Source organism: Bubalus bubalis, chromosome 18 (assembly GCF_019923935.1).
Source record: "Bubalus bubalis isolate 160015118507 breed Murrah chromosome 18, NDDB_SH_1, whole genome shotgun sequence".
In the NCBI taxonomy this organism is placed as follows: domain Eukaryota; kingdom Metazoa; phylum Chordata; class Mammalia; order Artiodactyla; family Bovidae; genus Bubalus; species Bubalus bubalis.
In genome coordinates this window covers 44697383-44769471 of record NC_059174.1, presented here as the reverse complement: position 1 = coordinate 44769471, position 72089 = coordinate 44697383, and the positions used below count along the sequence as shown (strand labels likewise).

At 42.3% G+C, this 72089-nt stretch overlaps 1 protein-coding gene across 3 annotated transcripts; it reads right to left on the bottom strand.

The window, feature by feature from the left end:
• Positions 1-13768: 13768 nt before the first annotated feature.
• Positions 13769-54324, bottom strand: LOC102397134 (major allergen I polypeptide chain 2-like). Of its 3 annotated transcripts, none has more exons than XM_006046543.4 (3): positions 54252-54315; positions 53553-53734; positions 13769-14001 (listed from the first exon to the last, which is right to left on the bottom strand). In XM_006046543.4, the coding sequence occupies exons 1-3, from the start codon at positions 54313-54315 to the stop codon at positions 13900-13902; spliced, it is 348 nt and encodes a 115-aa protein (XP_006046605.1). In that variant the 3' UTR covers positions 13769-13899. The 3 variants fall into 3 exon arrangements, with proteins under 3 accessions (XP_006046605.1, XP_044788137.2, XP_044788136.2); XM_044932202.2 differs by lacking the exon at positions 13769-14001 and adding an exon at positions 51317-52336 and having other exon boundaries at positions 54246-54324; XM_044932201.2 differs by lacking the exon at positions 13769-14001 and having other exon boundaries at positions 52357-53734; positions 54246-54324.
• Positions 54325-72089: the final 17765 nt, after the last annotated feature.

The following is a 72089-nucleotide window of genomic DNA, read 5'->3' as shown; positions in this document are numbered from 1 at the left end:
TTGAAAAATCTGTATGCAGGTCAGGAAGCAACAGTTAGAATTGGACATGGAACAACAGACTGGTTCCAAATAGGAAAAGGAGTATGTCAAGGCTGTATATTGTCACCCTGCTTATTTAACTTATATGCAGAGAACATCATGAGAAACGCTGGGCTGGAAGAAGCACAAGCTGGAATCAAGATTGCCGGGAGAAATCTCAATAACCTCAGATATGCAGATGACACCACCCTGATGGCAGAAAGTGAAGAGGAACTAAAAAGCCTCTTGATGAAAGTCAAAGAGGAGAGTGAAAAAGTTGGCTTAAAGCTCAACGTTCAGAAAACGAAGATCATGACATCCAGTCCCATCACTTCATGGGAAATAGATGGGGAAACAGTGGAAACGGTGTCAGACTTTATTTTTGGGGGCTCCAAAATCACTGCAGATGGCGACTGCAGCCATGAAATTAAAAAATGCTTCCTCCTCGGAAGGAAAGTTATGACCAACCTAGATAGCATATTCAAAAGCAGAGACATTATTTTGCCAAGAAAGGTCCGTCTAGTCAAGGCTATGGTTTTTCCAGTGGTCATGTATGGATGTGAGAGTTGGACTGTGAAGAAAGCTGAGTGCTGAAGAATTGATGGTTTTGGACTGTGGTGTTGGAGAAGACTCTTGAGAGTCCCTTGGACTGCAAGGAGATTCAACCAATCCATTCTAAAGGAGATCAGTCCTGGGTGTTCATTGAAATGACTGATGCTAAAGCTGAAACTCCCATACTTTGGCCACCTCGTGCGAAGAGTTGACTCATTGGAAAAGACTCTGATGCTGGGAGGAATTGGGGGCAGGAGGAGAAGGGGATGACAGAGGATGAGATGGATGGGTGGCATCACCGACTCGATGGACGTGAGTTTGAGTGAACTCTGGGAGTGGGTGATGGACAGGGATGCCTGGCGTGCTGTATTTCATGGGGTCACAAAGAGTCGGAGACCACTGAGCGACTGAACTGAACTGAACTGATAAGTCTAGTGGTTTTCCCCACTTTCTTCAATTTCAGTCTGAATTTGGCAATAAGGAGTTCATGATCTGAGCCACAGTCAGCTCCCAGTCTTCTTTCTTTTCAAATATACATTTATTTATTTTAATTGGAGGATAATTACTTTATAACGTTGTATTGATTTTGCCATACATCAACATGAATCCACCACGGGTGTACACGTGTTCCTCATCCTGAACCCCCCTCCCACCTCCTTCCCATACCATCCCTCTGGGTCATCCCAGTTCACCAGCCCCGAGCATCCTGTATCATGCATCAAGCCTGGACTGGCGATTCATTTCACATTTGATATTATACATGTTTCAATGCCATTCTCCCAAATCATTCCACCATCGCCATCTCCCACAGAGTCCAAAAGACTGTTCCATAATCTGTGTCTCTTTTGCTGTCTCGCATATAGGGTTATCGTTATCATCTTTCTAAATTCCATATATATGCGTTAGTATACTGTATTGGTGTTTTTCTTTCTGGCTTACTTCACTCTGTATAATAGGCTCCAGTTTCATCCACCTCGTTAGAACTGATTTAAATGTATTCTTTTTAATGGCTGAGTAATACTCCATTGTGTATATGTTCCACAGCTTTCTTATCCATTAGTCTCCTGATGGACATCTAGGTTGCTTCCATGTCCTGGCTATTATAAACAGTGCTGCGATGAACACTGGGGTACATGTGTCTCTTTCAATTCTGGTTTTCTCAGTGTGTATGCCCAGCAGTGGGATTGCTGGGTCGTATGGCGATTGTATTTCCGGTTTTTTAAGGAAACTCCACACTGTTCTCCATAATGGCTGTACTAGTTTGCATTCCCACCAAGAGTGTAAGAGGGTTCCCTTTTCTCCACACCCTCTCCAGCATTTATTGCTTGTAGACTTTTGGATAGCAGCCATTCTGACTGGTGTGAAATGGTTCCTCATTGTGGTTTTGATTTGCATTTCTCTGATAATGAGTGATGTTGAGCATCTTTTCATGTGTTTGTTAGCCATCTGTATGTCTTCTTTGGAGAAATGTCTGTTTAGTTCTTTGGCCCATTTTTTGATTGGGTCGTTTATTTGTCTGGAATTGAGCTGAAGGAATTGTTTGTATATTTTTGAGATTAATTATTTGTCAGTTGCTTCATTTGCTCTTATTTTCTCCCATTCTGAAGGCTGTCTTTTCACATTTCTTATAGTTTCCTTTGTTGTACAGAACGTTTTCCATTTTAATTAGGTCCCATTTATTTTTGCTTTTATTTCCAATATTCTGGGGGGTGGGTCATAGAGGATCCTGCTGTTATTTATGTCGGAGAGTGTTTTGCCTATGTTCTCCTCTAGGAGTTTTATAGTTTCTGGTCTTATATTTAGATCTTTAATCCATTTTGAGTTTATTTTTGTGTATGGTATTAGAAAGTGTTCTAGTTTCATTCTTTTACAACTGGTTGACCAGTTTTCCCAGCACCACTTGTTAAAGAGATTGTCTTTTCTCCATTGTGTATTCTTGGCTCCTTTCTCAAAGATAAAGTGTCCATAGGTGCATGGATTTATCTCTGGGCTTTCTATTTTGTTCCATTGATCTATATTTCTGTCTTTGTGCCAATACCAGTAATACTGTCTTGATGACTGTGGCTTTGTAGTAGAGCCTGAAGTCAGGCAGGTTGATTCTTCCAGTTCCATTCTTCTTTCTCAAGATTGCTTTAGCTATTCGAGGTTTTTTGTATTTCCATACAAATTGTGTCTTGTTTTTGCTGACTGTATAGAGCTTCTCTGTCTTTGGCTGCAAAGAATATAATCAATCTGATTTCGGTGTTGACCATCTGGTGATGTCTATTTGTAGAGTCTTCTCTTGTGTTGTTGGAAAAGGGTGTTTTCTATGAGCAGTGTGTTCTGTTGGCAAACTCTATTAGCCTTTGCCCTGCTTCATTCTGTACTCCAAGGCCAAATTTTCCTGTTACTCCAGGTGTTTCTTGACTTCCTACTTTTGCATTCCAGTCCCCTATAATGAAAAGGACATCTTTTTGGGGGTGTTAGTTCTAGAAAATCTATAGGTCTTCATAGAACCATTCAACTTCAGCTTCTTCAGCATTACTTGTCAGGGCGTAGACTTGGATTAAGTGATATTGAATAGTTTGCCTTGGAATCGAATAGACATCATTCTGTCATTTTTGAGATTGCATCCAAGTACTGCATTTCAGACTCTTTTGTTGACTATGATAGCTACTTCACTTCTTCTAAGGGATTCTTGCCCACAGTAGTATATATAATGGTCATCTGAGTTAAATTCACACAGGTGTGGCTGCTGCGTGGCACAGGAGTGGCAGCTGCATGGTGCAGGAGTGGCCCAGAGGAGCTACCCCACATCCAAGGTAAGGAGCAGTGGCTGCACTTTGCTGGAGCAGCTGTGAAGATACACCACACATCAAAAGTAAAAGAAACCCAAGTAAGATGTTGGGAGCTAAAAGAGGGCATCAGAGGGCAGACCGACTGAAACCACAATCACAGACAACTAGCCAGTCTGATCACATGGATCACAGCCTTGTCTAACTCAATGAAACTAAGCCATGCTGCCCAAGACAGATGGGTCGTTGTGGACAGGTCTAATGTGTTCCACTGTAGAAGGGAATGGCAAACCACTTCAGTATTCTTGCTTCGAGACCCCCATGCACAGTATGAAAAGGAAAAATGATAGGACACTGAAAGATGAACTCCCCAGGTCAGTAGGTGCCCAATATGCTACTGGAGATCAGCAGAGAAATAACTTCAGAAAGAATGAAGGGATGGATCCAAAGCAAAAACAATACCCAGTTTTGGATGATACTGGTGATGGAAGCAAGGTCTGATGCTGTAAAGAGCAATATTGCATAGGAACCTGGAATGTTAGTTCCATGAATCAAGGCAAATTGGAAATGGTCAAACAGGAGATGGCAAGAGTGAATGTTGACATTCTAGGAAACAATGAACTAAGATGGACTGAAAACTCATCAAAATGTATACTAAAAATGAGTTCATTTATTATACATGAATTCTTTCTGAATAAATTGTTTCGAAAAGACTCTATAGTCCCATTACCAAAAATAACCAAAACCCACAAAACAAAGAAAAAGTAACTGCGAACATTCAAAAAAATGTAAAGGTGGGCAAATAAGAATAAAAAGAAGAGCTATGTGACCGGTGCTTAAAATACCTTACTTGTCAAATTTTATTTTAAAATATTATGTAATCGTGTCAACACACTACTATGTCTCTCTTTAATAACTGGAAGTGTCCTAGTAGGGGAGGGGCCTTAAAGCTTCACTTCTGTGATCAAAATGCATCGTTTGGAGGCTAAAGGTAGAATGGGAAATATTTTGGATCAAAAAATGAAGTAAGATGAGAATGCATATAAAAGTTAAAAGAGATGGTTGAAGAGAAATATGAAGTAAGCTGAGGTTGGATATCAAAAATGTATAGAAGAGCCATTCAACCTAGTTATCTTACTTTCCTTAACAACGCTCCCAGCACAACCAAAACAGTAGGACTCGTCATGAAATGAGGATGATTTAGCAAGTGTTGTGAGTGTACAAGTAACTCATGAGCATATATCTTCCAAGAGGATACAGGCTGGTTAGGGAGGTGGAATGATGTCAGCAAAGATAGGATCATGTGTAAACAGTATGGGTTCCAGAGAGAGCTGACATTCACCTGGCTCCTTCCAGTGGATTTATTCAAAATGGTTTCCAAAATGGTGAATCTTGTACATTTGTGCCTAATAATTGCTGTTTCAAGTGTTCTAAGAGTTTCTCCACCACTGTGGTCTCAGGTATCCTAGTTCCATGCCTTCTGTGCCTGCCAAACCAATTGTTGACTCCTCAGCTATGTATGTGTATGTGTATATATATATATATATATATATATATATATATATATATAGTTTTTTGTTTTTGTTTTTGTTTTTGTTTTGGCTGTGCTGGGTCTTAATTGCTGCATGGGCTTTTCTCTAGTTACTGCGAGTGGCAGGCTTCTCATTGCAGTAGCTTTTCTTCTTCAGAGCATGGGCTCTAGGGTATGTGGGCTTAGCATTTGGGCTCCCAAGCTCTAGAGCACAGGCTCAATAGCTGTGGCCTGTGGGCTTAGTTGTTCTGCAGCATATGAGATCTTGCTGGAGCAGGGATCGAAACTGCAACTTCTGCATCGACAAGCAGATTATTTACCATTGAGCCACCAGGGAACCCCTCAGTTAAACTTTTAACAAGTGGAACACAAGAATCTTTCAAGGACTCTGCAATAGGCTTACATGTAGTTTTAATTTATCACTGCTTGATCTGCTAACTCCCTGAAGACTGCCTCTCCTATAAAGAAGATGTGGTACAAGGACTTTCTGGTCGTCCAGTGAGTGGCTAAGAATCTGCTGTCCAATGCAGGGCACTAGGGTTTGATCCTTGATGGAGGAACTAAGATCCCACCTTCCACGAAGCAACTAAGCCAACATGCCACAATGAAGAGCCCTCATGTCACAGGAAAGATTTTGCATACCCCAACAAAAATCCTGCATGCTGCAAGTAAGAACTGGCACAGCCAAATGAATAAATATTTCTTTCAAAATGAAAAAGATATGCTACATATACACTGAAACATAAAAGGAAAGATATACCCATATGAATGTGGAGTTTCAAAGAAAAGCAAGGAGAAATAAGAAAGCCTTCCTAAGTGAACAAGGCAAAGAGACAGAGGAAAGCAACTGAATAGGAAAGACTAGAGATCTCTTCAAGAAAATTAGAGACACCAAGGGAATGTTTCCTGAAAACATGGGTACAATAAAATACTTCTGCATGCACTAGATGGACTTAGAAAAGGCAGAGGACCCAGAGATCAAATTGCCAACATCCGGTGGATCACAGAAAAAGGAAGAGAATTCCAGAAAAACATCCGTACATGACTACTGTCATAAGAAGGAACTAAACTGTGTCATTGGCAGAGACATGCATGGATCTAGAGACTGTCATACAGAGTGAAGTAAGGCAGAAAGAGAAAGACAAATATCATATATTAATGCATATATATGGAATCAAGAAAGATGGCACCTAAGAACCTGACTTCAGGGTAGCAATGGAGAGGGAGACATAGGGAAGTGTCTTGTAGACAAGTGTCTTGTCTCTTGGGGAAGGAGAGGTTGGGACGAATTGAGAGTCTAGCACTAAATCATATACATTATCATATGTAAAATTAGACAGCCCGTGGAAATTTGCTATACAATGCAGAGCTCACATCTGGTGCTGTGCAACAACGTAGAAGAGTGGGATGGGGTGGGAAGTGGGAGGGAGGATCAAGGGGAAGGGGACATATGTTTTCCTATGGCTGATTCATGTTGATATATTGCAGAAACTATTGTTAAGAAATAACTTTCCCTTAAAAAAAAAAAAAAGAAATAATCCTCCAAATAAAAGTAAAGTTTTTAAAGAGGCAGAAAGAGAAAAACAAATACCATATAGTAACATATATATGTGGAATCTAGAAAAATGATATAGATGAACTTATTTGCAGAGCAAAATAGAGACTTAGAGAACAAATATGGACACCAAAGGGGGAAGGGCGACTTGGACGAATTGGGAGACTTGGACTGACATATACACACTACTGATCAGTTCAGTTCAGTTACTCAGTTGTGTGAGACTCTTTGTGATCCCATGGACTGCAGCATGCCAGGCCTCCCTATCCATCACCAACTCCCAGAGTTTACTCAAACTCGTCTCCATTGAGTCGGTAATGCCATCCAGCCATCTCATCCTCTGTTATCCCCTTCTCCTCCTGCCTTCAATCTTTCCCAGCATCAGGGTCTTCTCAAATGAGTCAGCTCTTCTCATCAGGTGGCCAAAGTATTGGAGTTTCAGCTGCAACATCGGTCATTCCAATGAATATTCCCGACTGATCTCCTTTAGGATGGACTGGTTGGATCTCCTTGCAGCCCAAGGGACTCTCAAGAGTCTTCTCCAACACCACAGTTCAAAAGCATCAATTCTTCAGCACTCAGCTTTCTTCACAGTCCAACTCTCACATCCATACATGACCACTGGAAAAACCATAGCCTTGACTGGATGGATCTTTGTTGGCAAAGTAATGTCTCTGCTTTTAATATGCTATCTAGGTTGGTCATAACTTTTCTTCCAAGGAGTAAGCATCTTTTAATTTCATGGCTGCAGTCACCATTTACAGCGATTTTGGAGTCCAATACAATAAAGTCTGCCATTGTTTTCATTGTTTCTCTATCTATTTGCCATGACGTGATGGGACCGGAGCCATGATCTTTGTTTTTTGAATGTTGAACTTTAAGCCAACTTTTTCACTCTCCTCTTTCACTTTCATCAAGAGGCTCTTTAGTTCTTCTTCATTTTCTGCCATAAGGCTGGTGTCATCTGCATATCTGAGGTTATTGATATTTCTCCCAGCAATCTTGATTCCAGCTTGTGCTTCATCCAGCCCAGCATTTCTCATGATGTACACTGCAGATAAGGTAAATAAGCAGGGTGACAATATACAGCCTTGATGTACTCCTTTTCCTATTTGGAACCAGTCTGTTGTTCCATGTCCAGTTCTAACAGTTGCTTCCTGACCTGCATATAGGTTTCTCAAGAGGCAGGTCAGGTGGTCTGGTATTCCCATCTCTTTCAGAATTTTCCACAGTTTATTGTGATCCACACAGTCAAAGGCTTTGGCATAGTCAATAAAGCAGAAATAGATGTTTTTCTGGAACTCTCTTGCTTTTTCCATGATCCAGCAAATGTTGGCAATTTGATCTCTGGTTCCTCTGCCTTTTCTAAAACCAGTTGGAAGTTCACGGTTCATGTAATGCTGAAGCCTGGCTTGGAGAATTTTGAGCATTACTTTACTAGTATGTGAGATGAGTGCAATTGTGTGGTAGTTTGAGCATTCTTTGGCATTGCCTTTCTTTGGGATTGGAATGAAAACTGACCTTTTCCAGTCCTGCAGCCACTGCTGAGTCTTCCAAATTTGCTGGCATATTGAGTGCAGCACTTTCACAGCATGATCTTTCAGGATTTGAAAGAGCTCAACTGGAATTCCATCACCTCCACTAGCTTTGTTTGCAGTGATGCTTTCTAAGGCCCATTTGACTTCACATTCCAGGATGTCTGGCTCTAGGTGAGTGATCACACCATCGTGATTATCTTGGTCGTGAAGCTCTTTTTTGTACAGTTCTTCTGTGTATTCTTGCCACCTCTTCTTAATATCTTCTGCTTCTGTTAGGTCCATACCATTTCTGTCCTTTATCAAGCCCATCTTTGCATGAAATGTTCCCTTGGTACCTCTAATATTCTTGAAGAGATCTCTAGTCTTTCCCATTCTGTTGTTTTCCTCTATGTCTTTGCATTGATCGCTGAGGAAGGCTTTCTTATTTCTTCTTGCTCTTCTTTGGAACTCTGCTTTCAGATGCTTATAACTTTCCTTTTCTCCTTTTCTTTTCACAGCTATTTGTAAGGCCTCCCCAGACAGCCATTTTGCTTTTTTGCATTTCTTTTCCATGGGGATGGTCTTGATCCCTGTCTCCTGTACAATGTCACGAACCTCAGTCCATAGCTCATCAGTCACTCTATCTATCAGATCTAGTCCCTTAAATCTATTTCTCACTTCCACTGTATAATCATAAGGGATTTGATTTAATCCCTTTAAACATTAATGATTAATCAAATCATTAATATTTACTTATTTATTATTTGGCAGTGCCACATCTTAATTGGAGTATGTGGGATCTTCCATCTTCACTGCATGTGTGGGATCTATTTCCTTGATCAGAGATCCATCCTGGGTCCCTGCATTGGGAGCATGGAGTCCCGGTCATTGGGCCACCAGGGAAGCTCTTGATTGCAGTCATTTAGTTCCAAATCTCTTAATGATCATAATACATTTGAGACTTGTTCACTTTTTTGCATGTGTCAACAGGTTCTATTTTTTAAAATATACATAGATATTCATCGCAGCTTTATTTATAACATTCCAAATTGAAAAGCAACTCTTATAGCCCTACTCAGAGAAGGCAATGACAACCCACTACAGTACTCTTGCCTGGAAAATCCCATGGATGCGGGGCCTGGTGGGCTGCAGTCCATGGGGTTGCTAGGAGTCGGACACGACTGAGCGACTTCACTTTCACTTTTCACTTTCATGCAATGGAGAAGGAAATGGCAACCCACTCCAGTGTTCTTGCCTGGAGAATCCCAGGGACAGGGGAGCCTGGTGGGTCACCATCTTTGGGGTCGCACAGAGTCAGACAGGACTGAAGTGACTTAGCAGCATAGCCCTACTGTTTGGGTGGATAAATAAATTAAGCTATACCAATACAATGGAACGTTGCTCATAGACAAGATGAATAAATTACTGATACATGCAATAATAAGGCATTTACATTGGTTTTTTGTTTCTTCCTTTAAATTGTTGCATAAATTCAATTGTAGGAATGTGGCATGCTTTGTTTACCTATTCACCAGCTGAAGGACACTTAGGGAGTTTTCTAGTTTTGATAAACTGATCTGAAAAAAGGGGCCATAAGCATCATGGGCAGGTTTTAAAAGAAAACAAATTTTCATTTCTTTTGATTGTAAACCTAGGAAGGAGATTTCTGGATCATAAGATAACAGTTAAGATCAATTTCATAAGAAGAAAATGTCTTTCAAAAAATGCTCTTGGTATTTTCATTGAGACTACATTAAGCTAATGGCTATTTGTAAGGCGAAATGACATTCTTATTCCACTGAAAATTCCCCTTGAAGTCTCCACTGATTTATTTAAATTTTGTAGATATTTATCCCCCAAGAAAATCTTAGAGCTTTCTTTAAAAAGTATACATTAATTCAATGAATGCTTACTGAGGGTCAATTCTGGGCTTGCAATGTTTTAGTAATGGGCTTGGAGATTTAAATATGAAACTTATAAAATGAAGATGAAGTGGGATGGTATCACTGAGAAAGTGAACATCAATGAGAAACAAAAGAGATGAAAGAGAATGACTTGATATAGGATACAGCCTTGAGAACCTGAGAAAGATCTTCCAGTAAAACAAGAGAAAAATGAGAAACTGTGATGTCGTGAAAGTCAAACTGAAAGAAAAACTGAAGGGTGGAGGAGAAATGAGCTGTGACAAATGAATAATTAAACATTAGAATTATGGCAATTAAATCATTACTCCACATAAATCCACAGGAAACAGCTCTGCAGATCCATTGTTTTAATGTTTGCTCATTTTCCTCAACAGTATTTTATTCCCTCTTCAAGATTCAATAAACTGTTCTTATTGTATCTTAAACTATCTTTGACTCTGTAAATGGGTTTTCTTTTCTCTCACAATGACCATCTATCTAATTCTTGACTACAACTGGATTATTTATGGAGACTCATACTTCTGTTGTAATACCTGGTAAGAACAATCCTCCTTACAGTTCCTATTGATCTCAATTTTTTTGGTTGACTTCAAGAATTCAGTTTTCTGGGTCAACATTAAGTTACCTTCATTAGAACAAGGATTAATTTAGACATATTTGGGAATAGCTGAAATTTTAGGATATCAATTCATCTTATAGAAAAATACAATGTAGTCCTTAATCTGTTGAATTTTTATTTTGTACTTTTCAACAACATTTTAGACATCTTTATTATGACTGGAACACTTAACACTAAGTCTGGCAGAGCATCTAGCCCTGGTATATGTTTTTGTTTTTGTTTTATTTTAATTGGAGGCTAATTACTTTACAATACTTTGGTGGTTTTTGCCATATATTCACATGAATCAGCCATGGGTGTACATGTGTTCCCCATCCTGACACTCCCTCCCACTTCCCTTCCCATCCCCTCCCTCAGGGACATTCCAGTGCACCAGACCTGACTACCCTGCCTCATGCATCGAACCTGGACTGGAGATCTATTTCACATATGCCTATATACATGTTTCAATGCTATTCTCTCAATCATCCCACCCTCGCCTTCTCCCACAGAGTCCAACACTCTGTTCTTTACATCTGTGTCTCTTTTGCTGTCTCACATACAGGGTCATTGGTACCATCTTTCTAAATTCCATATATATGCATTAGTATACTGTATTGGTGTTTTTCTTTCTGGCTTACTTCACTCTGTATAATAGGCTCCAGTTTCATCCACCTCATTAGAGCTGATTCAAATGCATTCTTTTTAATGCTCAGTAATATTTCATTGTGTATATGTACCACAGCTTTCTTATCCATTCATCTGCCGATGAACATCTAGGTTGCTTCCATGTCCTGGCTATTGTAAATAGTGTTGCGATGACACTGGGGTACATGTGTCTCTTTCAATTCTGGTTTCCTTGGTGTGTATGCCCAGCACTGGGATTGCTGGGTCGTATGGCAGTTCTATTTCCAACTTTTTAAGGAATCTACACATTGTTCTCCATAGTGGCGGTACTAGTTTGCATTCCCACCAACAGTGTAAGAGGGTTCCTTTTTCTCCACACACTCTCCAGCATTCAAGTTGTAGAAAGAGCGAAAGTGAATTTAAAGGCCTAAACTCAGGTAGCAGGTCAAAGAAGAGCCAGGACTCAAGGCCCTCACCGCTTACCCCAAATCCAAACTTCAGCTCCCAGAATGTGACCTGATTTCACCCGCTCGGCCAGAAGGTAGAGACATTTTACCAGTAGTGCCACTCTTTTTGTGGGTCATGCTAAGAGTAATCTGACAAAGGCCTAGATGCTAGGATAAAACCTAGTCCTTTCTTTGTACCTTCACAAATGTCCTACTGGTAATGCAGCTGCCTATTTCATGCTCTTAGAACTAGGCTGGGGCATTCGGGACACTCAGTCATATGGTACATCCTGTAATTCACACTTCACAGCATGAGATGTTTCCACAGAAACAACATTCCCGCTGGGGTAGCTTCTTCCACCCACTCCCTTCCTCCTGTTCCAAGATTTCCTGGGGGTCCTGGTCCCCGTGGCAGAACCCAGGAACAACAGTGTCCCTGAAAACAAAAGGTCTGGCTCCTCAAAAGTCACCCACCTAACTGCCGGGGTCCAGCCCCAGAGCATCCAGGGAATTCAAAGCGGGGACGGCATCGGCGATCAGGATACCATAGAATTAAAGACATAAAGAGTGATTAAATAAGGATAGCTCAGTAGGAAAATTCAGTGGAAAAAAGAGGCTGAATAACTTGGTTTATGTGGAAAGCCAATAAAATTCCAGACAAGGAATTTGCGCCACCTACATAGGCCACAGGTGTCCTCCCATTCTCCCGAAGGAGAAGAGACACTAAGGCCTCCCCGGTCAGATCATAGAAGCCCAGGCATAATTAGTAGGCTTGACGAGCCTCCACACTCCAGATAGGAATTCAGCCAGAAGGTGAGAGAAAGAACAACATGGGGAGACCAGTCTTTCCAGGAACTGATCCCATTCTTTATTTTCCAGGGTCTGCTTTTATACACAGAGATGTAATGCAAAAGTCACGTGGGGTCAGCAGTCCTGACTTGTATCAAAATCAGGTGCTTCATACAAATGTATACAAAGGTCTTGGGGGTGTTACATCATCTTCTGGCCAGGGGGCCTGCTAACAATTTATGACCCTCTCCTTGTGACAGCGGTCAGTCAACCAGAACACTTATTTCTCCAGGGTGATTATTCTTAAAACAGATGCCAGCTTCTGAAGGCACCAGATAAAGTTACATTCCTATAGGGTGAGGGTGCAGTGGGTTTTAATTAAGGAAAGAATTTGCTTAGCCTAAGGTCTAATGTGATTAATATCAAAGGTTAATACTTATTTCTTCTATATATTCATTAATGTGTATAAGGGGCAAGGGATATGGAGATGTAGCAAACATTGGCTCAACAAATGAAAAACCCTTCACCAATATAATTTTTAATCAGCCCACTATACTACACTAATAATTTCCTAACTTCTCAAAAGAATCTGTTTTTAGAAGGTTTAAAGCATCTCGTGCCTCTCACAGTTGGGAGGCTGTGAACAATCACATGTGGCCGGACAAGCCTGTCAGGCAGGCTAGAGAACCTTCAGAGGAGTTTGTAGGTTGAAACACTCCTGTCATGCCCAGGAATTATTATTAACTGGAGCTCTAAGTTAACTCTTTCTCCAAAAGACGTGGTGGGGGACAGCCCCCCATAAAGTCAGAGGTGTAGGTGAGAGCACAAAGCAGTAAAGTAGGCAGACTCTGGTTTGGGGGGTAGATGCTCGAGAATTTCCAGGGGGACTCCTGAGGCTCGATCCCGCCTTTGCGTATGTCGAGCCTCCTTCCTCATGACCTTTGCCACAGGCGGAGTTCCTCACGCTTGTTCCCAGCACCTAACAATTAGAAAATGGTGAATGCCACTGGGAGGAAGTGGGGGCCTGTCACAAGCTTGCTCAGGGCATCTCCTGAGTCACTCACCAGTAACTGAAAGGACACTTAAAGGACTGGAGGCTCTGCCACTGTGCTAAAGACCAGAGTGAGGTATGCTATCTGTGGCCACAAGTAACAGCTTTATCCTTCCAGGCCTGTGATGGCAAGGGTTACCTATATCTTCTTTCACTTAATCTTCATACACAGCCCCTATTTAGAAGATGACAGAATGACTTGAGAAAGTTACAATAAACATGCCCATGGTTCCACAGTTTGTCAGGACAGGGCCTAGGTTTACCTCATTCTGTCTGATCCCAATCCCCATACTCCCCACAGTAACCACTTGGGTCACTCTCACCATCACCCAAGACCTCCTGCTTCACATCCTCCCCACAGCAGACAGACACTGGGCACACTGAGCACTGCTGCAGTGATTTTATTAGAGTAAGCCTGATAGAGACCACATGGGTGGGACAGGTGTCAGGATTCCAGCTTCAGTTGAGAAGAACAGGGTGGCACATGGAGTGCAGACCAGGCATCACTGGCAAAGATTATTGCACCAAAGAGACCGCATTGAAAATTATTCCAAAAACACTGCTCAGCACCGAGGATACCTGATAGCCATTGCAATCGTTGTCAGAGATGATGGAACCCTGGGAGGGAGTAGGAGGAGGAGGGACAACAACTGAGCCCACAGCAGGGCTATCTTGTCTCCTGAGAATCACCTCACCCTCCGGGATTCAGACCCCTCCCCAGAAGAACCTCTTCTCACAGACCCACCACTGGAAGGGGGCTGCCATCAGGCACCAAGGGGAGGATGGCTCCCTAACAGCACAGGCAGAGGTGTCAGGAGGGAGCCTAGCCACCAGCAATGCTGGGAGGGGGAGGAGAAGACAAGGGTCAACAGGGCACAGCCAAGACTAGTCCTGAAGGCGGAGCAAGGTGCTGGAGCCTGGGTTTGGGTCACACCTCCTGCATCTGAGCCTCTTCTGTCAGGTGTGCTGGGTGGACTAATGTACATGCAGGAGTCATAAACAAACCCATGTGCTCTGCTTGCTCCTATTAGTGCATAAAACTCTGCTCACAGAAAACCTCTCCTTTTGAACAATCAACAACTTGAGGAAAATGTGTTGATACAGACTATTGTTTGACAGGAACTATAAAGGAAAGAAGGCTCTTCGGGAGATACACTGCTAGCCAAGGTGAGCAGTCACAAGTACCTAGAAGCCTCCTCAGGAGCCTCAGGCACCAAAACACCACAGTGGAAATTCAGGCTTGTAAACACAGAGACCATGTCAGTGGAAATGGGACTCTGAGCCAGAGCAATGGTCCACAGAGTGGGAACAAGAGGAGGTGATGAAACCTTACAAAGCCAGGGAGTCCCATGCTGGAAAGAGACTCTAAAGCCAGGGGCTCCTTTTCAATATTCCTAAAGTAGAACTGACACAACTCCTACATGTGTGTGAGCTGAAAGCTTCCTTTCCTGCCAAGCGTTAAAATTCTACTGCTCCAATGCTAGTTCCACTGAGGAAAAAAACAATCACCTGTCTCACCACACTTGGCCTCGCAACCCTATTCTGTGTGTGAGTTGATTTGCATGCTGTGGGCATATTTGGCAACAACACAGGCTGGATGTGTACATGGACTGCCCTCACATATTACAGGTGCTACAGGGTAGAGCAAAGGTTTATGTGCTTCTTTGCTTATAGCTCTTGTCTGTCACATATCCCATGACTGCATGATCTATTCCCATGTGGCATACCACACTATGCATGTGAATGGGCAGGGCAGAGTGGGGGTCAGGAGAGAAAATGACCACAATTTGTGCGATATGCAGCTTGGCATTAAATCTCATTGAAGCAATCTTGGATTTTTTCCAAAGCCTGCCTTCATCAGTAGCATCAACCAAATCCAGTGTTGAGTTCAACAATGTTTCATTTCCAACTAACACCAGAAAGCAGAGCATAAAACGCAGGGCAGGCTTCCACTGAAGGAAAGACAAAAAACATCTTGTCAAAAGAATAACCAGAGTAGGAGGCTCCTGTTTGCACCAATTGATAGAAACTAACACATTCAAAGCTTCCAGACTCACCTCCCACAGACTCGCTCTCTCCCAGGACTGCTAACATAGACTGAAAATCTCCCAGCAGAGGTAGCAACAAGGGGGGCGAGGCCTGGAGACCCCTCCAGCCTTGACCACCATCCCCGGGCATATCAACCTTCTTCCTCATCCCAATAAGCACCAATACCCCCAACAAAATATTCCCCAGGGTTTGCACAGCTAATGATCCTTCCAGCTCCACACCACTCTCTCCATTAAAGACTGAAAGCCCCAGGGAGTTTGTGCAGGACTCCTGGACACTGATCTGCCACCCGCCCTCCAATCTGCCCCTAGAAGTAGCTAGGACAGGACTGTGGAGGATGCAGTGAGATGGCATGGGGCAAGGATCAGGAGGACCATCTGGACCCTCCATGCTATCCTCAATCGTCTTGAAGGTCAGCTCTCTGGTCATCAGCAGGGCCAGCACAAGCAGTGCTCCCTTCATCATGGCGGCAGCTGGTGTGCGCTGCTCAGGGCAGAGTTTCTGCTGCTTTATAGACCACTAGCTCCCCAAGCAGAGCCCACATCCCCCCCAGGAGGACCACAGGCCTGTGGCCAGTAACCTGGAATAGGTGGCTCCCTTGGACCTTGGGGTGTTTACTTGGAAGCCCATCCTGCTCTGAGAACAGTGCTCAGGGAGAACTTGTGATAGCATCTTTGCCAAAGATCAAGTGGAGCTGACATTTCTAAGTGACTCCATTTGGAGCCAAATGCTCTGTTGTCCCAGCCCCAACAACCACCTGTTTTCCTGGTCATCCTTCCCCCTATCCTGGCTCTGATGCAACAATCTCCCAAACAAAGCAGATGGAATCACAGGAGGGCCAAGGACAGGTGTACACCACTCTCAGGTAGAAAAAAGGTCATCCAGAATCCTCCCTTTTATCCAAAGCTCAAGTCCTGGGGATAAGAATGGGGAGTTGAGTCCATACTGATACAAACAAATGATTAAGTAAATACATGAGGACTTCCCTGGTGGTCCAGTAGTTAAGAATCTGCCCTCCAATGCAGCAGTAATTGGTTCAAACCCTGGTCAGGAACTAAGCCCCCACCTGCGCTGGGGCAACTAAAAACCTTCCTGCTGCAACTAGAGAGAACGTGCTCTGCAAAGATAAGGCCCACACACCACACAAAGACCTAGCCCATTTAAACAAAACTAAACTAAAATAATGTGGGTGAAGAGACTATCATTCCTTACTGAAACATCCCTAATAAGAGCTAGATTATCCCCTCAAGGATGGAGAACATACTGCCCTGCACTCCCTGAGCATGGGCTTGACTTAGTAACTCATCGCCAAAGAAAAGAGGAGGGAAGGAGAAGGGGAAAACAGTGCACGTCTAACAAACACAGTGTTAATCAATAGTCAAAGCTGACACACCCAGTGGTAAGACACATCCCTGTCACGTGTACCCTGATGTAAGGAGACAGGAAGGGTGCTTCACCTCTGTGGTGTCTTCCTCAAAACCCAAAGTCTAAACCCCACTTTCTGCAATGCTCAGTTGCTTCAGTCATGTCCCACTCTTTGTGACCCCATGGACTGTAGCCCGTGAGGCTCCTGTGTCCATGGGTTTCTCCAGGCAAGAAAGAGCTACTGTTTCTTCCTCCACTCTACATTTGTCTGCTATACAACAGCAGGCAAATTCAGCTTTGAGGTCCTTCTACCATCCCTAGCCAGTCCTCCTGGGACGGCCAAGGCCATGACAGACCCATAAGAGAGTTAAAGCTTAGGCAGTCCAGGGCCCTTTCAGGAGGAGGTGAACACTCTTCCTCATGCTTTCCTTAAGCCTTGTGCAACAATGTATCTTACCCAAGAACTTGCCTTTCTTTATGTCCAGAACTTATGAAAAGGGAAATGTTCTTCTGACCCTCTATGTTAAAGATTATAATTGTAACAAAGCTTGTCAGGGAACCTGTTACTCAAGACTTCTACACCTGATTACACAGCAACAGTATATCTCACCCAGAGAAGTTGTATGGAACCATTTTCCCTGGCAGGACCCCTGCTCTCTGGCCAATCTTGTGCTGAAGTTATCTCAGGATGTGTGCCTTCAGAAAGGGTCTGGTGGGACTCTTACAACCTTCAGGTATTCTATTTATCTGTTCTCACCAGCCAGTTGAGAAATATATAACGCCATGCTTAAAATAGTGAAGGTGGGTACTCTTTCTACCCCCTTCTTATGTCCATGTCAGAAGCATTCTCTGTCCTGTCATTTTAAATAAAAATCTTCGCTGCACAAAGCTTTGAGTTACTGAAACTGTGTCTTTGGTCCTGGAGTCAAATCTTCTTTGGAGACCACGAACTCAGCACCAAACACCATATGCGTAAGCTATTACGAGGAGAGAATGAGGGACTCCACAGAGCAGAGGACACTGGAGATACATGACAATTAATGCAGTGTGTATAGGTTGTGGGGTGAATTCTGAAATCCAAAAGCATCTAATGGACAACCTGGTTAAATAAAAATGATATGTGAGGTTAAGTTAGAAATAATGCTCCAAAGTTGCTTATCAGTTTTGACAAATATTTCCAACTCTTCCATTAATCTAAAATTATTCCAAAGTAAAATTTTATTGAAGAACAACTTGACACAAGTTCAACGTGGTACTCTATGACAACTTACAGGAGTGTAATTGGGTGGGACATGGGGGGAGATTCAAGAGGCAAGAGACATATGTATGGTTACAGCTGAATCATCTTGTATGGCAAAAGCCAACATAATATTGTAAAGTAACTATCCTCCAATTAAAAATAAATTTAAAAAAACAACTGGCATTAGGAAAGGGCTACACATGCTGTATTCCATTGACTCTGGCCATGTCTTCACCCTGAAGTCACCAAATGTCCCCACAATTCGGGGACGTCTCAGAGGATCCTGTGGCAGCCTTGGAAGGGCACTGGGCTGGATCCCTAGCAGCTACCTGTAACTCAGCACTCCAAGCCCTGACTTATCTCCTCACAGGGATGCAGAGGGCATTGGGGGAAGTGTCTTCTGAAGGACAGGAGGCATGGGATACATGGACAGGGGTCCCACCACACAGAAGTCCTGCCACCGAAGACAAAGAGCCAGCATGTGCAGCCTGAGCCTTGGGGTGTTCACCTTCCTGACCAGGAACCTCTGAGACACATCTGCAGCTACCTGAGCCCCTCATGGGGTGACCTTCAGGGCAGTGGCACCCAGGCAACAGGAGCCATGGTGAGGAAGAGCTCCATGGAGGTCAGCTGACACTGCAGCTCAGTACTCGGTGCCTCTTTGCCAAGAGCAGTTACCGGATGTGAATCCTATTTGGTATAGGGTTCTGACTGTGGTCACACGTTGTGTCTCAACTTCATATCAGGTCTCCAGTAAACCTGAAGGTGACTCAGAGAAAGAACAGCCAGGTGCCTCCAGCCAAAAGCTACTTGATTCTGATCAAACATTTTAAATGTTTATCTTATTTATTTAACCCCAGGCAATATTCATAAGCACATCTATAGTAAATAGAACTAAAAATATTCTTTTTTATTGACTCCAGAGAAATGGAATATTCCTGCCATTATTCTAACAAACACTGTGCAACATCTACCGAATGCTGGGCCCTCTCCAATCCTGGGGATGCGGCAGCACACAGCACAGCTCTCGCTCTCCTGCAGCTCTTCATCACCTAAGAGGGAGTGAAAGACAGTGACCCCGTGGGAAGAGGCACTCTGGGCGAAGATGAAGCAGGGGGAGAAGACAGAGGGCCTTGGGGAGAGGATGGAGGCAGAATGCTTTGATAGGAGTTCTCAAGAGTCTGGAGAAATCTTCCCTGTGATACTCAAAGACACCTGAGGATGAGGGAATGAATCATGTAGCCATTGGAGGAAGAAACTTCCAGGCTGGGAGGGGTCCATGTGCAGAGTCCCTGCTGCAGGAGCACACTTGGTCAAATCAAGAAGCAGACAGGAGGCACTGAGGGAGGAGAGAAAGGCAGGGATAAGTTCATAGAGGCAGCAGCAGTGCAGGCGTGGTTGTGCAACTGGCCCAGAGATTGTGGCCTAGAAGGGGATTGGTTTTTCCTCAAGTGGAGAAGGAAAGGAATAGTGGAAACAGTACAGAGACACTCAAGAGTAGAAAGAGGCTGCAGAAAATGGATGGACCTAGAGACTGTCATACTGAGTGATATAACTTAGAGTAACAAAAACATAACATGTCTTATATGAGGAATCTGAAAAGACATGATACAAATGACCTTATTTGCAAAACAGAAACTCGCAGATTTAGAAAACAAACTATTATTGCTGGGGATAAGGATAGGGGGAAAGGATATTAGAAGTTTGGAATGGACAGGTGCACCCTACTATATTTAGAATGGATAACCAAAAAGGTCCAGCTGCATAAGCGCAGGGAACTCTGCTGAATAATACGTGGAAGTCTGAATAAAATTCTTCAGCCAGTTAGGACTGCACACTACAACAGTGATAGTAACAACTAGCAGAATAATTTCAATAACAAAAAAAAAATTTATGCATAATCTTATTTTTCATAAAAGAATAAGAAGTTCAAACAGGTATTATTCAAGAATAGCGATTTCTTTGGCATGTGAGTCACCAAGAATGAACAGTCTTAAAACTTGCTAGAAATTCTTGGAGGCTTTTGAAATAATAATCCAACCTACCTAAGAACTTTAAAATATACCTTCATTTTGTTTCTCTTTCATGGCTTATTTTGGATTGATATTCTCAGCTGTCAGTAAAGTGTCTTTTACTTCAGCACTGTTATTTTATTTCTTCATGTACATGAGTGCTTGGTAAAGTCCACACTTGAAGGTATTGTACTGCTTCCCAAGATAAACTGCTATAAATCTGCAGATTCTTTAAGGCTCACATTTACCTCAGGAAACTCACTCTAGTATGGTGGGTTTTTTGTTTGTTTGTTTGGTTTGCATTCAATTCCCAATTGGTAAATATTTCCTTACACTGATAAGCTAGTGCCTAATTCACAGTTTGCTGAATGAGCTATAGATAAGGCAGCTAAATTTTGGAAAGAAAGGCAGAAAGCAGACAGGCCCGGTAAGCTCTGAATTAGTAATGAGGTCACTATTCCTCACAGAACAATAAGAAAATCTCAAGAGGGAGGGAAGTATTTTGGCTCAAGTTAGAAAGGGTGGGGCCATGTACATATCACGTTTCACAGGGACAGTGCCTGTTTTACAAGCAATTTCAGCAGAATGTTACTCTGTTTTCCACCACACTCCGTCTACCTCAGAGTCTGCCAGCATTTTTGTAAAATTTTTGCTGAGGAATTTAGTTACAAAATACAGCTACTACTTTCCATTGCAAGCATTGCCAAGGGAAGAGAAGTTCATATTTCGATATGATTGGTACTTAGCATAACTGAAACAGTTAATAGTGTTTATCAAATATCAAAATATGCAGTAAAGAAACTGAAAACATTCAAAATTCATTAAGCCTTTCAGTGCAGTAGCAATAGAAGAAAATTTCCTCAAACTACTAAAAGGCACCAAAAATAACAAGGCAGACTTTAGCTAACATTGCATTTAAAGAAGAGACTGAGTTTTTCCCCCTATGATTAAGGATAAGGCAAAGAGGCCTATGCTTTCTATTTCTATTGGACTGGAAGCTCTCAAAACTACAATAAGTCAAGAAAAAATAAACACAAAGTACATTTGGAAGAGAAGAATTCAAATTCTCTTCTTTCAGAGAAAACATTAAATATACAGAGTAAAATATAATATACAGAGAAAATCCTATGAATCTACAAAAACATGATTATGCATATAAGTCAGTTGAATATATTTCCAAAATAAAAGTCAATGTATAAAAATCAAGATTATTTGACATACTGGAAACAAACAATTGGAAACTGAAGTACAATATCATGCATAATGGAGTTTCCCTGGTGGCTCAGATGGTAAAGAATCTGCCTGCAATGTAGGAGACCCAGGTTCAATTCCTGGGTTGGGAAGACCCCCTGGAGAAGGGAATGGTTACCCACTCCACTATTCTTGCATAGAGAAGTCTATGGAGACAGGATTCTGGTGGAGTACAGCCCATGGGGTCGCAAAGAGTTGGACACAACTGAGTGACGAACACTTTCATTCATCATCCAGAACAGCACCAAAAACATGCTGTGGTACAGAATTAATAAAATACATGCAAGATCTGTATGATGAAAACTACAAAACATTAATTTCTGAGAGAAATAAAATTCATAAATAAATGGAGACATACACCATGATTCTATATTGAAAGACTTAATATTGCTAAGATTTCAATTCTATTGATCTTCAGTTTCAATGAAATCCTGATTCATATGCCAGTGGGAAGTTTGTAGAAAGTGACAAACTGATTCTAAAATGTATAAAGAGAGTAATGTCAGCAAGATGGTTTAGTAGGAGATCCCACTCTCTACCCTCATAATGAAAACAACAATTGGACAGACAGATGTGAATGAAATAGCTCTGATAGAGTTCAGGGGTCCACTTAAGAATCTGCAGCAACAAAGTAGTGCAAAGATGAGGGAAAGCTGTGCAGGAAACCAACAGCCAGCACAACCACTGCATGTGCCCACAAATCTCAGCACAGAAGGTCCCACAGGTTTTTATGTCTCAGACTCCCGATGCTGAGTCCCTCCACCCTCCCTAACAGGAGCCATGACAGTTAGTGCCTCCTTGAAACTCAGCACAGCCATCATGGATGCTGCAAAGTTAGTCCCGGTCCTGAAGTCAGGCATGTACATGGCACCAGCTCTGACCTCAGCAACCGAACTTGCGCCTGAGATCAGACCCAGATCCTCCACGGGGCCCACCCTCACCACAATGCATACATCACTGCCCCTATGCATTCACCTACAGCCCCATAGCTGAGCATATGCACACTCCTGGCACTAGCAATCACCAGTGCCTGCCCTAGTCCCTTATTGCTGTACCCAGAGGACCACAACAGTTATGTTTCCATACACTAACAATGAAAACTTCAAAGGGAAATTAAGAAAAGATAAAACACTTAAGAATAGACTGAATCACAGAGGGGAAAGACTTATACACGGAAAACTACAAAACATTAATGAAAAACATTAAAGAAGACATGCTAGGTAGAACAATACCCAACATTCATGGATTGAAAGATTAATATTGTTAAGATATTCATACCATGGAAAATGATATAAACAGTCAATGCAGTCCCTATCTAAATTCCAAGGCATTTTTTGGTGTTCTAGAAAAATGATCCTAAAAATCATATGCAACCATCGAGGACTCAGGATAGCCTAAACTTTAGGGGGAAAAAAAACAAAGCTGGAGGCAGCACTCTTCTTCATCTCAAAACATATTACAAAGCTGCAGTAATTAAAACAGTATGATACCAACATTTGGACATATAGACCAGTAGATCAGAATAAACAGCCAAGGAAACACACACACACACACACACACACACACACACACAGTCAACTGATCTTGGACAAGGGTGCCAGGAATACACAATGGGGGAAGATGGTATCTTCAATACATGGTACTGAGAACCACTGGATATATAAGTGAAAAAGAATAAAATTTGACTCATTGGAAAAGACTCTGATGCTGGGAGGGATTGGGGGCAGGAGGAGAAGGTGACGACAGAGGATAAGATGGCTGGATGGCATCACTGACTCAATGGACATGAGTCTGGGTGAACTCCGGGAGTTGGTGATGGACAGGGAGGCCTGGCTTGCTGCGATTCATGGGGTCGCAAAGAGTCGGACACGACTGAGCGACTGAACTGAACTGAACTGAACTGAACACACAAAAAACAATTCAAAACAGATTACAGACTGAAACATATGCCTGAAACTTTATTACTAGAAGGAAACATGGGGGAAAATTGTATGACATGGGTTTTGGTAATAATTTCTTGAATATTACACCCAAAGCAAGGCAACAAAAGCAAAAGTATACAAGTAAAAATGATGTAAAGAAAAAGCTTCTACATAGCAAAGGAAATCATCAACACTGTGAAAAGGCCACATACATAAAGGGAAAATATTTTCAAACCACATATTTGAAAAGAAGTTAATATTCAAAATACAGAAGGAATTCCTACATCTCCATATAAAAACACAAATATCCCAATTAAAACTGAGCATTGAATCTGAACAGATAATCTCCAGAGAAAATACACTAATGGTGAAGAGGGAAAGTGAAAGTTGCTCAGTCATTCAACTTTTGGAACCCCATGAACTGTAGCTTGCCAGGCTCCTCTGTCCATGAAATTCTCTAAGCAAGAATACTGGTGTGGGTTGATATTCTCTTCTCCAGGGGATCTTCCCAACCCAGGGATTGAAGCCAGGCCTCCTGCATTGTAGGCAGATTCTTTACAGTCTGAGCCACCAAGGAAATCCAACAGGTATTTGGATTTCTAAAAGGTGCTCAATATCAATAATTATGAGGAAAATACAAAGAAAAACCACACTGAGATATTACCTCCTATTTATTGTGAAGGCCATTTGAAAAAAAAAGACAAGTACTGGCATGGACTTTGAGAAACTGAGAATGTATTCTGGCACAGTTAGTATGGATCACAGTATTGAGGGTCCACAAAAAATTGAAAAATAAAATTTTCATATGATCCACCAATCTCACTTCTGAGTATTTATCTATTTAAAAGAATTAAGAGGAAAATAATAGAACTGGAAAGACTAGAGATCTCTTCATGAATATTGAAGATACCAAGGGAACATTTAATGAAAGATGGGCACAATAAAGGACAAAAATAGCAAGGACCTTACAGAAGCAGAAAATATTAAGAAGAGGTGGCAAGAATACACAGAAGAGTTATACATAAAAGGTCTTAATGACCCAGACAACCATGATGGTGCAGTCACTCACCTAGAGTCAGACATCCTAGAGTTTGAAGTCAAGAAGGCCTTAGGATGTATCACCTACAAACAAAGCTAGTGGAGGTGATGGAATTCCAGCTGAGCTATTTCAGATCCTAAAAGATGATGGTGTTAAAGTGCTGCATTCAATATGTCAGCAAATTTGGGAAACTCAGCAGTGGCCACAGGACTGGAAAATGTCAGTTTTTATTCCAATCCCAGAGAAGGGCAATGCCAAAGAATATTCAAACTACCATACAATTGGGCTCATTTCACATTCTAGCAAGGTAATGTTCCAAATCCTTCATGTACAGCTTCAGCAGTACATGAACTTAGGACTTCAAGATATTCTGGATTTAGAGGCAGATGAACCAGAGATCAAATTGCCACTATCCACTGGATCATAGAAAAAGCAAGGAAATTCCAGAAAAACATCAACTTCTGCTGCATTGACTAAAGCCTTTGACTGTGTGGATCACAATAAAGTGTGGAAAATCCTTAAAGAGATGGGAAATCAAGATCACCTTACCTGCCTCCTGAGAAACCTGTATGCAGATCAAGAAGCAACAGTTAGAATCAGACATGAAACAACAGACTAATTCAAAATTGGGAGAGGACTACATCAAGTCTGTATATTGTCACCCTGCTTATCTAACTTATATTCAGAGTACATCATGCGAAATTCTGGGTTGGATGAATCACAAGCTGGAACCAATATTGCCAAGAGAAATACCAACAACCTCAGATATGCAGATGATACCACTCTAGTGGCAGAAAGTGAAGAGGAACTAAACAGCCTCTTGGTGAGGATGAAAGAGGAAAGTGAAAAGCCTGGCTTAAAACTCAACATTCTAAAAACTAAGATCATGGCATCTGGTCGGACATGACTAAGCAACTGAAAAAATGAACAAAAAGAATTAAAATCAAGACCTCAAAAGATACAGCACTATGCAGTTCATTGTAGCATTATTCACAATAGCCAAGACATGGGGGTAAGCCAAATATCCATCAACAGATATAAAAAGAAAATGTGATATAGACACATATACACACATATATACAGTGCAGTGTTATTCAGTCTTTAAAAAGAAGTAAATCTTACTATATACAACATAGATGAACCTTAAAGACACTGAAAGTGAAAGTGTTAGTCGCTGTCATGTTCAACTCTTTGCAACCCCATGAACTGTAGGCTGCCAGTCTCCTCTGTCCATGGGATTTTCCAGGCAAGAATACTGGAGTGGGTTTCCATTCCCTTCTCCAGGGCATTGAACCCAGGTCTCCTGCATTGTAGGCAGTTTCTTTACCATCTGAGCCACCAGGGAAGCCCCAAGGACATTATTGCAAAACAAATAAGCCAGTCACAGAAAGACAAATTCTGCACAATCCCACTTACATGAGATAGTATCTTGAGTAGATATACCAGGAAATTCCCTGGCAGTTCAGAGGTCAGGACTCAATCTCCCATTGCCGAGGGCCCGGGTTCAATCCCTGGTCAAGATCTCACAAATTGCATGGCATGGCAAAAAAATAAATTTTTCAAGAAAATACATTTTTTACATATATATATATATATATATATATATATAAAGTTTGAAATCCACAGAAACAGAGAGCAGAATGGTGGTTACCAAGGACTGAGAGTAGTTGGGAAATGAAAATTTCTGCTGACAGGTTATGCAATGCGGAAAATATAAAGCTGCTAGAGAACTACTGTACAATTCTTAACTACTTCTAGTTAACAATACTTAGAGTTATTAAGAATATAGATTCCCTGGGGGAAATGTTTGGGCAGCTGGGACTGTGACACAACAGGTGTAAACTGGGACTGTCTCTCTTAGAGGAAAATTAAAAGTTTCATTTTCTTTGCCCCTTTGGGGATGGTGTTTGTAATTCCGCCACTCAGTAAACTAGTGTGTCTGAGTTTTCTAAAGATCTGGTTTCCTAGTTTTGATTTCACTTAGCTAATGACAATACATGAGCCCAGGATGCTGGAGTGATAGCTGTGGCTGTGTGTTCACCGGTCCATTTCTTTTGCCACTGAAAGAAATGTAATTCTGCCTGACTGATGAGGCTGTCTTGGTTATTTAGTTAAAAAAACAGAGTTGAGAAAGCCAGGGAACAAGTGAACTAGCACATGCCATGTGGTCAGTAAATATTTCAATAAAGAAGTCATTGATTAGAGGTGTTCTGGAAGGCCAACAAATTCCTCAGGTCTTTTTTCCTGATAACAACAGTGACCTCAGAGGAACTTCCATGGCTGTGTATTTAAGATTCATATTAACATATATATACTTACTAGAAATCTAAATAAAGAATCAAAAAGAAAAAATATAGATTTCATGTGTTTTCCATTACAATAAAAATAATAATATAATTCTGAAAAAATATATAGAAATTTCAACCAACATGTAACAAATTTTGGTATATCCATATGATGCAATACTATTTAGCAAAAGAACTGAACTACTGCTGCCCACAACAACATAGCTCAACAAAAAACTAGGTATAAATGAGTGTATCTTGCATGATTTCATTTATTTGGGTAAAATAATGGAAATGTTTAATACCTTGATTATATGTGTTTATCAGTGTAAAATATTTCAAAACTCATCAATGTGCATACTAAAATTGAGTGCAAATTTTGTACATGCACTCTTTTGAGATAAATAGTTTTGAAGAGACTCAATACTCCTATTACCAAAAAGAAAAAGAAAAACAAATACACACAGGAAAACCCCATAAAACAAAAGAAAGTAACTCAAACATTCCAATAATGTAAACGAGGGCAAATCAGAATAGAAAGAATACATATTTTAACTGTGCTTAAAATATTTATTTGTCAAATTTTACTTTAAAAACAGATGACCATGTCAATATACACTATGTTCCTTTCTAGTAACTGCAGTTTAGTTCACTTCAGTTCAGTTGCTCAGTCACGTCCAACTCTTTGTGACCCCATGGACTGCAGTACGCCAGGCCTCCCTGTCCATCACCAACTCCCTGAGTTTACTCAAACTCATGTTCATTGAGTTGATGATGCCATCCAACCATCTCATCCTCATTTGTCCCCTTCTCCTCCTGCCTTCAATCTTTCACAGCATAAGGGTCTTTTCAAATGAGTCAGTTCTTCGCATCAGGTGGCCAGAGTATTGGAATTTCAGCTTCAGCATCAGTATTTCCAATGAATATTCAGGACTGATTTACTTTAGGATTGACTGGTTGGATCTCCTTGCAGTCCATGGGACTCTCAAGAGTCTTCTCCAAAACCACAGTTCAAAAACATCAATTCTTCGGCACTCAGCTTTCTTTATAGTCCAACTCTCACATCAATATATGACTACTAGAAAAACCATAGCTTTGACTAGACGGACCATTGTGGGCAACGTAACATCTCTGATTTTTAATATGCTGTCTAGGTTGGTCATAACTTTTCTTCCAAGGAGTAAGTGTCTTTTAATTTCATGGCTGCAGTCACCATCTGCAGTGATTTTGGAGCCCAAAAAAGTAAAGTCTGCCACTGTTTCCATTGTTTCCCCATCTATTTGCCATGAAGTGATGGGACCAGATGTCATGATCTTAGTTTTCTGAATGTTGAGTTTTAAGCCAACTTTTTCACTCTCCTCTTTCACTTTCATCAACAGGCTCTTTAGTTCTTTGCTTTCTGCCATAATCGTGGTGTCATCTGCATATCTGAGGTTCTTAATATTTCTCCTGACAATCTTGATTCCAGCTTATGCTTCATCCAGCCCAGCATTTCTCATGATGTTCTCTGTATATAAGTTAAATAAGCAAGGTGACAATATACAGCCTACAAGTGTCCCAGAATGGGACTGGCTCTAAATCTTTCACCTATATGGTCAACATGCATCTGTTTGGGGGCCAAAGGAAGAATAGGAAATATTTGGGACCAAAAAGTGAAGTAAGATAAGAATTAATATAAAAGTTAAAGGAAATGGTTGAGGAGAAATGTAAAGCAAGCATAGACTAGGAGTCATGAAAGTACATAGAAGCCATTCAACCCAGCTGTCTGACTTTCCATAACAATGCTCCAGCTCAACTGAAACAGTAGGACTAATGAAATGAGGATGTTCCCAGCAAGTGCTGTGAGTGTACAATGAACAGGTACTCAGAAGCATATGGCATCCTGAAGGATACAGGCAGCTTAGGAAGGTGAATGATGTCAGCAAAGATAGAGTCATATGTAAAAGGAATGTGTTCCAGGAAGACCTGACATTAAGTTGGCTCACTCCAGTATATTTGTGTCGGTTTGCAAAGTGGTGAAATACTTCTACATCTTTTATTAATAATTGCATTTCTAAGAGTTCCAAGAGTCCCACCATGACCATGGTCTCAGGTATCCTAGTTCCATTCCTCCTGTGCCTGCCAAACCAACTGTTGACTCCTCAACTAAACTTTTAAAAAATGGAACACTGGTGTGCTTCCAGGACTCTGCAACAGCTGACTATAGTTCTAATATATCACTGCTCAAAATAGTAAATCCCTTTAGACACTTTCTACTGTAAAGAAGATGTGGTACGGGGTGGGGGTGGTGGTGGTCCTAAGATGGCAGAGGAATAGAATGGGTAGACTACTTTCTTCCCCACAAATTCATTGAAAGATCATTTGAATGCTGAGCAAATTACACAAAACAACCTTCGAATACTGGTGGAGGACACCAGGCACCCAGAGAGGCAGCCCATTGTTGTGGAAAGGAGGTAGGACAAAATATAAAAGATAAAAAGAGAGACAAAAGAGTTAGGGATGGAGACCCATCCCGGGAAGGGAGTCATGAAAGAGGAGAAGTTTCCAAACACCAGGAAACCCTCTCACTGGCGAGTCTGTGGGGAGTTTTGGAATCTCAGCGGGCAACATAACCAGGAGGAAAAATAAATAAATAAATAAAACCCACAGATTACATGCCTAACCACAACTCCCAGAGGAGAAGTAGCCCAGACATAAGTATCCGACACTAACAAGCAGAGGCTGAACAGGGAGGCGCGGGCTACATTGCTTAGGGTAAGGACTGGGCCTGAATGCCCTGAGGACAATCTGAGGGAGCTAACATGAGATAGCTACACAAATCATGGGATAGCCAGAGAGAGGGGGGGGAAAGAGAGAGAGAGAACTTTCCCACAAAAAGCTCTAACCTAAGGCACTGCTGGGCCCGCTCACAGAACAAAGTTCAGTTCAGTTCAGTTGCTCAGTCGTGTCTGACTCTTTGTGACCCCATGAATCACAGCCCACCAGGCCTCCCTGTCCATCACCAACTCCCGGAGTTCACTCAAACTCATGTCCATCGAGTTGGTGATGCCATCCAGCCATCTCATCCTCTGTCGTCCCCTTCTCCTCCTGCCCCCAATCCCTCCCAGCATCAGGGTCTTTTCCAATGAATCAACTCTTCGCATGAGGTGGTCAAAGTACTGGAGTTTCAGCCTCAGCATCAGTGCTTCCAATGAATACCCAGGACTGATCTCCTTTAGGATGGACTGGTTGGATCTCCTTGCAGTCCAAGGGACTCTCAAGAGTCTTCGCCAACACCACAGTTCAAAAGCATCAATTCTTCAGCACTCAGCTTTCTTCACAGTCCAACTCTCACATCCATACATGATCACTAGAAAAACCATAGCCTTGACTAGATGTACCTTTGTTGTTAAAGTAATATCTCTGCTTTTCAATATACTATTAGGTTGGTCATAACAGAACAAAGGACTGAGCTAATACCAGAGGAGAGCTATTGGCTGCGGGCCAGCCCCTCCCCTCACCAGAGGCAGAGAGGCAGGCAGGCAAGAGCCAGAGCTGGAAAGGGCCAAACTCGGCCCCAGAGACAACATCCTCTACCAAATGGTGAGCAGGCTCTCATTTGCTAACCAAGTCTTCCTGGGATCCTGGACGGTTGACATCCGCCAGGAGGGTCACAGCCAGAGATCAGCTCCCCAGAAGAGACACCTGAGACAGCGCTCCTGCTGCACACCCAGGAAACCAAGCAGCTGGCATGGGGAAGGCGGTAAGATGCACCGCCCACCTGGGGAGAGTGCGCTCGCCAAGCACCTGGTTGCCTGAGTTGCTAGGACCTGGGAAAGGCACAAAACGCAAGCCCAACTAAGTTTGTGCCTTTGTGGAGTACCCGAGAACCTGAACCTCAGCAGCTCACGCATGGGAAGTGCATGCAGCCCAGGGCCCACTTTAGACAGTTCCCCTGGATCCTGAGCAGTGTAGACTGGGAAAGCACACATGCCATGAGCCATGTGGCCCAGGCACTGCAAGCACTCCCCATACATACCAGTGATATTTCTTTGCAGTGTTCCTCCCTCCCCACGGCACAAATGAACAAGTGAGCCTAAATAAGTGACCACCTTCGCCCCCTTGTGTCAGGGCGGAAATTACACACTAAAGAGACTTGCAAACAGAAGCCAAAATAAACAGAGGGAACCGCATTGGAAGTGATGAGAACAACAGATTAAAACCCTGTAGTTAGCACAAACTACATTGGAAAGGGCCTATAGACCTTGAGAAGTATAAGCTGGAACAAGGAACCATCTGAAACTGAACTGACCGCACACTGCCTGCAACAGCTCCAGAGAAATCCTAGATATATTTTACTATCATCATTTCTTTAATTTTTTTTAATTTTTAGAAATTTTTAAGTCCTTTATTATTCCTTTAATTTTCATTTCTATAACCTACTGCTGCTGCTGTTGCTAAGTTGCTTCAGTCGTGTCAGACTCTGTGCGACCCCAGAGACAGCAGCCCATGAGCCCCACCCCACCCCCGCCTTGCCCTCCGTCCCTGGGATTCTTCAGGCAATAACACTGGAGTGGGTTGCCATTTCCTTCTCCAATGCATGAAAGTGAAAAGTGAAAGTGAAGTCACTCAGTCGGGTCCGACTCTTCGCAACCCCATGGACTGCAGCCTACCAGGCTTCTCCGTCCATGGGATTTTCCAGGCAAGAGTACTGGAGTGGGGTGCTATAACCTACTATTACCTTGCAAAAAACAAAAGGCCCTATTTTTAAAGCAAATTTCATATGTATTTTTTATATTTTTGTGATTTTGTTTTCTTTGTTTAATATTGTATTTTTGAGGGTCTAAACTCTAGATTTTTAAACTTTGCTTTTTGGTATTTGTTATCAATTTTGTACCTTTAAGAATCCAATATTCAGTACCCATTTTTACTTAGAGATGTGATTACTGGCTTGATTGCCCGCTCCCCCTTTTGACTCTCCTTTTTCTCCTCCAGGTAACCTCTATCTCCTCCCTCCCCTTTCTCTTCTCTACCCAACTCTGTCCATCTCTTTGGGTATTCCAGGCTGTGGAGAACACTTAGGGAACTGATTACTGGCTAGATATGTCTCTCTCTTTTTGACTTCCCTTATTCTCCTTCTGGTAACCTCTATCTACTTCCTCCCTTTTCTCTTTGCTGTGTAACTCTGTGAACCTATCTGGGTGTTCCAGGCTGTGGAGAGCACATAAGGAATTGATTATTGATTACAACAGATTGCTCTCTCCCCTTTTGATTCCCCCTCTTCTTCTCCTGGTCACCTCTATCTCCCTCCTCCCTCTTCTCTTCTTCATGTAACCCTGCGAACCTCTCTGGGTGTCCCTCACTGTGGAGAATCTTTTCTCCGTTAACCTAGAAGTTCTATCATCGGTGCTGTATGGATGGAGATCTTGAGTCTACTGTAAGAATAAGACTGAAAACCAAAGGCAGGAGGCTTAAATCCAAAACCTGAGAACAGCAGAAACCTTCCTGACTTCAGGAATATTAATCAACAAGAGCTCATCCAAAGGCCTCCATACCTACACTGAAACCAAGATCCACCCAAGAGCCAACAAGTTCCAGAGCAAGACATACCAAGCTAATTCTCCAGCAATGCAGGAACATAGCCTTGAGCATTAATATACAGGCTACCCAAAGTCACACCAAACCCATAAACACCTTAAAACTCACTACTGCACACTTAATTGCACTCCAAAGAGAAGAGATCCAGCTCCACCCACCAGAACACTGATGCAAGCTTCCCTAACCAGGAAACCTTAACAAGCCACTCGTCCAACCCTACCCACAGGGAGGAACCTCCACAACAAAGAGGAAGCACAAACTTCCAGCATACAGAAAGACCACCCCAAAGACAGCAATCTAAACAAGATGAAAAGGCAGAGAAATGTTCAGCAGGTAAAGGAACATGATAAATGCCCACCAAACCAAACCAAAGAGGATAGACAGGGGGTCTACCTGAAAAAGAATTCAGAACAATGATAGTAACAATGATCCAAAGTCTTGAAAACAAAATGGACTTACAGATAAATAGTCTGGAGACATGGATTGAGAAGATGCAAGAAAAGTTTAACAAGGACCTAGAAGAAATTTTAAAAAGAGTCAATCAATAGTGAATAATGCAATAACTGAGATCAAAACCACTCTGGTGGGAACCAACAGTAGAATAACTGATTCAGAAGATAGGATAAGTGAGGTGGAAGATAGAATGGTGGCATTAAATGAAGCAGAGAGGAAAAAAGAACAAAAGAATTAAAAGAAGTGAGGACAATCTCAGAGACCTCTGGGACAAGTCAAATGCCCCAACATTCAAATGATAGGAGTCCCAGAAGAAGAAGACAAAAAGAAAGGCCATGAGAAAATGCTTGAGGAGATAATAGTTGAAAACTTCCCTAAAATGGGGAAGGAAATATCCACCCAAGTCCAAGAAACCCAGAGAGTTCCAAACAGGATAAACCAAGGCGAAACACCCCAAAACACATATTAATCAAATTAAGGAAGATCAAACAGAAAGAACAAATATTAAAAGCAGCAAGGGAAAAACAACAAATAACACACAAGAGGCTTCCCATAAGGATAAAAGATTATCTTTCAATAGAAAATCTTCAAACCAGAAGGGAATGGCAGGACATACTTGAAGTGATGAAAGAGAAAATCCTACAACCGACATTACTGTACCCAGCAAGGATCTCATTCAAATGTGATGGAAAAATCAAAAGCTTTATAGACAAGGAAAAGCTCAGAGAATTCAGCACCACCAAACCAGCTCTTCAACAAATACTAAAGGATCTCCTCTAGACAGGAAACACAGAAAAGGTGCATAAACTCAAACCCAAAACAACAAAGTAAATGGCAACAGGATCATACTTATCAATAATTACCTTAAATGTAAATGGTTGAATGCCCCAACCAAACAACAAAGACTGGCTGAATGGATACAAAAACAAGGTCCCCTATATACCGTCTACAAGAGACCCACCTCAAACCAAGGGACACATACAGACTGAAAGTAATGGGCTGGAAAAAGATATTTCACCCAAATGGAGACCAAAAGAAAGCAGGAGTAGCAATACTCATATCAGATGAAATAGACTTTGAAATAAAGGCTGTGAAAAGAGACAAAGAAGGTTGCTACATAATGATCAAAGGATCAATTCAAGAAGAAGATATAACAATTATAAATATATATGTACCCAACATATGAGCACTGCAATATGTACGGCAAATGCTAACAAGTATGAAAGGGGAAATTGACAGTAACCCAATAAGGGTTTAATACCCCACTCACACCTATGGATAGATCAACTAAACAGAAAATTAGCAAGGAAACACAAACTTTAAATAATACAATGGACCAGTCAGACCTAATTGATATCTATAGGATATTTCACCCTTAAACAATGAATTTCACCTTTTTTCTCAAGTGCACCTGGAACCTTCTCTGGGATACATCACAACCAGGGCCATAAATCTAGCCTGGGTAAATTTTAAAAAAAAATTGAAATCATCTCAATCATCTTTTCTGATCACAATGTGGTAAGATAAAATATCAACCACAGGGGGGGGAAAACTATTAAAAATAGAAAAAAAGGGAGGCAAAACAACACGCTGCTGAATAACCAACAAATCACAGAAGAAATTAACAAATAAATCAAAATATGCATAGCAACAAATGAAAATGAAAACACAACAACCCAAAACCTATGGGATTCAGTAAAAGCAGTGCTAAGGGGAAGGTTCATAGCAATAAAAGCTTACCTCAAGAAACAAGAGAAAAATCAAATAAATAACCTAACTCTATACCTAAAGCAACTAGAACAGGAAGAAATGAAGAACTCCAGGGTTAGTAGAAGGAAATAAATCATAAAAATTAGGGCAGAAATAAATGAAAAAGAAACAAGGAGACCATAACAAAAATCAACAAAGCTAAAAGCTGGTTCTTTGAGAAGATAAATAAAATTGACAAACCATTAGCCAGACTCACCAAGAAAAAAAGGGAGAAGAATCAAGTCAACAAAACTAGAAATGAAAATGGAGAAATCACAAAAGACAACACAGAAATACAAAGGATCATAAGAGACTACTATCAGCAACTATATGCCAATAAAATGGACAATTTGGAAGAAATGGACAAATTCTCAGAAAGTATAACTTTCCAAAACTGAACGAGGAAGAAATAGAAAATCTTAACAGACCCATCACAAGCACAGAAATGAAAACTGTAATCAGAAATCTTCCAGCGAACAAAAGCCCAGGACCAGATGGCTTCACAGCTGAATTCTACCAAAAATTTAGAGAAGATGAAACTCCAATACTTTGGCCACCTCATGTGAAGAGTTGACTCATTGGAAAAGATCCTGATGCTGGGAGGGATTGGGGGCAGGAGGCGAAGGGGACAACAGAGGATGAGATGGCTGGATGGCATCACCAACTCAATGGACATGAGTTTGACTGAACTCTGGGAGTTGGTGATGGACAGGGAGGCCTGGCGTGCTGTGATTCATGGGGTAGCAAAGAGTCGGACACAACTGATTGACTGAACTGAACTGAACTGATCCTACTCAAACTATTCCAGAAAATTGCAGAGGAAGGTAAAAGTTCGAAACTCATTCCATGAAGCCACCATCACCCTAATACCAAAACCAGACAGTTCAGTTCAGTTCAGTCACTCAGTCATGTCCGACTCTTAGCGACCCCATGAATCGCAGCACGCCAGGCCTCCCTGTCCATCACCAACTCCCAGAGCTCACTCAGACTAATGTCCATCGAGTCAGTGATGCCATCCAGCCATCTCATCCTCTGTCGTCCCCTTCTCCTCCTGCCCCCAATCCCTCCCAGCATCAGGGTCGTTTCCAATGAGTCAGCTCTTCACACAAGGTGGCCAAAGTACTGGAGTTTCAGCTTTAGCATCATTCCTTCCAAAGAAATCCCAGGGCTGATCTCCTTCAGAAGGGACTGGTTGGATCTCCTTGCAGTCCAAGGGACTCTCAAGAGTCTTCTCCAACACCACAGTTCAAAAGCATCAATCCTTCGGTGCTCAGCTTTCTTCACAGTCCAACTCTCACATCCATACATGACCACAAGAAAAACCATAGCCTTGACTAGACGGACCTTTATTGGCAAAGTAATGTCTCTGCTTTTCAGTATGCTATCTAGGTTGGTCATAACTTTTCTTCCAAGGAGTAAGCGTCTTTTAATTTCATGGCTGCAGTCACCATCTGCAGTGATTTTGGAGCCCCCCAAAAACAAAGTCTGACACTGTTTCCACTGTTTCCCTATCTATTTCCCATGAAGTAATGGGACCAGATGCCATGATCTTCGTTTTCTGAATGTTGAGTTTTAAGCCAAATTTTTCACCTCCTCTTTCACCTTCATCAAGAGGCATTTTAGTTCCTCTTCACTTTCTGCCATCAGGGTGGTGTCATCTGCATATCTGAGGTTATGGATATTTCTCCCTGCAAACTTGATTCCAGCTTGTGCTTCCTCCAGCCCAGCATTTCTCATGATGCACTCTGCATATAAGTTAAATAAGCAAGGTGACAATAGACAGCCTTGACATACTCCTTTTCCTATTTGGAACCCGTCTGTTGTTCCATGTCCAGTTCTAACTGTTGCTTCCTGACCTGCATACAAATTTCTCAAGAGGCAGGTCAGGTAGTCTGGTATTCCCATCTCTTTCAGAGTTTCCCACAGTTTACTGTGATCCACACAGTCAAAGGCTTTGGCATAGTCAATAAAGCAGAAATAGATGTTTTTCTGAAACTCTCTTGCTTTTTTGATGATCCAACGAATGTTGGCAATTTGGTCTCTGGTTCCTCTGCCTTTTCTAAAACCAGCTTGAACAACTGGAAGTTCATGGTTCACGTATTGGTGAAGCCTGGCTTGGAGAATTTTGAGCATTACTTTACTAGCATGTGAGATGAGTGCAATTGTGCGGTAGTTTGAGCATTCTTTGGCATTGCCTTTCTTTGGGATTGTAATGAAAACTGACCTTTTCCAGTCCTGTGGCCACTGCTGAGTTTTCCAAAATTGCTGGCATATTGAGTGCAGCACTTTCACAGCATCATCTTTCAGGAAAAACCAGACAAAGATGCCACAAAAAAAGAAAACTACAGGGCAGTATCACTGATGAACATAGATGCAAAAATCCTTAACAAAATTCTAGCAAACAGAATCCAACAACATATTAAAAAGATCATACATCATGACCAAGTGGGCTTTATCCCAGGGATGCAAGGATTCTTCAATATTCACAAAGCAATCAATGTGATACACCACATTAAGAAATTGAAAGATAAAAACCATATGATTATCTCAATAGATGCAGAGAAAGCCTTTGACAAAATTCAACATGCATTTATGATTAAAAAAAAAAAACCCTCCAGAAAGCAGGAATAGAAGGAACATAACTCAACATAATAAAAGCCATATATGATAAACCCACAGCAAACATTACCCTCAACCGTGAAAAATTGAAAGTATTTCCCCTAAAGTTGGAACAAGACAAGGGTGCCCACTCTCAACACTACTATTCAACATAGTTTTGGAAGTTCTGGCCACAGCAACCAGAGCAAAAAAAGAACTAAAAGGAATCCAGATTGGAAAATAAGAAGTAAAACTCTCACTGTTTGCAAATGACATGATCTTCTACATTGAAAACCCTAAAGACTCCATCAGAAAATTACTAGAGCTAATCAATGAATACAGTACAGTTGCAGGATATAAAATTAACACCCAGAAATCCCTTGCATTCCTATACACTAACAATGAGAAAACAGAAAGAGAAATTAAGGACAGAATTCCATTCACCATTGCATAGAAAATAAAATACTCAAAACCAATACAATATTGTAAAGTTTAAAAATAAATAAAATTTTAAAAAAGAAAAGAAAATACTTAGGAATAAATCTACCTAAAAAAACAAAAGACCTATACATAGAAAACTATAAAACACTGATGATAGAAATCAAAGAGGACACAAATAGATGGAGAAATATACCATGTTCATGGATTAGAAGAATCAATATAGTGAAAATGAGTATACTACCCAAAGCAATCTATAGATTCAATGCAATCCCTATCAAGCTACCAACAGTATTTTTCAGAGAACTAGAACAAATAATTTCACAATTTGTATGGAAATACAAAAGACCTCCAATAGCCAAAGCAATCTTGAGAAACTATGGACACCTTATCTTTGACAAAGGAGGCAAGACTATACAAAGGATTAAAGACAAACTCTTCAACAAGTGGTGCTGGGAAAACTGGTCAACCACTTGTAAAAGAATGAAACTAGAACACTTTCTAACACCATACACAAAAATAAACTCAAAATGGGTTAAAGATCTAAATGTAAGACCAGAAACTATAAAACTCCTAGAGGAGAACATAGGCAAAACACTCTCTGACATACATCACAGCAGGGTCCTCTATGACCCACCTCCCAGAATATTGGAAATAAAAGCAAAAATAAACAAATGGGACCTAATTAAACTTAAAAGCTTCTGCACAACAAAGGAAACTATAAGCAAGGTGAAAAGACAGCCTTCAGAATGGGAGAAAATAATAGCAAATGAAGCAACTGACAAACAACTAATCTCAAAAATATACAAGCAATTCCTACAGTTCAATTCCACAAAAATAAATGACCCAATCAAAAAATGGGCCAAAGAACTAAATAGACATGTCTCCAAAGATGACATACACACAGCTGACAAACACATGAAAAGATGCTCAACATCACTCATTATCAGAGAAATGCAAATCAAAACCACTATCAGGTACCATTTCACACCAGTCAGAATGGCTGTGATCCAAAAGTCTACAAGCAATAAATGCTGGAGAGGGTGTGGAGAAAAGGGAACCCTCTTACACTGTTGGTGGGAATGCAAACTAGTACAGCCACTATGGAGAACAGTGTGGAGATTCCTTAAAAAACTGGAAATAGAACTGCCTTATGACCCAGCAATCCCACTGCTGGGCATGCACACCGGGGAAACCAGAATTGAAAGAGACACGTGTACCCCATTGTTCATCGCAGCACTGTTTATAATAGCCAGGACATGGAAGCAACCTAGATGTCCATCAGCAGATGAATGGATAAGAAAGCTATGGTACATATACACAATGGAGTATTACTCAGCCATTAAAAAGAATACATTTGAATCAGTTCTAATGAGGTGGATGAAACTGGAGCCTATTATACAGAGTGAAGTAAGCCAGAAAGAAAAACACCAGTGCAGTATACAAACGCATATATATGGAATTTAGAAAGATGGTAACAATAACCCTGTATACGAGACAGCAAAAGAGACACTGATGTATAGAACAGTCTTTTGGACTCTGTGGGAGAGGGAGAGGGTGGGAAGATTTGGGAGAATGGCATTGAAACATGTATAATATCATATATGAAACAAGTTGCCAGTCCAGGTTTGATGCACGATACTGGATGCTCGGGGCTGGTGCACTGGGACGACCCAGAGGGATGGTACAGGGACAGGGGAGGGAGGAGGGTTCAGGATGGGGAATACATGTATACCTGTGGCAGATGCATGTTGATATATGGCAAAACCAATACAAGATTGTAAAGTTAAAAAATAAAATAAAATATTAAAAAAAAATGGAACTGGAGGAATCAACCTGCCTGACTTCAGACTATACTACAAAGCTACAGTCATCAAGACAGTATGCTACTGGCCCAAAGACAGAAATATAGATCAATGGAAAAAAACAGAAAGCCCAGAGATAAATCCACGCACCTATGGACACCTTATCTTTGACAAGAAAGGCCAGAATATACAATGGAGAAAAGACAATCTCTTTAACAAGTGGTGCTGGGAAAACTGGTCAACCACTTGTAAAAGAATGAAACTAGAACACTTTCTAACACCGTACACAAAAGTAAACTCAAAATGGATTAAAGATCTAAATATAAGACCAGAAACTATAAAACTCCTAGAGGAGAACATAGGCAAAACACTCTCTGACATACATCACAGCAGGATCCTTTAAGACCCACCTCCTAGAATAATTAAATAAAAGCAAAAATAAATAAATGAGACCTAATTAAACATAAAATCTTTTGCACATCGAAGGAAACTATAAGCAAGGTGAAATGACAGCCTTCAGAATGGGAGAAAATAATAGCAAACGAAACAACTGACAAAGAATTCATCTCAAAAATATACAAGCAATTCCTACAGCTCAGTTTAAAAAAGAATACATTTGAATCAGTTCTAAGGAGGTGGATGAATCCGGAGCCTATTATACAGAGTGAAGTAAGTCAGAAAGAAAGACACCAATACAGTATATTAATGCATATATATGGAATTTAGAAAGATGGTAATGATGACACTGTATGCGAGACAGCAAAAGAGACAGATGTATAGAACAGTCTTTTGGACTCTGTGGGAGAAGGCAAGGGTGGGATGATGTGAGAGAATAGCATTGAAACATGTATATTAGCATATGCGAAATAGCTCACCAGTCCAGGTTTGATGCATGAGACAGGGTCCTCAGGGCTGGTGCACTGGGATGATCCTGAGGGATTGGATGGGGAGGGAGGTGGGAGAGGGGTTTAGGATGGGGGACACATGTACACCTATGGCTGATTCATGTCCATGTATGGCAAAAACCACTACAATATTGTAAAATAATTCACCTCCAATTAAAATAATTAATTAAAAAAATCAAACTAGAAAAAAAAATGTTAATTTTTTACCATTGAAATAAAGATCAAATCTGACCCAGCAGTTGTTAAAAAAAAAAGAAGAAGAAGAAGAAGATGTGGTACATATAAACAACAGAAAAGGAACAAACTGTGCCACTTGTGAGAGACTGCCTAGGGACAGTCATAAGGAGTGAAGGAAGGCAGAAAGAGAAAAACAAATATCATATGCTGCTGCTGCTGCTGCTGCTATGTCCCTTCAGTCGTGTCCGACTCTGTGAGACCCCATAGAGGGCAGCCCACCAGGCTCCCCCATTCCTGGGATTCTCCAGGCAAGAATACTGGAGTGGGTTGCCATTTCCTTCTCCAATGCATGAAAGTGAAAAGTGAAAGTGAAGTCGCTCAGTCGTGTCCGACTCTTAGCGACCCCATGGACTGCAGCCTACCAGGTTCCGCCGTCCATGGGATTTTCCAGGCAAGAGTACTGGAGTGGGGTGCCATTGCCTTCTCCGTAACACTGTATAGCAACTATAATCCAATAAAGTAAAAAAGAAGAAGAAGAAGAATAACACCCTCTCCTGGCACTGCTAAGGAGTTCTCTTGGTGCCCAGGAGGCTGGCTAATATCTCATCCAGGAAACCCCACTTGGCTTTGGCGGTACACCCAATCTAGGTATTGCCAGAGGATTGCTCTTTTACCTTCCAAGGAGCTCTGTAAGGGTCCTTTGCTTTGGCCCATGTCCCTTAGGTCCCTCCAGCCAGAGCCATCCTTAAGACAAGTAGGGCAGAAAGCAACACAAGCAGCAGCACTGGCCGCCCAGTGTACTGAGGCCAGCATCCCCGCTGACCTACTCCATGCCCTCAGCTGTGGGCTCACATTGCAACTTCTGCTCCCTGGGAGTCCTCCTGCCAGTCAGCTCTAGGCAGGAGACAGGACTCCTACCAGTAATTTCAGTATCTACATACTGAGAGTCTTTTTACTGTGTCCCATGTTATCTCTTACACAGTCTTCCATATTTTATTACACTTTATGTCTCTGTTTTATCAAGTTATTGTTCTTTGAGCTAAATTACAAGTTACTAATTTTATCAACAGCTGTAATTTCTGCTTTTGAATGTATTATTTGAATACTTTAGTCCAAGAAAATCCATTGTGAATGTATTAAATCTCTGTATATAAGGGATGTGTGTGTGCTCAGTTGTGTCTGACTCTTTGCGACCTTATGGACTTGTAGCCCACCAGGCTCCTCTGTCCATGGGATTCTCCAGGTAGGATAGTGATAGAGAAATAGATCTCCTCAGACTGACAATCATCCATGCTCTCCCTTCCCTGGTACAGTTTGAGATTTCCACCTTGCACATCAATCCATCCTGGAGGCCTTCCTCTAGTATTTCCTGTAGTGCAGGTGTGATGGTGATGAATCCTTTAAGCTTCTGCATATGTGAAAAAGTGTTTCTTTTTCCTTTATTTTTAAAAAATAGTTTCATCAGGTGGAGAATTAGAGATTCACAGTATTTTTTTCTTTTAATACTTTCAATACTTGGTAAACTGCATTGTTTTCTAAGAGAAGTACACCGATGTTCTCTCTGTTCCTCTGTTTCTCTGGCTGCTTTGAAGATTTCCATTTTATCACCACACTTAAGAAATCTGATTACAATGGGCTAAGTGAATTTTTTTTTTCATTTTTCTTATGCTTAAAGTTAACTAAGTAGTATAGATCTATCAGAGAAGGCAATGGCACCCCACTCCAGTACTCTTGCCTAGAAAATCCCATGGACGGAGGAGCCTGGAAGGCTGCAGTCCATGGGGTCGCTGAGGGTCGGAAACGACTGAGCGACTTCACTTTCACTTTTCATTTTCATGCATTGGAGAAGGAAATGGCAACCCACTCCAGTGTTCTTGCCTCGAGAATCCCAGGGACGGGGGAGCCCGGTGGGCTGCCGTCTGTGGGGTTGCACAGAGTTGGACACAACTGAAGTGACTTAGCATAGACCTATAGGTTTATATTTTTCATCAAATACGGGAAGATTTTGGCTACTCCCTAAGAGATTCCAATTAATCATGTATTACCCCTCCCCCAGGTTGTCTCACAGCTCACTGATCCTCTTATCATTACTCAATTTTTTCTGGTTTTTATTTTGGATAGTTTCTGTCATTGTCTATTTCAAACTTACTAATATTTTCTTCTATGGTGCCTAACCCATTGTTCATTCCATCTAGTGGAATATATTTTTTAACCTATTCAAGTCTTTTAAAAAATATATCTATGTTTCAAGTTTACATGTCCAAGTGGTCCTCTCATTTCTTAAACATCTGGAATACAATTTTAATAACTTTTAATATTTTGTCTACCAACTGTATCATGTTTGTGTTTTCTGGGTTTGTTTATGTTGAGTTCTTCAATTATTTATATTGATTCTATTCTTCAATTCTCCAATTGTTTGTATTGATGTCTTTGTTCCTATGAGTCATTTATATTAATTATTTCTGATCACAGTTCATATTTTTCTGCTGCTTTGCATGCTGCTAGCTAGTTTTTTGATGCCATATATTCTAAAATTTAAAATTTAGGTACTAGGTACCTCTGTAATACTATAGATATTCCTGAGCTTTTTTCTTCTACTTTGAAATAGGCTGATCCATTTGAAGCTTCTTTTAAGCCTTGTTTAGCTGGTACATAAGCATTCACATGAAAAGGCAAATTTTATACCACTGCTAAGATCCAAGCTGAAACTCCAGTACTTTGGCCACCTCATGCGAAGTGTTGATTCATTGGAAAAGACCCTGATGCTGGGAGGGATTGGGGGGCAGGAGGAGAAGGGGACGACAGAGGATGAGATGGCTGGATGGCATCACTGACTTGATGGACGTGAGTCTGAGTGAACTCCGGGAGTTGGTGATGGACAGGGAGGCCTGGCATGCTGCGATTCATGGGGTCGCAAAGAGTTGGACATGACTGAGCAACTGATCTGATCTGAAGATCCCTTCCTTAATCAAATACTTGACTCACCATAAATAACCTAGGTATTCCTCTAAGACTGTTAGAAATACAAACTATTTTCAGACCTGTACAAATTCTCAGTATTGTTTCCTCTGCTCCTTTCAGATTATTCCCTCACTTTGGGCAGTTTTCTCATATATACACAGTGAACAATATGCAGTGAAGACTTGGGGACTTCTTGCAGAATCCTGGAATTGTTTTTCTGTGGAACTCTCTCCACTTCAGTATTCTGCTCTGCAAATGTGACCACACTGGCCACCGTGGACTGAAGTTCAATTTCTGAATATCATTCTTTCCTATATTTTGTCCAGTTTTAGTTGTTCCAGGTGGAAATATAAATCCATTTCCTGCCCAGAACCACTAATATTTTTATTTTGTTTTGTCTGAATGCCTTAGCATATTCCATTGATTACAAATTCGGAAGGGCATTGTTTTATTATACATTCTCCATTGGAGTAAGCAAAGAACATTGTGGAATCTGAATTAAAAGAGTATGTATGGGGCTAGGTGGAGAGGGGATGGAGAAGAGACAGATAGACTAGATAGACAGATAGGTGAGATACTTTCTCAATGGAGAATATTTCTTTAATGATTAAAATTTCTTTGCCATATAGATTAGGTCTGATAGTGTTAGAAAATCAATAAGCCATCCCTCTGGGTCGTCTCAGTGCACCAGCAGGAGGGAGGAGGGTTCAGGATGGGGAACACGTGTATACCTGTGGCGGATTCATGTTGATATATGGCAAAACCAATACAAGATTGTAAAGTTAAAAAATAAAATAAAATATAGATGCATAAAACTAAAAAATAATAATAATAAAATTTAAAAAATAGAAAATCAATAAGCCAGAAAGCTTGGTAAACATACAGCATATTAAGAGAGAAATCAGGGAAAGGAGATCAACAATGCAGAGGGCAGGTGGAGTGGTACACATGTTATAATTTAAACAGGATGACCAAAGACATCAATGAAATAACATTTGAGTGATGTCCTGAAAAAGGTGTATGTGGTGCATTTTGCCATGCAGTAATATTTTAATTTTTTATGCATTCAAAATTATCAATCTGGTTTCATTTCATCTTTAGAAAGTTCTTCTCTACTCTGTTAAAAAAAAAAAAAAAAAAGCCTTCCATAACATTTTCTAAGAATTTGATGACATTTTCTATCCCAGTCTTCGAAAGTGTAAACCTTTAACTTATCTGAAATTAATTTTGGAGAAAGCTATGGAGACACAGATGCAACAGTTTTATTTCCCCAAATATTCAATTATTTATTCAGCACCAAAATTTCATGTATGAAACAATGCAAATTTCCTGCTTTGCAAGTTATCTTTTTCATCAAATCCATGATGACTAGGATCTATTTCTGGTTTTCCTTTAATAGCTCATTTATCTCCCCATGATATGAGTGTGCATGTTTAGGCATCTCCTCAGCTTACTACTAATTACTTAACATTTTTTTCACACATATGTTTACTGATTTTTCCAAATATAACACAGTAAATGGAATATAAATAAACCATATGATTGTAGTCTTTAATGTTCATTTTAATTTTTATTTATTATTTGACTGTGCTGAGTATTACTTGGGGCACAGAGGATCTTTGATTTTCGCTGGCACATGCAGGATTCAGTTCCCTGATCAGGGATCCAACCTGGGCCCCTGCATTGGGAGCTCAGAGTCCCAGCCACTGGACCACCAGGGAAGCGTAATCTTTAAGTTCCAAATCTGTAATTTATCAGAATACATTTGAGATTCCTCCAGGTTGTTGCATGTGGCAACAGGTTCTTTTTTAAATACACACACACACACACACACACACACATACTCATGTGTGTGCTGTGCCCAGTCGCTCAGTCATGTCCAACTCTGTGTGACCCTGTGGACTACTGCCCACCAGGCTCCTCTGTCCATGGGATTCTCCAGGCAAGAATACTGGAGTGGGTTGCCATGCCCTCCTCCAGGGGATCTTCCCAACCCAGGGATGAACTTAGGTCTCCCACACTGCAGGCAGAATCTTTTCTGTCTGAATTGCCAGGTCATAGCAGGTTTATTTGTAACACCTCAAACTTGAAAAGCAACTGCAGTAGCCTTAACTCTGTGGGTAGATAAATAAATTAACATATATCAATTCAGTGAAGCATTACTTATCAATAAAGAAAATAAACTATTGATACATGCAACAATATGGCATTTGCAAGGGGTTTTTTTCCTGCTTCTTCCTTTTAATTGCTGAATAGATTCAATTGTAGGAATGTGGCATGCTTTGTTTATCTATTCACTAGTTGAAGGACACTTAGGCAGTTTTCCAGATTTGATAAACTGAATAAAGTTGCAATAAATAGCAGTGGGCAAGTTTTTATGTGAACATAAATTTTCATTCCTTTCAAGTGTAAACTTAGGAAGGAGATTTTTGGATCATATGATAATGGTTAAGATCCCTTTTATAAGAATAAAATACCTTTCAAAAAATGCTCTTGTTATTTTCATTGTTCAGTTCAATTCAGTTCAGTCACTCAGTCGTGACCAACTCTTTGCGACCCCATGAACTGCAGCACGCCAGACCTCCCTGTCCATCACCAACTCCCTGAGTCCACCCAAACCCATGTCCATTGAGTCGGTGATGCCATCCAACCATCTCATCCTCTGTCGTCCCCTTCTCCTGCCCTCAACCTTTCCCAGCATCAGGGTCTTTCCCAATGAGTCAGCTCTCCGCATCAGGTGGCCAAAGTATTGGAGTTTCAGCTTCAGCATCAGTCCTTCCAATGAACACCCAGGACTGATCTCCTTTAGGATGGACTGGTTGGATCTCCTTTCAGTCTAAGGGACTCTCAAGAGTCTTCTCCAACACCACAGTTCAAAAGAATCAATTCTTCTGTGCTCAGCTTTCTTTATAGTCCAACTCTCACATCCATACATGACCACTGGAAAAACCATAGCCTTGACTAGACAGACCTTTGTTGGCAAAGTAATGTCTCTGCTTTTTAACATGCTGTCTAGGTTGGTCATAGCTTTCCTTCCAAGGAGTAAGTGTCTTTTAATTTCATGGCTGCAATCAGCACCTGCAGTGATTTTGGAGCAGAAATAAAGTCAGAAAAATAAAGTCAGCCACTGTTTCCACTGTTTCCCCACCTACTTGCCATGAAGTGATGGGACTGGATGCCATGATCTAGTTCTCTGAATGTTGAGCTTTAACCAACTTTTTCACTCTCCTCTTTCACTTTCATCGAGAGGTGCTTTAGTTCTTCTTCACTTTCTGCCATAAGGGTGGTGTCATCTGCATATCTGAGGTTATTGATATTTCTCCCGGCAATCTTGATTCCAGCTTGTGCTTCCTCCAGCCCAGCGTTTCTCATGATGTACTCTGCATATGAGTTAAATAAGCAATATACAGTTAAATAAGACAATATACAGCCTTGACATACTCCTTTTCCTATTTGGAATCAGTATGTTGTTCCATGTCCAGTTCTAACAGTTGCTTCCTGACCTGCATACAGGTTTCTCAAGAGGCAGATCAGGTGGTCTGGTATTGCCATCTCTTTCAGAATTTTCCACCGTTTATTGTGATCCACACAGTCAAAGGCTTTGGCATAGTCAGAGTGCCTGATGAACTATGGACAGAGGTTCATGACATTGTACAGGAGACAGGAATCAAGACCATCCACAAGAAAAAGAAATGCAAAAAAGCAAAATGATTGTCTGAGGAGGCCTTACAAATAGCTTTGAAAAGAAGGGAAGCAAAAAGGAAAGTATACCCATTTGAATGCAGAGTTCCAAAGAATAGCAAGGAGAGATATGAAAGACTTCCTCAGCAATCAATGCAAAGAAATAGAGGAAAACAATAGAATGGGAAAGACTAGAGATCTCTTCAAGAAAACTTTCATTGAGATTGCATTAAACTAACTGCTAATTTTAAGGGGAAATGATATTTTTATTCCATTGAAAATTTTGCTTGAAGAGCCTATTGATTTATTTAAATTTTGTGGGTATTTGTCCCTCAAGAAATCTTTAGAGCTTTTTTAAAAAAAGTATTCATTAATTTAACAAATGTTTTGTAGGGGTCAATTCTGTGCTTTGTAATGTTTTAGTAATGGGCTTGAAGATTTAAATTTGAAACTTATAAAGTGAAGATGAAGCTACATGTTATCACTGAGAAAGTGAGTATATATAAGAAAGAGAAGAGATGCAAAGAGAATGATCCTTGCTATAGGATACAAGCTTGAGGACCTGAGGATTTTCCAGTAAAGCAGGAGAAAAATAAAAACTGGGCTGTCATTGGCAACATCATTTTTTTAAAAATCCATTTCTTCATCAAAAGTCAAAAACCTGTTTTTCTCTTACAATGATCATGTGTTAATTCCTCTACTAAAACTAGACTACTGATGGAGACTAATACTTCTGTTGTAGTACCTGGAGAGAACAATTCTCCATATAGTTCCTATTTATCTCAATTTTTTTTTTTTTTGGTTGAGCTCAAGAATTTAGTTTTCAGGGTAAACATTAAGATAATCTTCATTAGAACAAAGGTTAATTGAGACAGATCTGGGAATATTTGACATTTCTACAGGTCAGTTTATCTCATACAAGAATACGATTTACCATTAATCTGTTCAATTTTTACTGTGCACTTTTCAACAAAATTTTAGACCTCTTTAGTATGACCTGAACAGTTAATACTAACTCTAGCAGAGCATACATAACTTGGCACACATACAATCAAGGTGTAGAAAGAGTGAATCAGTGAATTTAAAGGCCTAAATTCAGGTAGCAGGTTAAAGAAAAGCCAGGACTCAATGCTCTTACCACTTAGCCCCAAGTCCCAAGTTTAGCTCCCAGTATGTGACCTTTAGTCAGAATTTGGCAATAAGGAGTTCAAGATCTGAGCCACAGTCAGCTTCTGATCTTGTTTTTGCTGACTGTATAGAGCTTCTCCATCTTTGGCTGCAAAGAATATAACCAATCTGATTTCAGTGTTGCCCATCTGGTGATGTCCATGTGTAGTCTTCTCTTGTGTCATTGGAAGAGGGTGTTTGCTATGACCAGTGCATTCTCTTGGCCAAACTCTATTAGCCTTAGCCCTGCTTCATTCTGTACTCCAAGGCCAAATTTTCCTGTTACTCCGGGTGTTTCTTGACTTCCTACTTTTGCATTCCAGTGCCCTATAATGAAAAGGACATCTTTTGGGGGTGTTAGTTCTAGAAAGTCTTGCAGGTCTTCATAGAACTGTTCAACTTCAGTTTCTTCAGTGTTATTGGTAGGGTCATAGACTTGGATTACCGTGATGTTGAATGGTTTGCCTTGGAAACGAACAGAGATCATTCTGTCGTTTTTGAGATTGCATCCAAGTACTGCATTTCAGACTCTTTTGTTGACCATGATGGCTACTCCATTTCTTCTGAGGGATTCTTGCCCACAGTAGTAGATATAATGGTCATATGAATTAAATTCACCCATTCCAGTCCATCTTAGTTTGCTGATTCCTAGAATGTTGATGCTCACTCTTGCCATCTCCTGTTTGACCACTTCCAATTTGCCTTGATTCATGGACCTAACATTCCAGGTTCCCATGCAATATTGCTCTTTACAGCATCGAACCTTGCTTCTATCACCAGTACCATCCACAACTGGGTGTTGTTTTTGCTTTGGCTCCATCCCTTCATTCTTTCTGGAGTTATTTCTCCACTGATCTCCAGTAGCATACTGGGCACCTACCGACCTGGGGAGTTCATCGTTCAGTGTCCTATCTTTTTTCCCTTTCATACTGTTCATGGAATTCTCAAGGCAAGAAAACTGAAGTGGTTTGCCATTCCCTTCCCCAGTGGACCACATTCTGTCAGACCTCTCCACCATGACCCGGCCTTCTTATTGCCAAATTCAGACTTAAATTGAAGAAAGTGGGGAAAACCAATAGACCATTCAGGTATGACCTAAATCAAATCCCTTATGACTATACAGTAGAAGTGACAAATAGATTTAAGTGACTAGATCTGATAGACAGAGTGTCTGATGAACTAACTATGGATGGAGGTTCATGACATTGTACAGGAGACAGGAATCAAGATCATCCATAAGAAAAAGAAATGCAAAAAGGCAAATTGGCTGTCTGAGGAGGTCTTACAAATAGCTGTGTAAAGAAGGGAAGTGAAAAGCAAAGGAGAAAAGGAAAGATATACCCATTTGAATGCAGAGTTCCAAAGAATAGCAAGGAGAGATATGAAAGACTTCCTCAGCAATCAGTGCAAAGAAATAGAAGAAAACAATAGAACGGGAAAGACTAGAGATATCTTCAAAAAAATTAGAGATACCAAGGGACCATTTCATGCAAAGATGGGCTCAATAAATGACAGAAATGGTAAGGACCTAACAGAAGCAGAAGATATTAAGAAGAGGTGGCAAGAATACACAGAAGAACTGTACAAAAAAGAGCTTCGTGACCAAGATAATTATGATGGTGTGATCACTCACCTAGAGCCAGACATCTTGGAATGTGAAGTCAAGTGGGCCTCAGAAAGCATCACTATGAACAAAGCTAGTGGAGGTGATGGAATTCCATTTGAGCTATTTCAAATCCTGAAAGATGATGTTGTAAAAGTGCTGCACTCAATATGCCAGCAAATTTGGAAAACTCAGCAGTGGCCGCAGGACTGGAAAAGGTCAGTTTTCATTCCAATCCCAAAGAAAGGCAATGCCAAAGAATGCTCAAACTATCGCACAGTTGCACTCATCTCACATGCTAGTAAAGTAATGCTCAAAATTCTCCAAGCCAGGCTTCAGCATTACATGAACCGTGAACTTCCAGATGTTCAAGCTGGATTTAGAAAAGGCAGAGGAAGCAGAGATCAAATTGCCAACATCCACTGGATCATCGAAAAAACAAGAGAGTTCCAGAAAAACATCTATTTCTGCTTTATTGACTATGACAAAGCGTTTGACTGTGTGGATCACAACAAACTGTGGAAAATTCTGAAAGAGATGGGAATACCAGACCACCTGACCTGCCTCTTGAGAAACCTGTATACAGGTCAGCAAGCAACAGTTAGAACTGGACATGGAACAACAGACTGGCTCCAAATAGGAAAAGGAGTACATCAAGGCTGTATATTGTCACCCTGCTTATTTAACTTATCTGCAGAGTACATCATGAAAAACTCTGGGCTGGTAGAAGCACAAGCTGGAATCAAGATTGTCGGGAGAAATACCAGTAACCTCAGATATGCAGATGACATCACGCTTATGGCAGAAAGTGAAGAAGAACTAAAGCACCTCTTGATGAAATTGAAAGAGGAGAGTGAAAAAGTTAGCTTAAAGCTCAACATTTAGAAAACTAAGATCATGGCATCTGGTCCCAACACTTCATAGCAAGTACGTGGGGGAAACAGTGGAAACAGTGGCTGACTTTATTTTGGGGGGGCTCCAAAATCACTGCAGATGGTGATTGCAGCCATGAAACTAAAAGACACTTACTCCTCGGAAGGAAAGTTATGACCAATCTAGATAGCATATTCAAAAGCAGACTTTGCCAACAAAGGTCCATCTAGTCAAGGCTATGGTTTTTCCAGTGGTCATGGATGGATGTGAGAGTTGGACTATAAAGAAAGCTGAGTGCAGAAGAATTGATGCTCTTGAACTGTGGTGTTGGAGAAGACTCTTGAGAATCCCTTGGACTGCAAGGAGATCCAACCAGTCCATCTTAAAGGAGATCAGTCCTGGGTGTTCATTGGAAAGACTGATGTTGAAGCTGAAACTCCAATACTCTGGCCACCTGATGTGAAGAACTGACTTATTTGAAAAGACCCTGACGCTGGGAAAGATTGAGGGCAGGAGGAGAAGGGGACGACAGAGGATGAGATGGTTGGATGGCATCACCAACTCAATGAATATGGGTTTGGGTGGACTCCGGGAGTTGGTGATGGACTGGGAGACCTGATGTGCTGCGGTTCATGGGGTCACAAAGAGTCGGTCATGACCGAGCGACTGAACTGAACTGAACTGAACTGAACTGATGTGACTTTATGCCTGCCTGGCCAGAAGGTTGAGACATTTTACCAGTTTTGCCACTCTTTTTGTGGGCCATTCTGACAGTAGTCTGACAATACCCTAGACCCTGGGAAACAGGGATAAAACCTAGTCCTATCCTTCCAAGTCTTCTATGGTAATGTGAAATACACATTTCATAATTTCAGAAGTAGGCTGGAGGGTCAGGACACGTGCCCGTGTGGCAATTCTGCAATTTACACTTCACAGCATGAGGTGTTTCCATAGAAACAACATTCCCACTGGGGTAGCTTTTTCTATCCACTCCCTTCCTTCTGGTCTAAGACTTAATGGGGGTACTGGTCCCTGTGGAAGAACCCAAAGACAGCAGAGGTACTTAGTGTCCCTAAGAAAAGGTCTGGCTCCTCAAGCCACCCACCTAAGAAGCAGAAAATGGTGAATGCCGCTGGGACAAAGAGGGGACCTCTGATAAGCCTGCTCAGGTCATCTCCTGAGTCTCCTGTCAATAACCAGAGGGACATTTAAAGGACTGGAGGCTCTGCCACTGTGCTAAAGGACAGACTGGGAGATAAGCTATCTGTGGCCACAAAAAACAATTTCATCCTTTCAAGATAATGAAGTCGGGGTTACATATCTGCTATTTTGCTTAATCTTCACACATAATCCCTGTTTAGCAGATAACAAAATGACTTGAGAAATTTACAACAAACTTGCCCATGCTCCTACAGCTTGCCAGTGACAGGGCCTAGGTTTACTCTTTTGCTATTTGACCACAGTCCCCATGCTCTCAATGACAACATGGGCCACTTCTCCCCACCATCATCCAAGACCTCCTGCCTCACATCCTCCCCTCAGCACACAGACACTGGTCACACTGAGCAAAGCTGCAGTTATTTTATTAGAGTCAATCTGATAAAGACCACATCAGCGGGGACAGGTGTCTAGATTCCAACTTCAGTTGAGAAGAAAAAAGGGCAGGAAGATCAAGTGCAGATGAGGCATCACTGGCAAAGACTATGTCAACAAAGAGAGCACACTGAGTATGGCTCAGAAAATGGAATTCACCACCCAGGACACTGCATGTTTGATGCAACCTGTACTCAAGTTGATGGAAGCCTGGAAGGGAGTAGGAGGAGAGGGACAGGATCTGAGCCCACAGCCAGGCTATCCTGTCTCCCCAGGATCATGTCACCCCTCACCCTCAGGGATTCAGCCCCATCCCCAGTAAGAACCTCTGCCCACAGACCCACCATTGGAGGGGGGCTGCCATCAGGCACCAGGGGGAAGATGGCTCCCTAAGAGCCCAGGCACAGGTGTCAGGATGGAGACAGAGTCACCAGCCACACCAGGGAGAGGAGGAGATGACAAGGGTTAGCAGGGCACAGCCAGGGTTGGTCCTAATGGAGGAGCAAAGTGCTGGTATCTAGGTTTGGGTCACATATTCTGCACCTGATCCTCTTCTGTCAGATGTGCTGGGTGGATGAAATATACATGCAGGTATTGTAAACAACCCCATGTGCCCTGTGACCTCCTATTAGTGCATGAAACTTTGGTTCTTGAAAACCTCTCATTTTGAACAATTAACAATTTGAGAAAAATAAGCTGAGAGACTATTCACAATCTCCAATACTGTATGACAAGAACAAGAAAGAAGAGCTAGGCCATTAAGAGATACATTGCTAGCCCAAGTGAGCAGCCACAGGCACCTAGAAGCCTCCTCAGGAGTCTCAGGCACCAAAACACCACAGTGGAAAATCCGGCTTGTAGACACAGAGACCATGTCAGTGGAAATAGGGGTCTGAGCCAGAGCAATGGCCAATAGAGTGGGCACAAGATGAAGTGAATTGGCGATAAGTCATAAACCTTACAAACCCAGAGAATCTCATCCTGGAAAGAGACTCTTAAGGCAGGGGCTCCTTTTCAATATTCCTTATATAGAGCTGGCATGACTCCTACACATGTGTATATTAAATGGTTGGTTTCCTGCCAAAGATTAAAATTCTAGTCCTCCAATGCTAGCATCTCTCACACTAGAAAAAAAAAAATCACACAAGTCAACACACTTAGCATATTACATTGATATCAGTCCCCTACTCCGTGTGAGTTAATTGGCATGATATGAACAGGTTTGGTAACGGGATGCTGGATGTGCAGGTGGATTGTGCTTGCATATTATAGGTGATGCACACTGGAGCAAAGGTTTTATTGTGCTTCTTTGTTCATAGGTCTTCTCTGTCACATATCCCATGACAGCATGATCTATTACCGTGTGGCACATTACACTATGCCGCATGTGAATTCTCAGGGTGGGGGTTAAGGACGGGTAAATTACCATGAGTAGCAGATCCAAAACCTTGTCATCAATTCCTGCCTCATTGTAGCAATCCTGGATTTTTCCTAGAGCTGCTTTTTCCTCATCGGTAGCAGCAACAAAATCAAGTGTTGTATTCAACAACGTTTTGCTTCCAAGGATCAGTGTGCTAAACACTCCATAAAAAACAGGGCAGGCTTCCGCTGAAGGCACAACAGAAAACACTTCATCAACAGGATCACCATGTCAGAAGGTTCCTGTTTTCCCACCACTTGATAGGAACTCATACATCCAAAACTTCCAAACTCACTTCCCCCAGAGACCTGCCCTCTCCCTGGACTGCTTACATCCCAGACAGAAAACCTTCTCTATGAGGCACTCCCAGCATAGGGAGCAGCAAGAGGGGCTGGGCCTGGAGACCCCTCTACCCTTGACCACTGCCCTCAAGATCATCAGCCTGCTTCTCTTTTTCCATTAAGCAACATTAACCGGAAGGAACTATCCCCAAGGGTGTGCACAGCTAATGACCCTGCTCCACACCATCCCCTCTACAAAGAATGAAAGCCTAAGGCAGTCTATGCAGGACTCCTGGGCACTGATCAAACAGCTGCCCTCTGAATCTGACCCTAGAAGCAGCTCGGACAGGACTGGGGAAGATGCAGTGAGACGGCATGGGGCAAGGATTAGAAGAGCCCCTCGGTCCCTCCTTCCTACCCTCACTCGTCTGGAAGATCAGCTCTCTGGTCACCATCAAGGCCAGCACAAGCAGTGCTCCCTTCATCATGGCGGTGGCTGGAGTGCGCTGCTCAGGACAGGGTATCTATTGTTTTATACACCACTAGCTCCCCAAGCCCAGCCCACATCCCTCCCAGGAGGACCACAGGCCTGTGGCCAGGCACCTGACACAGGTGGCTCCCTGGGGCCTCGGGGTGTTTACAGTGGGAAGCATTTCCTGCTATGAGAGCAGAGCTCCTGGAGAAAATGTGGAAGTACCTTTGCCAAAGATCAAGTGGAGTTGACATTTCCAAGTGATTCCATTTGGAACCAAGTGCTCTGTTGTCCCAGCCCCAACCATCACTTGTTTTCCTAGCAACCTTCCCCCAACCTATCCTGGCTCTGAGGTCAGCACTCTCCCAAACTGAGCAGATAGAATCACAGGAGGGCCAAGGACAGATCTACACTACTCTCAGGAAGAAAAAAGGTCATTGAGAATCCTTCCTTTTCCCCCCAAGTTTAAGTTCTGGAGATAAGAGTGTGGAGCTGGGCCTTACTGAAGCCCCCAAATATCTAAACGGCTGAGGACTGGTGGACAGCAGCCTTGGGCTCCAAATCATTCCAACCTGGGAACTCGCAGGACTTGAGGCCATGTGGGTTTTATCAGGCACTGGTAGTTCTGTAGTTTCGGATCACACCACCAGCTTTCCTCAGGCCCTTAAGGGAACAAGCTCCTGAGCAGCCTTGCCCCTTCTCCTGGCTTTCCTTCCTCCTCCACAGTGAGCCTGGTCTCGGGATGTGCTTGCACTGCGCAGTCTATCCAGGAACATCAGGGAGAAGCTGTGGGGTTTGGGGCTCTGCTCCTGGGGCACAGACTCTGAGGTCTACAGCCCTAAAGGACACTGGGGACGGGAGTTCTAAGGCCTAGAGAGCTGAGTCCACCAGAGGTGGCACTCTGTGTGTGAAACCTCTCTCAAAAGTCAAACTCAACCTTTCAGGCTAGGAAAGCAGTTTGTTGGCTCAAATGAGATGAGATGGTCCTTAAAAACTCTTGAAGGAAGTCTGAGAAAGCTCCCAACAGCCAAACTGGAAACAGTTTGAGAAACAAAATAAATAACAGAGTATTAGATGATAACCCAAAGCATAAATTAATACCTCTGAGTCCATACTGACATATGAATGATCAAATAAACAGAGACTCTCCTGGTGGTCCAGTGGTTAAGAACCCACCATTCAATGCAGTGGACACTGGTTCAAGCCCTGGTCAGGGAACTAAGAATCCACATGCCCTGGGACAACTAAAACCCTCACACACCAACTAGAGAGAACATGCTCAGTAAACAGAAGGTCCTTGTGCCAAAACGTAGAGCCAACACAGCAAGACTAGAACCCAGCACCCCTAAACTAACCTGAAGTGATGTGGGAGAGGAGACAACCATTCCTTACAGAAACATCCCAAATAACAGACAGAAATCATCCGCTCCAGGAGGGTTAACTGACAGCCCTTCCCCGCCCAAGTGTGGGCTAGACAGAGTAGCTTATTTTCAAAGAGAAGAGGTAGGGAAGGGGAAAACAGTGCAGAAACCTGGCAAACGCAACATAATCAACTACTCAAGGCTGATATCCCCAGTGGTAAGACACACAGCTGTCATGTGTACCCCGAGTGAGGAAACAGGAAGGGCAATTCACCTGTGTGGTGTCTTCCTCAAAACCCAAAATCTGAACCACACTCGACATTATGAGTACAGCAGCCAAACTAAGCTTTTGGCAGTCCTTAAGCATCCCTGATCAATCCTCCTCAAGACTGTGAAGGCCACGACAGACCAGGAGAGAATGAGTAATCCACAGAGCAGAAGACACTGGAGACACATGACAATGAATGCAGCATGTGTAGATTATGGACTGGATGCTGGGACCCAAAGAGACATTAATGGACAACCTGGTAAAATACAAATAGCGTGTGAGGTTTAGTTAGTAGTAATGCTCCAATGTTGTTTCTCACTGTGAGAAATATTTGCAACTTTTCTATAAATCTACAATAATGCCAAGTTAAAATTTTATTTTAAAAACAACATGCATTAGAAAAGAACTACATGTGCTGCATTCCTCCATTGACCTTGCCCAGCTCTTCACCATGATGTCACCAAAAGTCCCCATGATCCAGAGATGTCTCAGAGGAACCTGTAGCACCTTCAGAAGGGCACTGGGCTTGATCCATTGCAGCCACCTCTGTTACTCAGCACCCCAGGCCCTGACTCCTCTCCTCACAGAGCTGCAGAGGGCATTGGGGGCAGTGTCTTCAGAAGGACAGGAGGCATGGGATGCATGGGCAGGGGTTCTACCACATGGAAGTCCTATCGCCAAAGACAAAGAGCCAGCATGTGCAGCCTGGGCCTTGGGGTATTCACCTTCTTGCCCAGGAAACTCTGAGACACATCTGCAGCCCCCTGAGCCCCTTGCGGGGTAACCTTCAGAGGGGTGGCGCCCAGGCAAAGGAGCCATGGCAAGGACGGGCTCCACTAGGCCAACTGTCACTGCAGCTCAGTACTTAGTGCCTCTTTGCCAAGAGCAGTTACCGGATGTGAATCCTATATGCCATAGGGTTCTGACTGCGGTCACACACCTTGCAACCCAACTTCAGATCAGGTTTTCAGCAAACCAGATTCCACCACAGGTGGCTCAGAGAAATGTCAGCCAGGTGCCTCAAGCAAGAAAATACCTGATTCTGATTTACCAAGTATTTTAAACCTTTACCTTATTTATTTAATCCCAGGCAATGTTCATAAGCACATCTATAGTAAATAGAACTAAAACTATTATTGTTTATTGACTCCAGAGAAATGGAATATTCCTGCCATTATTCTAACAAACACTGTGCAACATCCACCGAATGCTGGGCCCTCTCCTAGTCCTGGGGATACTGCAGCACACAGCACAGCTCTCGCTCTCCTGCAGCTCTTCATCACCTAAGAGGGAGTGAAAGACAGTGACTCCAGGGGAAAAGGCACTGTGGGTGAAGATGAAGCAGGGGAAGAAGACAGAGGGCTGTCAGGGGAAGATGGATGCAGGACACTTTGATAGGCGGGCTCAATAGTGTGGGGAAATTTGTGCCCTATGATACTTGAAGACACCTGAAGATGAGGAAATGAATCTTGCAGCCACTAGAGGAAGAGCCTTCCAGGCCAGGAGGGCTCCATGTTCAGAGTCCCTGCTGCAGGAGCACACTTAGGTCAAGAAGCAGACAGGAAGCACTGAGGGAGGAGAGAAAGGCAGGGATAAGTTCACAGAGGCAGCAACAGTGCAGGGCTGGTTGTGCAACTGGCCCAGAGATTGGGCCTAGAAGGGGCCTCACTTTTCCTCATGTGGGAGCTCTGGAGAGGAGATAGTGGGAACAGCACACTCAAGAGTACAAAGAGGCTTCTAAAATTGATTGACCTAGAGACTGCCATAAGTAAGTGAAGTAAGTCAGACAGTGAAGCAGAAACATCCTATGACATCTTTTTATATGTGGAATCTAAAAAGACACAATATAAATGAACTAATTTAGAAAACAGGAACTGAGTCACAGATTTAGAGAATGACCTATGGTTGACCAGGGCAAGGATGGGGAGAAGAGATAGAAAGTTCAGGATGAACAGGTCCACACTGCTGTATTTACAATGGACAACCAACAAGGAACAACTGTACAGCACAGGGAAATCTGCTAAATGTTTTGTAAGCGCCTAGATGAGAGGGGAGTTTGTGAAAGAATGGATACATGTGTATATATAGCTGAGGCCCTTTGTTGTCCACCAGAAACTACCATAAAATTGTTAATGGGCTAGACTCTATAGAAAAGGAAAAGTGAAAGAAAAAAAGAAGAAGAAGAAGAAGAAGAAGCTGCAGAAAATATTTCTGTGTAGAATGAGGTCCTATCAAAGTTACCAGGTCGCAGGCATAGGTCAAGAGAAAACTAGAAACTTTTTTTTTATTTTTATTTTTAAACTTTACAATATTGTATTAGTTTTGCCAAATATAGAAATGAATCTGCCACAGGTATACATGTGTTCCCCATCCTGAACCCTCCTCCCTCCTCCCTCCCCATACCATCCCTCTGGGTCGTCCCAGTGCACCAGCCCCAAGCATCCAGTATCGTGCATTGAACCTGGACTGGCAACTCGTTTCATACATGATATTATACATGTTTCAATGCCATTCTCTCAAATCTTCCCACCCTCTCCCTCTCCAACAGAGTCCATAAGACTGTTCTATACATCAGTGTCTCTTTTGCTGTCTCATACATAGGGTTATTGTTACCATCTTTCTAAATTCCATATATATGCATTAGTATACTGTACTGGTGTTTTTCTTTCTGGCTTACTTCACTCTGTATAATAGGCTCCAGTTTCATCCACCTCATTAGAACTGATTCAAATGTATTCTTTTAATGGCTGAGTAATACTCCATTGTGTATATGTACCACAGCTTGCTTATCCATTCATCTGCTGATGGACATCTAGGTTGCTTCCATGTCCTGGATATTATAAACAGTGCTGCGATGAACACTGGGGTACACATATCTCTTTCCTTTCTGGTTTCGTTGGTGTGTATGCCCAGCAGTGGGATTGCTGGATCATAAGGCAGTTCTATTTCCAGTTTTTTAAGGAATCTCCACACTGTTCTCCATAGTGGCTGTACTAGTTTGCATTCCCACCAACAGTGTAAGAGGGTTCCCTTTTCTCCACACCCTCTCCAGCATTTATTGCTTGTAGACTTTTGGATCGCAGCCATTCTGACTGACGTGAAATGGTACCTCATTGTGGTTTTGATTTGCATTTCTCTGATAATGAGTGATGTTGAGCATCTTTTCATGTGTTTGTTAGCCATCTGTATGTCTTCTTTCGAGAAATGTCTATTTAGTTCTTTGGCCCATTTTTTGATTGGGTCATTTATTTTTCTGGAGTTGAGCTGTAGGAGTTGCTTGTATATTCTCGAGATTAGTTGTTTGTCAGTTGCTTCATTTGCTATTATTTTCTCCCATTCTGAAGGCTGCCTTTTCACCTTGGTAATAGTTTCCTTTGTTGTGCAGAAGCTTTTAAGTTTAATTAGGTCCCATTTGTTTATTTTTGCTTTTATTTCCAATATTCTGGGAGGTGGGTCATAGAGGATCCTGCTGTGATGTATGTCAGAGAGTGGAAAACTAGAAACTTCTGGGCCAGCGCATATAAGAGACTTCAGGGCTCCAGAAATGGATTCCGGTAAGTGGCCTAACATAAGCTACTGACAAGATCAAGGACACAGTGGTAACAGCAGGGCAGGGCAAGAGCCACCAGAGAGCCTCACCGGGGGCTCAAGGCTTGAGCTCTTGCCTGCCTGGCACTTTCTCCCTGTGAGACCATTCCTAAGCATGGAGCTTCCTGAAAACCCATAAAGTCCACACCAGCCTGTCTTCAAGGTCATGCGTTGTTCTAGGAAGCTGTCATTGGCCATTACTCGGGAGGCCTGGTTGGGGAGCATTTTTGCCCTTTTTGGTCAACCAGGGGATTTTCGGTTGTTAATATTCCTGAGTCAGCTGCCCCTCCCACAGAGCCCTCCAGGGGGCAGGAGGCTGAGCCAGTGCCCTCTGTGGACTCAAGGACTAGCATCTTGCCAACACACACAGCTCCTCCTATGCAGCCCCGGGCAACTTCAGGCTGTGGCCTGGCAGAATCTCCTGAAAAAAGGAAGCATGCAACACAGGACCCCTGGGGTGAGGACAAGCACAGGCATAAAAGGGCTCCAGGAGCGTAGGGAGCACCTGCCACGGGCACCATGATGCGGGCTGGAGCTCTCCTGCTGCTCTGCGCTGCCTTGCTCCTCATCGCGGGCGGAAGTGAATGGCTGCGACCTGGGCTCCCCAAGGGTTCTGACACCTTCCCAGGGCAGGATTGAGCATGTCGGGAGTGGGAAGGGGATAGGGTGTTCTGATGAGTGCCTTACAGGGAGTGTCCCCATATCTTTCTGTTTCAGAGTGTGATGACCTCTGCCCAGCCTTGAGGGACACTGTTGACCTGTACATATCGGGAAGCCATGAGGCCTATGTTGAACAAGTTGAAAAGTATAACCAAAACTCTGAGGTAGTGGAAACTGCCAATACACTAAAGAGCTGTACTGATGAAAAGTTGACACCACAGGATAAGCAGGATGCTCTCAGTGCGCTGGTGGGTCAGGCTGTGTGTGGATGTGCCTGTGGGGCCTGTATGTGGGCAAGGGTGTCAGGGGTCTGCTCAGGGCATTGGGAAGTGGGGGGAATTATTTCCTCTCCACCCTGGCCCTTCCCCGGGAACCTGGGAGCAAAAAGATACTCATGAATGAGGAGGTAGAGAGGATGTGGCCGACACCCACAGTGTGGGAAAGGATCCTGCAGGAAAACTCAGTCCAGCCCTGGAGTTCTTTTTTTTTTTTTTTTTTTTTTTGTTAATTTATTTTTTATTGAAGGATAATTGCTTTACAGAATTGTGTTGTTTTCTGTCAAACCTCAACATGAATCAGCCATAGGCACACATATATCCCTCCCCCACCCAGTTTTTGAACCTCCTTCCCATCTCCCTCCCCATCCCACCCCTCTAGGTTGATACAGAGCCCCTGTTTGAGTTTCCTGAGCCACACAGCAAATTCCCGTTGGCCATCTATTTTACATATGGTAATGTAAGTTTCCGTGTTACTCTTTCCATACATCTCACCCTATTCTCCCCTCTCCCCATGTCTATAAGTCTATTTTCTATGTCTGTTTCTCCACTGCTGCTCTGTAAATAAATTCTTCAGTACCATTTTTTTAGATTCCATATATATATGTTAGATATTTATCTATCTCTTTCTGACTTACTTCAGTCTGTATAATAGGTTCTAGGTTCATCCACCTCATTAGAACTGACTCAAATACATTCCTTTTTATGGCTGAGTAATATTCCATCATGTATATGTACCACAACTTCTTTATCCATTCATCTGTCAATGGACATCTAGGTTGCTTCCATGTTCTAGCTCTTGTAAATAGAGCTGCAGTGAACAATGGGATACATGTGTCTTTTTCAATTTTGGTTTCCTCAGGGCATATGCCTGGGAGTGGGATTGCTGGGTCATATGGTGCTTTTATTCCTAGTTTTTTAAAGAATCTCCATACTGTCTTCCATTGTGGCTGTATCAATTTATATTCCCAACAGTGCAAGAGCATTCCCTTTTCTCCACATCCTTTCCAGCATTTATTGTTTGTAGACTTTTTGATGATGGCCATTCCGACAGGTGTGAGGTGATATCTCATTGTAGCTTTGATTTGCATTTCTCTAATAATGAGCAATGTTGAGCATCTTTTCTTGTGTTTGTTAGCCATGTGTATATCTTCTTTGGAGAAATGTCTGTTTAGGTCTTTTTCCCTGGTTAAACTTTAAAGCTTTTGCTTTGAAAAGGAAATGATAAGCCAGGTGAAAAGACAACCCTCAGAATTGGAGAATATAATAGCAAATGAAACAAGTGACAAAGGATTAATTTCCAAAATATATAAGCAGCTCATACAACTCAATGCCAGAAAAACAAACAACCCAATAAAAAAGTGGGAAAAAGACCTAAACAGACATTTCTCCAAAGAAGACATACACATAGCCCTGGAGTTCTTGAGCTGGCCCTGACTGCTCAGCTCTGCCTGGTCACAGGCCTGGGACCCTCCAGGCCCTCCTGACTCTGTGGCGCCACCTGCCTTTGGAGTTAGGGCCTCAGCTCTGGCCTCCCTGACTCCCGCCTCTCCAGCACAGAAACCTGACTCTGCTGCAATCCATTAGCATTGAGTCCTTCCCTTCTCCAAACATCAGTTCTTTCCCTTAGTCCCTTAACCCTACTAAACCCCACATTTCTCCTTGTTCCCTGGACGTCAAATGGCCATTCCTGCCACACATCCCCCAAGAGGCGACTGCTTCCAAACTGCCCTCCTGCCCTCCCCAGGCCTGAGATGCTCAGAGTCAGGGGTCAGGATCAGTCCTCTCTCTGCTGCCCTAGAGGTGGTGGGAACAAGCTGCTGTTTCAGTTCTAAGCGTCCAAGGGCCAGAGGGAGGAAGCAGACAGGGATCATCCCAGGAGTCACTCCAGAGCTCTGGCAGGTGGTCCTCAGCAGTGTCCACCATTCTATCCCAGAAGACTGCCCTCAGCCCTCCAGGGAAACCCCACAATCTCTGTTCCATTGAAGGGAAACTCCCTGGGACATATCCACCTTTACCTGCTCACATCCAGAAGCCTCCCTCCAAACAAGCCTGCAGGCCCCTCCCCTGTGTTCAGTGCAGCTTCACATCTCATCCAACCCTGAGGCCTCACGAGATTTCTGCACCTCCTCTTACATAATAAAATATACTCAAGTTCTCTCTGCTGATGAAGCTGTTCCTTCCAAGAACCCAAGGAAGCCACTCGCCTGATAGCTAAGTAATGTTAACAGCCTGCCACATCCAGGTGTCTGATTATAGAGGATTCCAGCAATAAAAAGCCTTGCAATTCACAGGAGAGTGCTTACTCGCTGGAGATTGGGCTTTGGTTGTTTGTGTGGGGGTGGGGGACATGGCCACAGTGGAGACCACCAGTGTGCCTTCCCACTGCAGCTGGATTTCAGTGCTGTCAGAGGCTTCTCCACAAATTCAGTACATGAGGGTAGGGTTGGTGATCATTATATCAGTCACAGTGTCTGATCACTTAGGTCATGAGCATCACTGAGGGGTAGGAGTAATCATCCTCGTCTTACAAGGGAGAATCTGAGGCTCGGAGGAGGTAAAGCATCTGCTGAAGAGACACAGCTTCCCCCACTCGTCCATGCTGGGGAGACGAGCTCAGCTAACTCACCCTGTGACTGTGCACATATTACAGTCCTTCTTTGGGCTTCTGGTTCCTATTTACAAAATCTAACTACCTCCAGTCTCCAAGGCTGAGGTGAGACCAAAGGAAAATAATGAGTGAGAAGGGGCCCCTATCCTAAGCGCCTGACATGAGAGGAAGAACAACAGGTCAAAGTCCACACGCTAAACTCCGTCACTCCTTAGGCCTGTTTATCCCAAATTCAAACCCCCCAGTTGTGGACTCAGTTGCTTCCACATAAACACACTAAGTTGGGTCTCGAACTCAGAGTGGACATCCAAGGGCCTGGGGCTTCTTACTCTTCCTGTTTCTCTGCTGCCTGCACATGAAACTGGCTCCATGCTCACACTGTCTCATTCCTCTTCACCTGACCTTCCTAAGAGCTTCTTCCCACCCAACAGCTCCCCTCCAGAAAAGAGTCTGCTAGGCTTATCCCACAGGACTGGGTCTAAGTCAGGGAATCTCTAAGGTCCTCACGGTGAGGAGGCTTAGGACAGATCCCCAAGGTGATCCAGAGCTGCTGCTTCTCCCTGTGGTGGGGGCTCTGAGGCACATGGGGGAGGTCTTCTTGCCCAGAGTGATACCGGTCCCTTGCCTCTGCCCACCACTCCACCCCCACCAAGGTCTGGCTAGGGCCTCTTCTAAGATGGAGACCTGCCTCTGTGGGAGCTAAGGTGAGCAGGTGTGAGCAGGTTCTGGGGCAGGGACCCTTCTCATTATCTGACACAGGATGTATATTCCATCCCACCTCCACCCAACTGATGTAAAAGCTCCAGGCCTTCTGAAAGGACATTTGCCCTCAGATGAGTTAGATGCTTCTTACAATGTCTTCAATATAGACTCACTCTGCTCTGCAATGAGCATACAGGTGTGACAGGGACCCGTCCAAAGATGCAGCAGAAATGGGTGAAGGTGAGTTGGTCCTCCTGGGAGGGACAGAGTCTGTCTTCTGGCTCTTGCTCAGCTGCACAGAGCTCCCTGGGGCTGCTGGGGAGACGCCTCCATATTGCCCACTGCCCCCTCCCCTCTCCCTGCCTTCCTCCAAATTACAGCACCCTTATCTAATCTGGGGTTATTAGAAAAGGCAGCATCTGATTTCTCTCAAATCCTTTTCTGTCTGATATCGAAACCTCAGAGAGGTAGGAAGGTAAATGTCAAAAACTTGTGGCGTTTGATCTCTGATTCTCACATGAATCTCCCTCTGAGATCATAGAAGCCCCACCTCGCTGCCACCTAGGCCAACCTGAGTTCACCTGCAGCTGTGGGATAATCCCCTGCTGCAGACACTCCCCTCTTCAAACATCTGCATCTCCCCTACCTGCTTGGTGGATTTCTCCAGCACCTGGGAGCTTGCTGAACCACCAGCAGGCTCAGTGGAAAGTGTGGGGATTCATGCCCACAGGGCAACCCTCAGACACTACAGACACCAGCTTCCTTGACTGCTGGTAGGTCTCCTCAGAGGTGAGCTCCACGCTCTCTCTCAAGGCACCCAATGGCCTAGGGCCCCACCTGCCCACTTCCTTGGCCTTTCTCACTTTGGTGTTCACTGTCCTTAGTTCCTCTCTTAAGCACCTGATATCACCTCCCTAATTACCTACCTGTCCCCAAGTTCCTGTGTATGGGTCTCCTTTATTGGGAACACAAAGTCTTCTAGTGTCCTATGTCCATCTGCCTGATCAGGAAGGACAAGAATTCAAGAGGAGGATGCTCAGTGAAGGCAGCAGGAGGAAGGCAGAGGGATACCATAGTTGACGCTTCAGAGGCATCGCCACCCTACACAGAGAACAGGAACCTGGGTCGGGGAGGAAGGTGCTCTCGACCATTTATTTCTCTATGGACCTGGCACTGAGGGATCCAAACTGTCCTGACAGTGTGTTGAGGGCGCACCCTGATCCCAGCCCATAGGAATCCATGGAGGAGTCCAGGCAGAAGCACACATTGCCCCACTGATCAAGCCCTGGTGCCAGATACTCAGAGAGATGGGAGCAAGCTCTGGGTGCCAGGACAGAGGCAACAGGATTGAGATAAGTCTCCAAAAGGGAAAATTCCAAAACTGAGCAATATGAGACAACAATAATGCAATAAAAAGCTGCATGGATACATGCGCTGCTTCATTGTTACCATTTAACCTGTTAATTTCTATTCAATTCCTTTTTCAAAATATTGTATAACACTGACTACTCTTCTAAAGCTATGACATATCTACCCTCATCCTTAGGCTAGCTATGCTCATGGACTCAGAATACAGGATACCCATTCAGGGCTTGAAAACCAGGCACCTGAAGGGGTTCACATAGTAGGGTCAGATGTTCTATGTGCCCCAAGAGGGTACCCAAGGAAGGCACACAGTTCAGCAGATCCTGAGAGGTGTTCAGCACAGGAAAGAGTTGACAGAAACACAACTTCTACTCTGAAGGCTACCATAGAAAACACATGGATATATTTGTCATGTCCATTCCCAGATTACTGAGATAACTGCAAACTCACTACTTTGGATAGACAAACAGGCCTCACTTGTAAAGCCTCAAGAGCTGCACACAGGCCCATGTATGTGGGCACAGAAACCAGCACGGTCAACACAGCACAGCCAGGTGAAGAGGCCCTGCTGAGGACAGCAGGACAAGCCCAGATTCACATCATCACTGCTTCCACCACAAAGCCAGCTCTGAGCAGACACACAGGACTGATCCAGGCTCAGGAGCATCATCCACGCTAAATCCATGTGGGGAGAGCCCATCCTACACAGTTTCAGGTGAGGTGTGGAAGGAATAATAAGAAAATCACAGTAATGCCTACATGGCTTTGGTCTAGTTGTCCAGGAGAAAAAAATTAAAGCAATGCCCAAGATTATTGAGGCAAGTCAGAACTAAGAGCAACCCTGATGGGACTTCTGTGCTGGTCCAGGTTAATAATCCACCTTCAAATGGGACGCAGGTTGATCCCTGGTCTGCGAACTTGATGATATACACCATGGGGCAAATAAAACCTATTTGCCACAACTAGAGAAAAGCCTGTGGGCCACAATGAAACCCCACAAGCTGCCACAGCAAAGACCCCGCACGCCACAACCCAAAGAGCTAAAAATAAATACATAGATAATTAGACAGATTTTTAAAGGGGGGCAGGGGAGAAAAACCCTGAAAAAGGCCAAAGGGAGTAAGTCAATGCAGGATGCAGACTGGTGATCAAAGTCTAGGTAGACTTTGCACAACAGTGTGAGATGGTGCACAGATGCGTGGTGTGAAATGTGCTCACTGCATAAGCACGGGCCTAGAAAATATTCTACCTCTAAACTGACTGCTTTGGAGTAGAAAATAAAATGTCAAAAATAAATTTCTCTTTCTCCTCTCCTTCTCAGAATGCCATGAGGAAAGAAAGACAGTAGTGGAATTTAGGAGTATGACCCCACAATAACAGAGAAAACAATATAAACTTACCCCCAGATGATGGACTATAACACATCCTCAGAGCAGAGAAAGCACAGAAAGACGTGGTGACTCCAGGCAGAGAAAGACATGGATTATAAATCAGACAGAACCCATTTTCCCCACACAATTCCAAAAAGCGCTGGGCTTCAGAGGCACTGGGAAGTGCAGCTGTCATTGTTGTTCAGTCACTCAGGCTTCCCTGTCCTTCACCATCTCCCAGAGCTTGCTCAAACTCATGTCCACTGAGTCAGTGACACCATCTCCCTGTCCTTCACCATCTCCCAGAGCTTGCTCAAACTCATGTCCACTGAGTCAATGACACCATCCAACCATCTCGTCCTCTGTCATCCCCTTCTCCTCCTGCCTTCAACTTTCCCAGTATCAGGGTCTTTTCTAAACAATATAAACTTATCCCCAGATGATGGAGTATAGCACATTCTCAGAGCAAAGAAAGCACAGAAAGACATGGTGACTCTAGGCAGAGAAAGACATGTGTAATAAACCAAACAGAGCCCATTTTTCCTATGTAGTTCCAAAGAGTTTTAGGCTTCAGAGGCACTGGGCAGTGCAGTGGGTAACAGTAAATAAAGTTGCACAGCTGAAAAGAGGCATTAGTGTGAAACTTCTATGTGGAAGCATTGAATTCTCTAATCTCACTTCCCCACCTCTTTCATTCACAGACCATCTGCATTCAGGTCTACATCCCCCAAGAGGAAGTAAGAGAACCAGTGCGATGTAATAGTTAAGAATAGGGACGCTGGAGTTACACTTCATGGTTCAAAACTGATTTCATTTGAAATAGAAGTAATTTGAATGGCATCACTGCAAGCTAGAAGATAACACAGAAGTGCCTTCAAATTTTTAAAGCAAGTTTACAATTTCATCCCTAGGAACTTCAAATATGTAAGAATCCAAAAAATTCACCTTTCTTGTATGAGTAAGCAGACCCAGGCCAAGTTCAGTAACATGTAGAGACTAAAAGAGAAAATGAGTGATCATCTTTCTTGGTGAAGAAAAAAAAAGTTTTATAATACTAAACAGCTATTTGTGATTATTTTTAAAAAGCTGGACAAAATGGGAATAAAAGAGGTCTTTGTAAGCATGAGTCATTTAAAAATAAAACACACAAAAACAACATATATGATGGTAAAATGTTACAAGCACTACATTTAAAATAAGAAACAGGGTAATGATGCTTGAATCACTATTTCTACTAAACACTGTACTATATTAACTAAGTAATACAGTAAGAAAAGAGAGTCTGCTATCAATGAAGTAGAAAATAGCTTCAGAATTAAGAATATCAAACTTCCCTGGTATTCCAGGGGTTGGGAGTCTCCCTGCCAATGCACGGAGATTCAGGTGTGATCACTGGGCTGCAAAAATTCCACATACTGTGGACAACTAAGCTCGTGTGCCACAGCAACTGATTCCAAACTCCAGAGCCCACAAGCCACAACTAATGAGCCCATGCGCCACAACTACTGAAGCCCACACACCCTACAACTGACATAAAAATTAATGGTGAAAGATTGAATGCTTTCCTCCTAAAATTAAGAAGGCAAAGGTGTCCACTTTCATGATTTTTCTGGGACATTTTACTGGCAGTTCTGACCAGTGAAGCAAAAGAGTAAGAAAGAAATACACACTGAAAAGGAGGAGGTGAAAGTGTATGTAAAATATCAAAACACGTAGAAAAGAAATTGAAAAAAATCAACATTCATTAAGCCTTTCAGTACAATAGTAGTAAAAGAAAACTTCCTCAATCTAATAAAAAGCATCAAAAATAACAAGGACGACTTCAGCTAACACTGCATTTAATGATCAAAGACTGAATTTTTCCTCTTAAGATTAAGGATAAGGCAAAAAGACCTATCCTTTCTATTTCTACACAACATTGGACTGTAAGCTCTTGGAGGTGCAATAAGGCAAGAAAAATTAAAAATGAAGTACAGTTGGAAGGGAAGAAATCAAACTCTCTTCATTCATAGAAAACATTAAATATACAGAGTAAATTATAATATACAGAGAAAATCCAAAAGAATCTACAAAAACACCATTATGCATATAAGTGAGCTGAACATATTTGAAAAAATACAAGTCAATCTATAAAAATCAAGTATTGGATTCTATAAAAAATATATTCCAATACTTAATTCCAATATATAAAAATCAACAATTGGAAATTAAAATAAAATATCTTCCATAATGGTTTCCCAGGTGGCTCTGCAGTAAAGAATTTGCCTGCCAGTGCAGAGATACTGGAGAGACCAGTCCCATCCCTGGGTCTGGGAGATCCCCTGGAAGAAAACAGCAACCCACTCCAGTATTCTTCCTGGAGAATTCCATGGGCAGAGGAGCCTGGTAAGCTACAGTCCATAGGGTCCCAAAGAGCTAGACACCACTTAGTGACTAAAACAACATCATCCATAATACATATAAAAACATAAAATATTGTGGTTCAGTTCAGTCACTCAGTCGTGTCCAACTTTCTGTGACCCCATGGACCACAGCACACCAGGCCTCCCTGTCCATCGCCAGCTCCCGGAGTTTAGTCAAACTCATGTCCATTGAGTTGGTGATGCCATCCAACCATCTCATCCTCTGTCATCCCCTTCTCCTCCTCCCCCAATCCCTCCCAGTATCAGGGTCTTTTTCAAATGAGTCAGTTTTTCGAATCAGGTGGTCAAAGTACCGGAGTTTCAGCTTCAGCATCAGTCCTTCCAATGAATATCAAGGATTGATTTCCTTTTGGATGGACTGGTTGGATCTCCTTGCAGTCCAAGGAACTCTCAAGAGTCTTCTCCAACACCACAGTTCAGAAGCATCAATTCTTCTGCGCTCAGCTTTCTTTATAGTCCAACTCTCACATCCATACATGACTACTGGAAAAACCATAGCCTTGACTAGACAGACCTTTGTTGGCAAAGTAATGTCTCTGCTTTTTAATATGCTGTCTAGGCTGGTCATAACTTTTCTTCCAAAGTAGGGAATTAATAAAATATGTGTAAGATGTGTAAAATGGAAACTGTAAAATATTAATTTCTCAGAGAAACAAAAGTCATAAATAAATGGAGACATATACCATGATTCTATATTGAAGGACTTAATATTATTAAAATTTCAATTCTATTGATCTTCAGTTTCAACACAATCCTGATTCAAATGCCAGCAAGAAGTTTGTACAAAGTAACAAACTGATTCTAAAATGTATATAGAGAATAATGTAAGCAAGATGGTTTCGTAGGAGATCCCACTCTCTATCCCCACAATGAAAACAGCAATTGGACAGACAGATGTGAGTGAAACAGCTCTGATAGAGTTCAAGAGCCCACTTAAGAAGCTGCATCAACACAGCAGTGCAAAGTAAGATGAGGGAAAGCTGTGCAGGAAACCAACAGCCAGCACAACCACTGAATCTGCCCACAGCTCTTGCCACAGAGGGTCCCACAGGTTTAAAGTTCTCAGACTCCTGGTGCTGAGTCCTTCCACCCTCCCAAACAGGAGCCGTGACAGCTAGTGCCTCCCTGGAACTCAGCACAGCTATCATACATGCAGCAAAGCTAGTCCTGGTCCTGAAGCCAGGTATGCACATGCCACCAGCTCTGACTTCAGCAACTGAACTTGTGCCTGCAATCTTCCACAGATTCTAACAACAAGCCCTGCCCTTGCCACGATGCATACACCACTGCCCTGTGCATTCACCTACAGCCCCACAGCTGAGCCTGTGTATACTCCTGGCACTAGCGATCATCACTACCTTCCCTATTTTCCTATTGCTGAACCCAGAGACACTGCTGAGAACCATTACAGTTATGTTTCTATACACTAACAATGAAAACCCCAAAGGGAAATTAAGGAAAGATAAAATACAGGAATAGAATGAATCACAGAAGGGAAAGAGTTATACAGTAAGAACTGCAAAACATTGATTAAAAACTTAAAAAAGACACAAATAAGTAGAACTATAACTCACTTTCATGAATTGGAAGACTAATACTGTTAAAATATTCATACTATGGAAAATGATATAAACAGTCAACACAGTTCCTATCTAAATCCTATTAGGATTTAGGTACTTTTTTTTTTTTTACAGAACTAGAAAAAATGATCCTAAAAATCATATGCAATCACAAAGAACCCTGAAAAGCCAAAACAATCTTGAGAAAATAAAAACAAAGCTGGAGGCACCACATCTCCTCATTTCAAAACATATTACAAAGCTGCAGTAATTAAAACATTATGATACTGACAAGCAGCATATAGACCAGTGGCAAAGAATGGAGCCCAGAAAACACACACATGTATGCACACGCACACACACACACACACACACACACAGTCAACTGATCTTGAACAAGGGTGCCAGGAATGCACAATGGGGAAAAATGATCTCTTCCATAAATGGTGTTGTGAACCACTGCATATATAGATGAAAAACAATGAAATTTGATATTGATCTTAAACCACACACACAAAACAATTCAAAATAGATTAAAGATTGAAACACAATGCCTGAAACTGTAAAATTATTAGAAGGAAACATAGGAGGACAACTGTATGATGTCGGTTTTGGCAATGATTTCTTGGATATTACACCTAATGCATAGGCAACAAAAGCAAAAGTAGACAAGTGGGACAACATAAAACAAAAAGCTTCTGTATAGCAAAGGAAACCATAAATAGAGTGACAGTGTCACGTATGAAATGGGAAAATATCTTCAAACCACATATCTGATAAGAAATATACAAAATATAAAAGGAATTCCTATGCTTCCGTACCAAAAAAAAAAGTATCACAATTAAAAATAAGCATTGGACCTGAACAGACAATTCTCCAAAGAAGATATAAAAATGGCAAACAGGTATATAAAATGTGTTCAATATCAATAATTATCAGGTAAATACAAAACAAAACCACACTGAGATATCACCTCATACCTATTATGAAGGCCATTTTTCAAAAAAGACATGTACTGGCATGAATGTTGAGAAACTGAGAACATAAGCTGGCACAGCCATTATGGATAACAGCATGGAGGGTACCCCAAAATTGAAAAATACAATTGCCATATGATCCAGTGCTCCACTTCTGGGTATTTATCTAAAATAATTAAACTCAAGATCTCAAATAAATATTGCACTCCCAGGTTCATTGTAGCATTATTCACAAAGGCCAAGACATGGGAATAAGCCAAATATCCATCAACAGATATGTAGGTTAAGAAAATGAGATAAATACACATATATACACAGTGGAATATTATTCAGTCTTTTAAAAGAAGGAAATTTACTATATACAACAACATGGATGAACCTTATGGACATTTTTGCTACTGAAATAAGCCAGTCACAGAAATATGAAAACTGCACAGTCCCACTTACATCAGGTAGTATGTAAAGTAGTTAAGCCCAGGAATTCCCTGGCGGTCTTTATCGAGGGATAGTTAGGGCTCCATCTCTCCTTTCCAAGGGCCCAGGTTCAATTCTTAACTAATTTCTTAGTTACCTGTTGGGGAACTAAGATCTCACAAGCTGCATGGTATGGGCAAGTAATAAAAAAAAAATT

Bases quoted from the DNA above. Each gene is read 5' to 3' on its own strand.
- LOC102397134 (XM_044932201.2), bottom strand. From the start codon at position 54,315: ATGATGAAGGGAGCACTGCTTGTGCTGGCCTTGATGGTGACCAGAGAG. The intron at 53,735-54,245 runs GTAGGAAGGAGG...TTGTGCCTTCAG, and splicing joins GATCTTCCAGACGAGTGAGG to CGGAAGCCTGCCCTGTTTTT.